This window comes from Drosophila willistoni, unplaced genomic scaffold (genome assembly GCF_018902025.1).
Source record: "Drosophila willistoni isolate 14030-0811.24 unplaced genomic scaffold, UCI_dwil_1.1 Seg757, whole genome shotgun sequence".
In the NCBI taxonomy this organism is placed as follows: domain Eukaryota; kingdom Metazoa; phylum Arthropoda; class Insecta; order Diptera; family Drosophilidae; genus Drosophila; species Drosophila willistoni.
The window spans coordinates 8,281-80,369 of NW_025814660.1; positions in this window are offsets into that span (position 1 = coordinate 8,281).

Consider the following 72,089-nt stretch of genomic DNA (forward strand, 5'->3'; position numbering starts at 1 on the left):
GTTTTAAAACAATAATCTATATTAACTCATATATAATTATATATATAACTTGACTTTTCTCACAAATTTCTTAAAATTAAAATTCCCCGCCAAATCGATACTTATCGATTCTCCCCCTCGCCCATCTCAATTGAAAACTTTCCAAACCATCATCTCAATTGCAGCCAGTGCTTAACAAGCCCAAAATTTGAGTGTTTAGCAAATACTGGCTGTTAAGTTAAGTGGCTATTAAGTTAGCCCCTTATGACACTAATTTTTTCTATGACATGATATATATTGAGTAACTTTAAATTAAATTTCTTATTGAAAATAATTTATATTTGCCCAAATCTAATGCTAAAATATCCTTAAACTACTCATTCTTACTCTAAAAAAAATCCCTAAAAGCTAACTTAATCTAAATATGTTAAAATCTAATATTAAATGTAAAATTCTGTTTGTATTTATATATATTTATTGTTAGAAATTAAGCTAGTATATAATTTATTTTTAGTGACCCCCCCTGCTGCTGTAACGGCTCCAATTGAATTTCTGCTATATACCCTTTGTTGGTGAAAGGGTAGAAAATAAAGCGGCCTCAATCAAAAGACTGAGGCCAGGCGGTTCCCAACGCCTTGTCTGTAGTCCCTCCTCTTTAGGTCTCTGTAGCTCTACTACACCGTAGGAATTAAAGAATTTGCTCAAAATTCTTTACGAAAGAGTAAATTTAGTTTCCAGTAGAAATTAAAAAGAATTTCGATAGAAATTAAAAAGAATTGTTGCTCGTTCGACTAGTTAATCTAGCTCCGACAGTGCCTTTGAAATAAATTTAGTCCATTAATTCCTCTGGTTAGGTAAGCGGTAAGCGGTAAGCTTTTTAATTCTGCAAGTAATTTCAGGTTATTTTACAAATTTTCTTATAACTAATAATTGTACAATCTCATGTCACTTACTCTAGTCTTGGCCTCTTGGCTACGAAAAAACAACTGAACACGCGGTTCTTATGTATGTACTTAGATCAATGCAGCTGTATTTTTCGCGCTTATGTGTCTACTTATGTATAATAAAGTACCGCAAGAGTAAGATGAGAGAGAGATTTTTAGAGTTTCTAAAGAGCGTCATTCTGTTTGTTCGGACAAAGTGCCGTTTTGTAGTACAGTGGTACAAAGTTTATTCGCAGGCCCGAATTTCGGCAACACTTACCTTAAAGTCAAATCCTCCTTAGAAGCCAATAAATACGCATATTTTACTCTCCAGCCTAGATGGGAGCGTGGTGCCAGGTATGCCATTCTAAACCTGCACCATTTTACCCCTGCCGAAGCTATTAAGAAAAATCTAAATGAGCTGGGATTCAATACAAAATACATTAGATGTCTCAAAAACTTTAAAACAAACAGATAACAAACAAAAATTAAAGTCCTGGGCAGCCAAGAGGTCCGCATCGGAGGTGGCCACCGAACCACATACAGGGGATGTGCATACTTCAAGGCCGAGCTGGCCAAATTATTTACCGATCAGCATCCATCTCAGCAAAACAAGTCGCATCAGCATGAAAAAAGAAGAGAAACAATGCTTGAGAAGCAGTTACAATCATCTAAAGCCCATAAAAACTCACCTGAAATCCAATTGCAGTCATCAGCAACATTTTGTCCAGCATCTCGTCCCGCATCATGTCTAGCGTCTCGCCAAGTTTCCTGTTCGTCCAATCCATCTGAAAATAAAACAAATCTAATTATAAAATCAATAACAAATTACAAAAACTTACCTGACAGTCAGCAGCCGTTTGCAGCATCTTGTCCATCCTCAAATCGTCCAGCAAGTCCATCTGCAACAGCATTACCTGAAAATAAACAAAAACTAAATTCCAAATCACCTAAAAAAGTCAAAAATTCACCTGTTAATCCACGTCAGTCAGTCAATCATCTGGTCCATCTCGTCCATCTCGTCCACTGCAAGCGGCTGTACCTGGAAAAAAACACAAATCGTTAGAAAAATCACACAAACTTACCTGCAAATCGTCTCCAGTCATCAGCAGCAGCAGCATCTGGTCCTCCTGGTCCTCAAGCAGCGGCCACACCTGAAAATAAAAAAAATTCAACAAAGAATCGATCTTAAAAATCAATAAACTTATCTAAAAGCCAGCTGCAGTCTATCATCTACTACAGCCCCTCATGCACTTCCTGGTGCTAAATTTCGCCTGGCAGCTGCCCCATTGGGTCCATTAATGCGCCTGCCTGTGTTATCGATTTGTAGTTTGCGATAGGCTCTTGCGCGAGTAATCGATATATATCGTTGTACTTTGTTAGTGTTGGGAAGTTCACTCGGGTGTTTGTGTATTTTGAACAATTTAAAATAATATGTGAGATATCTTCTGTTATGTTACAGGTGTCGCATAAGTTGTTGTCAACGACTTTCGTTTTAAATAGAGTGTTTTGTCAAATGCGTGACCGCTTAGTATTCTGTTTAGTTGATTTATCTCCAGTCTATGGAATTGGTCTTTTCTCTGGAACCATGGTTGTGATGACACATAAGGATATAGAAGGCAGTATCCTTTGTTTCGATCTATACAAAATACATTGTACGCTCTTTCCCATTCCAGTTTTATTTTGTTGTACATATGAATGATAGCATCGTTGATTGTCCAGCTTATGTGCGTGACATTTTTGGCTGCGGTATCAGCTAAATCGTTTTCTCTTATGTTGGAGTGACTAGGTATGTGGTGTACTTCGACTGAGATGATATTATAACTATTTTCTATATTTTTAAGGATTCTTTGAGCAATGCAATTATTGTTCTTGAGGTTTCTAATTGTTTGGATTGCTCCAAGACTGTCTGTTAGGAACGCTACTTTGCAGATGTGATTCGAATCAGCAAACTCCACTGCTTTTTCCAAAGCTGTGAGTTCCGCAGTCAATGATGACAGTTTTTTATTGCTGTAATAGCTTTTTGTGACGTTGGAGCCCAAGTGAAAGCACTTCCAGTAAAATCGTCAGAAACTGAACCATCTGTGTAAATCAGGTCAAAACTCTTTGAATTTAAGTTCTAAATTTTTTCTTTATACAGGGAGAGTATCATTGTTTCATTTGCATCTCTTTTGTTTTTAAAGGCACCTTTGGAAAAATTGGCATCTATGAAGATTTTTTGTGTGCGTATAGGAGTTGGCTCTATGGGTGTATTGTTGTCCAGGACATCTTTAAATTCAGCATACACTTTGGCATAACTTGTTTTATTAGCATGAAAGACACTGGACATAAGCGACGCCGGTGGCAGGCCATAAGCGAAGACCCTGACCAGTTCTTTTGCTGTGGTAAATTTAATTCTATATGGTGGAAGTTCGGCCGCTAGGTGGTATATTATATAAGTTGGAGTTGATCTAATAAGCCCCAAGCCTTTCTTAAGTGTAAGTTAGCATGAGTATTTATGATGCCCATTACTGTTTTAGTTGCATTTGCAAATGAAGAGCTTGTATATTCATACCTGTTCTTTGTAAAGGCCTTATAGAAAAGAATTGCATTTTTGGGATGGGTGCCAAAACGACAGCCATTAATCATATGAAGAAACATATTTGTTTTGTTTGACTTAGCAATTGTTTCCTTTATGTGTTGGGTCGTAGAAATTTTGGTGCTAATCAGTCTTTCTAAGTAGTTAATTTTATCTACGTCCCTTATAGCTACGTTTTGGCATATTATTTGTAGTGGTTTACGTCTTAAATTAAAATGTAAAGCAGCAGATTTGCTCGGGTTGAATGACAGGTTGATTTTATTACACATTTTACTAAATTCTGTAACTTGTCTAATATGTTTTTAGCGTCTGAAAAGTTTTATGGTAACATACCAGGAAAAAGTCATCAGCATATTGAAATAGTATGCTGTTAATTTGGACTAAGGCAGATACCCTGACTTACTCCTTTTCTTATTTTTATTTCCGTTCTTCGCATAGTCAAAACTCTTTCTTTAAGGTAGTTGTAAATGAATTGTATGTGTCTGTGATCGAAACCTAAATCTATTAGCTTGTTGCATAGAATGGGAATATTAACAGAGTCGAGGGCTTTGCTTAGATCTAATGCAGATGCACAAACGTGCATGCCCCTAGCTTTCAGATTTGATATATTGATTAAAATATTGATATTGATATTGGAGTGGTGTTTACGGAATATTTTGTTGTTTATATGGTTTTTCATCCTTGTTTTTACCAAACCTTCTAAGCATTTGAAAACTACGCTTAGTAGGCAAATAGGTCTATTGTTTGTTATTATAGCTGAGTCTAGATTCTTTTTAGGGACAGGTACTACTTTTATTTTTCTCCAACATATATGTCACCGATGTCTAGAGTCTCATTTAGCAGGGATACCAAAATTTGAATTTCTGAGGGTGGTAAGGCTAGAAGCATTCTATATGAGATATTGTCTGGACCTTTTGCTTAGGCCGGGTTGCGGGAATTTAAAAAGTCAAGTAAATCGTTGTTAGTAAAGTTTGAGTTGCTAGCGGGTAGTAGCCAGGTGTCAGGTGAGTTCATTCTAATGCAATCTGAAGTGTCAGGTACCGTCGCCATTTGTTTAAGAAATTTTTCATGATCCTCATCAGTTTTTTAATTTTTTGTCGGTTTAAGTTTTTTATATTGTTTAAGGGCTGCAATTTTTTGCCACATTTCTTTTGCTGAATTAGTTTTTGAAATTTCGTCCATTAGCTCGTCCATATTGTTTTCTAACTTTATGTAGGTAGTTGTTCAATGTTCTATTGCTTTTTAAATAAATTAATGCGTCCGTGTGAAGTTTCGTTTTATAATATTTCTGTCTGCACGCGTTTCTAAGTCTAAAAAGTCTGTCACAATGTTCGTCCCAATATTTTTTTGGTATGTATCTATTTTTTGGGTCTATTGAAATTGTATTCTGTCTAGTTATATTTTGTGAAGTTGAGGTCAGGTTGTCCAGTGAAAAAATGTGAATTTTTGAGAAGTCTTGAAGTATTTTCTTGTGATTTGTTCTTTTTTGATTCTGTACTTCGTATGTTTCGTCTAGTTCTAGTATAATTGGTAAATGGTTGCTGTTTGATATTTTTGCGTTTGTCACTGTCCACTTTGGGTTGAGGTTGTAGTTGTTAATTAATGTGATGTCTAAGGTACAAAAGTACGATGTGTTGTGTGAATATGTGGGGCTGCCATTGTTAAGACAATAAAAGTTGTTGCTTATTAGTAATTGTTCTAGGATGTTTCCTCTGTTGTTTTGAATAGTGCTTCCCCATATTTGTGATTTGGCGTTAAGATCTCCTCCTATGATTGTTAAACCATTAGTCTGGTTTGCCCTCATTAGAATATCTTTGCATCCTTTCTCAAAAAGATCATCACTTAAACTTTGCGCTGCATAGACGCTAAATATATTTATGTTATGTTTCAGGTTCATAGTGGACACTGAAATCACTTCTACTTCACTAATGCAATTTAATTAATTGTGTGAATTTTATGTATTTTTTTAGGTATATGCCTACTCCGCCATATCCATCTGCTCTGGGGTTGCAAATAAAGTTGTAATTCGCTAAACTACAATTAGCATTATTTGTGACCCAGATTTCAGATATAATTGCTATATCAATGTCGTTGTTTATTAAAAATATTTCTAGTAGATGTTTATTATTGTTATGCGTTAGGCTCTGTATATTGTACTGTAGAATCTTCATATGTCTATTATAATAAGATGTTGAGTGTAAGGTACTAAGTAAGGATTAAGATTTGAATTTAATTAAGTTGGTTTATTTTTATAATATCTATTTTTGTGTTAGTTTGTCTCTAAAAATTTATAGTGGATTGAATTTAGTTGAATGTTTGGATTAGTTATACATGAGGAGATGTCTATAGCCAGCTGTGATAAGCCTTCTTCTGCCATTTCAAGAGCAGACGGGCTGTCAGTAAGCTGATTAGATTGGGATGTAATGGGTGGGGGTGTTGGTTTAAATGTGTTGTTTGCATGTGTGTTAACGTATTTCTCATTTAAAGTAATTTTGTGTTCATTTAGAGTCGCTTTCCAGGTACTCATTGTTTCAGAAGAGTTTCTCTCTTCATTTCGTCTGTTTTGCATGTTTCTTAATGTTTATTATATGGGATGTGAGCGTGTAGTTGTTCTGTAGATAATTTTGTGTTGTTCTGCAGAGTTGGGGTTGTAGATGTCTTTTGCCATGTTGGAATGGGAAATTGTGTTGTATCATTAGTGTCTATCGTATTTTGTCTTTGGAAAAGAGCTGGATATCTAATTTTTACCTCATTTCTGGATAGATTCTCCATTGTCATACATTTCTGTATGGCAAAGGCTCTCTTGCGAGCAGGGCAGTCGATTGAGGTAGCTGGGTGATTTTCTTTGCAATTGATACAAATAGTTTGTGTGCAGGTTTCTTCTTTATCATGTGACAGGGAGCTTTTCCTGCACTTTTGGTCTAACTGTTTGCAGTGCTGCGCAAAGTGATTAAATCTGAAACATCTGTAGCATTGACTAAAAGGTACAAAAGGACTTACTGGAACTTTTGAGTATAGGAAAGTTATTTCTGTTGGTATTTGAGATCCTTTGAAAACTATTTTAACTCTAGATGTTTCAACTAGATTGTCCTTCTCCTTTCTACGCACACGAATAATCTCGTGTATGTCCACTGGTGCTGAGATATACTCCTTAAGTTCTTCGTCTGAGAATCTTGTGGGGATCTGGAATATGATTCCAGTTTTGTATAGGAAATGCTTTAGTAACTTGGGTTCATAGTCATATTTTTTAAGGTCCGATGCAATAAATATGTTGGCTGCAGCTGCCGCTTTAAATTCTACCTTGCAACGTCCATATCCTATTTTATTGACAGCTATTATGTCTTTGACTTTTAGTTTAAACAAAACTGCATTTAGCTCTAATGGACTAATTGGTAATCTGCTTTTATTGCTCTCTTTGTTATTTCCATCTACTCTGTCTACATACACCACAAATGGTCCCTTGTGTGTATTGTTATAATATAGAACGTTATTTTGCGATTTGCCATTTGACATTTCTGTTGGATCTTTATTCTCCTTTGGGGTCGAGTCATTGGATTTTGGCATTTCTGTCATTTCTACTTCGTCATATTTAGATTCTGATTGGCTTTCATTAGTGGTAATTTTTCTTTCCTTTGATGCCCGTGATATTCTTGGCTTTTTGAATCCGTTTAGCTCTGAGAAGGGGCTACCACCCCTGGCCCTAGAGCCCACGATTTTACGGGTAATTTTACCCGTTTTTTTTTTTTAACTTTCCACAAAATTAAATTTTATTTTTTTTCGTTTTGTGTAAATAAATTATTATTAAATTATTTTTATTTTATTTTTTTTTTTTTTAAGGCACTTGTCAGTTTTTTTGAATTTTTTCCCCAATAAGGGCTGTGTCACAACCGCCACAGTGGTTGCGCCCATAGGCCAAAAGTCAAAAAATAAATCACAAAATATGTTGACAAAATGTAATCATATTGTCTAATAAATGTCCAAACTACTGAATGGCAACCCGATTTTATTTGGATTTGCAACGGGACATTCTAAAAATAGCATTGAAATCATGAACACGTGTTCGTTTTCGCGCAGCTGTAGCGCTGCGTAACTGACGTAACTCGAACAGTTTTAGATATCGAGGAACGAAAAGACACCTTTTGGGTTCTGCCAATAAGATACGACTTTAACCAAGCCAACAGTTTTGGGGAAAAACCCATTATGTTAAGTTTCACGAGAAGCATAGAATGATCAACCGTATCGAAAGCCTTACTAAAGTCAGTATAAATAACATCAGTTTGACACTTTTTACGGAAGCCATGGTGTACAAGGGTAGTCAATTCTAAAAGGTTAGTACGCGACGAACGACCTTTCATGAATCCATGCTGACAAGGAGAAATAGTGGATCTGGATAGGTGTTGAAGGGAAGACGTAATAATTTTCTCAAACAGCTTTGGTATTGCCGAAAGTTTAGCAATGCCACGGTAGTTAGAAACAACCGATTTGCTACCCTTTTTAAAAAGCGGAATAATAAAAGACTCCTTCCAAATATCGGGAAAGGTACAAGTCTCACTCGATATAAAGAATAACCGAGATAAAGGCTTAGATAGGGAATTCGAACACATTTTAAGGATGCAACTAGGTATATTATCAGGACCGGGAACGAAGGATGACGTCATAGATGACAAGCTAGAGATAATACAGTCTTCAGTAATACTAGGAAAAAACATACAATTTAAATGTGGGATTGAAAAGGGATAGGGTGTGGGTTCCGAAACATTAGTAGAATAAGTCGACTGAAAGAATTTAGCAAACAGATCTGCAATATCTGAATCATTATTAGCAGTCTGGTCATTAAGTCTGAAGGTGGAGGGTAGTACATTAGAGCATCTTTTGGAATTAACAAAGTTATAAAATCTTTTGGGTTCTTATAAAATTAAACCTTACAGCGAACGATATAATTATTGTAGCATTGAGTGTTTAAAACACAAAATTGAGATTTGGCTATACAGTAATTTGCATAGTCAAGACGCGAACCAGTTTTTTTAAATCTTTTAAAATATCTCGATTTAATGTTACGGAGATTAGAGAGCCTACGTGTGAACCAGACTGGCGCGCTGGAGACGGTAGAGACATTTACATAAGGAACGCATTTATCAATTAGTGAATTAAGAGCAGAGTAGAAAAACTTCGCAGCACTCAAATATAAATGACCAATCAAAAGAGAAAATAAGGCTGTTAAGAAGATTGAAATTTGTTTTACGAAAACATCTACGACGAGAATTTGCGATATTATTAAATGAATTAGTAACGGAATTGTAAGAAATAATAAGTTCAATGGTAGGGTGATAGGGATCTTCAGGTTTCACTAGGGGCTGTGTTCGGGATACAGCACTAACAGTGGGATCAGAAACAAAAACAAGATCAAGGATTCTTTTAATAATAAGTACTCCACCGCCACGACGACTAACACAATCAAGCCTATAAGAAATAAAGTTATTAGAAAGAATTTCATTATCCAAAACAGAGGAGTTAAGCCAAGTTTCAGAGAAAGCTAATATGTCAGCCGAAAAGGTTTGGCTATCACAGAACAGGTTCGAGAGCTTGGTAAGAAGTCCTCTTACATTTTGATAATGAATGCAAAGACTAGACGTTATTAGTTTTTTGAAGCAGAAGATAAAGTAGGAAGGTGGACAGGCAACGGACGAGAGCGCTTATTGGGCGCAAACTCGTGTACAACTAGGCCCTCTGGCCAGAAATTAGTGTCAACCATAGCTGAGAAATACTCATTATCAGGAGATTGAGAGCTAGTATCAGGAGATTGAGAGCTAGCATGATCCTGTGATTGATCAGAGTTCCCGTGAGGGATAGAATGAGGTACACCAGGGCTTGTAATGGGTACTTTAATCTGAAAAGAAGAGCATAAAGAGGGACAAGAAGATGGTGTAGGCGAAAGTAAAATGGGAGACGATGTAATAGAGAGTGCTGGCGACTGCTTGCGAGGCAACTCAAGGGTACATTTCTTGGGCGACTTCTCAGAAGGTGGAACAAACTTGAATTGCGACAATAAATGTACGCTAGAGTCACACTCGTTAGACAGCTGTTTGGCCAGTTTGTTTAAAGAAAGAAACTTTAAACGAATATCCCTATACATACGGCTAAAATCAAGCTGCTGGCTGGCACAAGATGGGCAAGTCCAGCGCATTAAGCCAAGCTCAGGCTTTGACACAGACAAACCAGAAAATTTGTTGTAGTCGCGGCCATTGAGGCCAGCACATTTTAAGTGAATAAGATTATCGCAAAGCCAACAAGATATTGCTCTATACTGATCATCAAAACGATCAGAATGCTTGCAAGTAGGTAGACAACAAGCCATTATAAAGCCAAAAGAAACACAAGGCAAAAAAAAAATAAATAAATTTATATATATAAGAATAAATAGAAAATTTAAATACACAGCACAAAGATAATTATCGATAAGAAATCAATAATTACAAATAAAACAAAGAGAACAGCTAGAGTGCACAGCACAAGAGAGTGCAAGAACAGTTATAAGCCGAGCTTTGAGAGGCGGCCTTACAAAAGTGATTACGCGGGAGAGAAGCTGAGCACAAGCACAAAGCAGATAGAACAACAAAGCCACTAGCACTGATGGTATGATGGGGGCGATGAGGGGAGCAACTGCAGAAGCAATGACGATAGAGAAAAAAAATAAAAAGAAAAAAATTAAATGCACCAAACACTAATCACGAAACAGAAAAACTGTTTAAACTATTTAATTTGGCGAATTATGGAAATAAAACACAAGGGTGTCAAGCGAACAACACCAGTGAAAGCATAAAAAAACTAAGCACAATTAAAAACTGAGAGAAAACAATAAATATTAATAAAAATTCAGGAGCTATGCAAAACACGACCGTCACGTCAGAGAGCAGAAGCTTTTTTTCCCTCCAAATCAATATCCATATCCTCAAAATCAAAAGGAAACCCGAACAAAAGTCTTCCAAATCAAAATCCGATCACATCTCAAGACATGTCACACGAGAGACCGAGAGGCGTTCACCTAGACAAAGATCTCGGAGAGACAGGAAAGTATCCAGGTCAAGGTCAAGAGAACGTAAGCCGAAACGAAAACTCCACTTCAAGGCATTATAGAAAGTCAGTTTCACCCAGAACAAGAAAAGAAACTGTCTCAAGAATTGCCAGAAGAGTCTCCAGATCAAAATCAAGGGAACTAATATCCCATAGACGTAGAACTTATTCGAGAGAAACCTCCATGAATCTCAGCAAAAAACGTCATCGTCGACGTTCAAGAAGTCGTTCAAGAAGTCGTTCGAATCGTGCCAAACGACGATCAAGATCTCGATCTTTATCTAGATATAGATATTGACCAAAGAAACGTAGACCACCGCTAAGCGAACGTTTGGATTCCCCAAAACCGAATCCAAACCCGAATCTGAATCTAACGCCTTCTCATTCACATCCTTCTGCATTCACCAATGCGCCTTCTACTATCAATTATCAATTACCCATCCATGCAACTACGAATCCAATTCCAACAGTTCCTCCGACACATTATCCAATGACACATGGGTCAAAGCAATACTCTCACACTACTACCTATAGTACACAATATTATCAAGCCAATCAAATGGCTCATTTACCTGTATGTGGTCTCTACAAACAGCCATTGTTACCTGCACCTGCACCTGCTCTACCTGAGGTACATCGTCCCTATGATCTGCGATATCGTTGGGTCCTCCGCCATCGCTGCCGTCTCGTTATTTGACCGACCATGATCTGCGACATTGTATACGTGGACTCATTAGATATGAGTTAATATAGATTAGGGCCTAGCGATACGAACATTGTTTTAAAACATAAAGGATTGTTGATTGAAGGGATTAGTCAATTATTTGTGGGACGGCGAAATAATGCCGCCACTGAGCCAGTATTGGCGAATTAGGAAGCCAGTGTTGGCAGGCATATCGATGATGCTCGAAAATGATGATGGCCTATCGATTGGTAATCAATATGTTGCTGATGGCGGGGTATCCGCATGGGAGCTAGAAAGGGAAAGCGACATCCGCTGTTTATTTGTAAACAATAGGAATTTGAGGTAAGTATATAAGAAAATTGACAATAATTATAATTAACATAGATCATATTAAAATTAATTTTAAATATTTTTCGGGAACATTGCGAGATTGTCATCGGTAGAGTCTTCTGGCGATGACAGTGTAAAACTGTTGATACGAGGACTGCTGGCGGCGTTGGCCAGATTTTGTTGCTGGCGAATTATGCAGAACGGATGGTTTTTTCATTTTAAATGATGTTGCTGCCAGACTGGGAATACTAGCAGGTAAGTATTCGTTAACTGATTTGTGTTTATTTTTGTTGGTTTTTGGTAAGTATAATTGATTTTTAGTTTTGTAAATAATTGTGGTTGTATTAATTTTAGTTTAATCTCCGTTTTCAGGTAAGTCCGGTGTATATATAGGGGTTGCTGCTGTCGGCAAATAATTTACAGGTAAGTGTTGTGTAGATTTGCTGACTTTTTGTGACAACTTTTGTTTTCTTTCAGGTGCAGGCGCATTAATTGGACCCAATGGGGCAGCTGCCAGGCGAAATTTAGCACCAGGAAGTGCATGAGGGGCTGTAGTAGATGCTGCTAGAGACTGTAACTGGCTTTTAGATAAGTTTATGGTTTTTTTAGATCGATTCTTTGTTGATATTTTTTTATTTTCAGGTGTAGCCGCTGCTTGAGGACCAGGAGGAGCAGATGCTGCTGCTGCTGATGACTGGAGACGATTTGACGGTAAGATTGTGTGATTTTTGGGTGATTTTTCTAACGATTTGTGTTTTTTCCAGGTGCAGGCGCTTGCAGAGGACGAGATGGACCAGATGATTGCCGAGACGCTGCACTAGGACTCGCAGGCGGTGCTGCTGCTTAGTGACGTAGATTAACAGGTGAGTTTTTGACTTTTTTAGGTGATTTGGAATTTAGTTTTTGTTTATTTTCAGGTAATGCTGTTGCAGATGGACTTGATGGACGAGACGGTGGATTTGACGATAGACAAGATGCTGCATATGGCTGCTGACTGGGCCCATCTTTTAGCGCAAGGAGAGTCTGACTAAGGGTTATAATTAAATTAATATGTAAAATTAGGAGTTTTCATTTCATTTTTGAATAATTTTGTAAATTTATAATGTCGAACAAATTTAAATGATGTCGCGTTTATTAATTTAAAATTCACCATGAATTGTGAATAAACATTGAAATTCTGTCACCCACATGAAATCCGTACAGTTATGAAATATGTATGCCAACTGCCAAGGTAGGGACTGTAGAGAAGGGATGTGCATAGCATCGCCATATTTGCTTGATAGGTCAAGAGATTTAGGTCTTAGATTACAGACAGCGGCGATAATCCTCTTATTTTAATCGTTTCCATTTTTGTTTCCTCAATCGGAACGGCCAACCTACTTACTTAGAGTCTATTCTATTTATATTTAAATTGGTTTCTGACAGAAACTTTACACTCCTGGTTGGCCTGCTTGCTTTTACTTCTAATCCTTGTTTTTGTAAAGTATCTAGAACTAGTCCAATGGTGTTAACAGAGGATAGTTTCCATCCAATTTTGGAGTTATCTATTGAGTTTCCGGCCGCGAGCCCGGCTCCCAGTGTGTTTCTACGATACATCTTTTCGGAATTCGGACTTTGTCGCACTAAACAATGCCTTTCTTAACACCGATTGGACTAATTTATACACTTGATTGCATTCGTATTCCGCCATTTCTTTATTTTATACCACTGCTGACTCAATCTTTAATAACTGTGCAACCCTAGTGTCTCCTGTGGTGATGCAAAAATCAGCATGCTTTACAAAGGGGCTGACAAAACTGAAGAATCTTAGGTCTAGATATTAAAAAAAGTATAATGTCACGGGGTATCATCGGATTTTTCTCGTTACTTGGTTGGTAAATCATATTTTAATAGTTTCTAATTCTGAACGCAGATGGGTTTTGAGGATGAGAATACGACTCTAAGAACCACATTAAACTTATGAAGTAGGCGAAGGCAAGGTTTGACTTGAAGTGAAAGCTAGACATTATGCTTAAGTTCTAATTACTTATAATCTATCCCTAAAAGTATGTGGCCTAATCCTATCCCTAAAAGTATACTACACCTCCTTTTTTTAAAAGAAAAATTTTTATTTTTCTCATATTCTTTTTATATTATTTTTATTCTATCGAAATGTACTGTTTGCTTTTTGTTTTTATCATCAGTTATTACTATATTATTGTAAAGACCTATGCTCTGTATTTTATATTTGCCTGTGTATTTGTTTTCTAATTTATGTCCTGTATCATTTTTTAAAAGTATTTCTTGTATTTCAGTTAGTTTAAATTTTATTTCTTTATTGAAGTCATCAATGTTGTAAATGTAAATTCTACAGTTTCAGATGAGAATGGGACAGTTTTAGGATGTTTTGCAATGACTAGTTCTACAGTTTCAGATGAGAATGGGACAGTTTTAGGATGTTTTGCAAAGACTAGTTCTTAAGGTGCATAACCATGTACGGTGGATGGAGTGGTGTTAAAGCAATATGTGAATTATGCTAGATATTTAATGGATATATATGACTACTGTTCCAAGAGTTTGATGATGTTGCGCCGTGGAGTTAATTTTAGTTATGTTAAAATTTTTGCAAAGTTCTATTAGTATTGAATTCATATATTCTGTTCCCATGTCTGTTAGAATTGTTTTCACTGAGCCGTAAATTAAAATGAATTTTTCAAATATTGCCTTTGCAACCGCTTTTGCACTTTTGTTTGGTATTGGTATTGATATGAGATATTTGGACAGATCGCAGATAATAGTAACTGCGTATTCATTACCGTTCATTGTTTTTGGCAATGGTCCAATTGTAACTATTATTATTGTGTCAAAAGTGGTTGTAGGGGTTGGTGTTATGACCAATGGGGAGTCGTTGTGTCTGGTTACTTTGGCTAGTTTGCACTTTTCGCAATTTTTGATGTATGTTGCAACATCCCGAGACATATTTTTCCAAAAGAAATCTCTATTCATTTTTCCTAGTGTTCTGTTTACCCCGCAGTGACCTCCCTCTATTGGGTCATTATGATATTTATTTAATGTATTTCTTATTTCTTCTTTATTTGTTATTACTTTTACTTGAGGTAGAACTGCTATTTCTAAATGTTTTTATGTGTCTTTTCCTTTTTGTTTTAGTTCATTAGGTGTAAGTGACCTAAATAGTTTTTCTGACATGTCTATCTTCAGTTTATAGATTCTTTGAGCACCGGCTTCTTTATCAAGCCTTGGAAGGAATCGATCTAGATCTATTCTTCCACTAATGATCAAATCGCCTATGTTGAAGGAGAGTAATTTTTCTTTATTTTTGGTAATAAAACATTTGCATTTTTTGAATTTAATTTGCGCGTATTTTTGGCTTCGTTAGGATTTATTATTTCATATATTCTTGGTGTTTCTATTTTGTTATTGTTATTTTGTTTTCCTTATGTGTTAATTTTTTTGTTTCTGATCTTGTTGCTACTTTAATCATTTTATTTGTTTCTATGTTTTTTATATTTTCAAATTCGATTCTGGAGAGAGCGTCCTCTGCGAAATTTTCTTGTCCCCTGATGTATTCTATAGTAAAATCGAACTCTTCTAAATCTAGCCTTATTCTAGTAAGCTTTGACGATGGGTTTTTTAGAGAAAATAGGTACGTAATGGCTGATGGTCAGTTCTAATTAGGAATTTTTTTCCGTATATGTATGGTTTGAAATATTGAATTGCCCAATGTATTGCAGTTAATTCTTGCTCGATTGTTGACTTATTGTTTTCGCCTTTTGTAAATGCCTTAGATGCGTATGATATGGGTAATTGGAGTCCACAAAATTCTTGGCTGAGGACGACTCCACATGCGATCTTGCTTGCATCAGTTGTGATACAGCATTTTTTATTAATATATTGGGCTTAATAATTTGTTTTTTAAGTATTCAAAAGCTGCTTGACAGTTTGCATCCCAGTTAAATTCTACATTTTTCCTAGATAATCTATTGATAAATTGTGCATGGTATCTACGGTAGTAATTACAGAATGCTTTGGCTTCGTCGCCATTCTTGGGAGTCGGGTAATCTTGAATCTTTTTTAACTTGCTTTCGTCTGGTAAAATTCCTTTTTTTTTTGCATTTTTGTTCTAGAAAAGTAACTTCATGTCTGAAGAAAGAGCATTTGTCAGGGTGCAATTTTAAGTTATATTTTCGGCAGGTTTCAAAAACATTCCTTAAGTTTCTAATCATGTGAATTTCAGAGCACCCAATTACAATTAGATCATCCATATAAAGGAATGTTTGGGATGGTGATAGACCCGTGAATGCAAGGGACATCATTCTTTGAAACGAGTTTGGTGCAATTTTTAATCGCTATGGTAATCGCTTGAATCTGAATGAGCCCTTATCTGTGGAAAATGATGTTATGTCCCGAGATTTTTCTTCTAATTCTACTTGATGAAATCCTGACATTAAGTCTAAACAAGAGAAGTACTAGCTGGTCAAGGATATCGTCCATTCTGGGTAGTGGAAATGTATTCGCTACTAGTAGTTTGTTAATTTTTCTATAATCAACTACCAATCTCCACCGTTTTTCCTTGCTGCCAGGTAGCGACTTTTTAGGAACCAATAAAATCGGACTATTGAACTCAGAAATTGATGGTTCAATAATATCATCATTGATCAATTTGTCCACTTGTTTATTGATTTCGTTTTTTTGACTGTGTGCTATCCTGTAGTTTTTGGTGTAGACTGGTGTTGTGTCTTTGAGTCTTAATTTTTGTTTATAGAAATTGTTAGAGGATATTTGTTCAGATTCTATTGCGAATACATCATCAAATTCTGAGCATAATTTATGTAGAGGTTTTTTCACAAAGTCGGGAAAATGGGGTGCTAGTTTGTTCATTATTGTGGATTTATGTTTTGAATCATGTTGTTTGTCTATTTTTAAGATTTCAAAAATCGGACAGTTTTTCATTTAATAGGTTTATATTTGTAATTTGCACGTCTGTGTTGTTAGTATTTAATATGCGGACATATGGGTTAGTCTTAGAAGCAATAGTGTTTGCCACGAATACCCCCGGGTGTAATTCTTGATTAGGGATAAAGATGTTATTATTGTTTGAGGATATTGCAATGCGTACAATTTTTTCTGTTCTAGGTGGGATATGGAATACATGTGTGTTTTGACTGATCCCTATATTGATTATAATTTTATATCTTGATTTATGTGGATCTATTATCAATTTGTTGGTGGAATAATTGAGTGTGCAATTGAATTTTTTTATAAAGTCAAGCCCCAGGATTCCGTCACATGGGATGGGAAAATCATTTTCTATTACTTGGAAGGTGTGTACCGTTGAGAGGTTGCTGATCTTTAATTTGGTTTCACCTATTGTAAATAGGACGTCTTTGCCTATTCCACTAAGTTTTGTCCGTCTTTGTATGTCAACTGTATTTTCTTTTCTTAATATTTTTTGTTTTATTAGTGATAATCAGCTCCTGTGTCTAATAGTAATTTCATTGTCCCTACATTGTCAAAGTTTAAAGTTATGTAGCTGTTAAGGTTGCGATTTAAACTATATATTTTATTTGTACGATTTTTTACACCAGAAGACTTTCGGAGTTTTCCGAATTTTTTTCTACGTTTGTAATCTGACATTATTATTTTGTTGTGTTTTAGGAGGATAATTAGTTTTTGTATTTCTATTGTTATAATTTCTTCGATTATAATTATTACTATAGTTATTGTAATTCCTAGTATTGTTATAGTTAGTATTATCATTTTGGTTTCTATTTTGGTAATTATTATTATAATTTCTATTATTATTGTACGATTAATTGTTTCTTTTAGCATAAAACACTTTGTGATCCTGTTCCATATTTGTAGATGTATTTACAAATTTAGCTACAACATCATTTATTTCAGTCAAATTGCCTGCTTCTATTATTGTTCTGACCTTTTCGTTATCGCAGTTCTTTATGATTGATTTCACTGCTGTTTGAGTTGCATATTTCTTTGCTGTTTCAGGGTTTACGTTGTCTGTTATGATGTTATGTTGCCTCTGCTACCTGAACTGTTTCACCCTTAATTTCTTTCTTTAATGTTTGGATTATACCATTTATAGTGTTTTCATTTGTAACTAGTAGTCTAACGTCCCCTTTTAGTTTTGTTTTTATGACTCTAATAGCTGTTTCTTCGTGTTCTGCTTTTATTTCATTGATTAATTCCAGTGAATCTATGAAATTTTGAATTGTTTCTACTCCACCATCATACTCCTCAATCAGCTTAGAAGCTGTATTAAGAAATTCAATCTTTGTTTGCACCATCTTTGGTTTTGTATTATCTTGAATGTCTTCTGGGTTATCTTTTACACCTGATATATCTTGAATGTCTTCTGGGTTATCTTTTACAGCTGGTTGTTCCGTGTATTTTGTTACTAGAGGTTCAAAAGTTGCTTCTAGATTCTAATCTACCGGTATTGTGTTTTAGTTGTTTATTTAAACTGTATATTAGCTCAGTGAAGATTTTACTACTTGATTCATTGCATATGTTTGTACTGCTACTCTTTATTCTATTGTAACTCTCGAAGATAGTTTCAAGGTGCTTATTAATGGTTTGAGGGTGTAAATAAATTGTTTTAATTAGGCACTTGTATGCTTTCTGAAATTTTTCTTTCAATATTTCTATTTTCTGGTCCATTGAAATTTTGTTACTTTTGGTTTTATCTTTATTTAATTCCCTTAAAATAATTTTGTTCTCTTAATATTTAATTTTTTTTTCTTTGTTATTTTTTTCAATTGGTTAAAATTCTATTTTCTAATATTTAATTTTTTCCTAAAAAAATTTTGTAATTTTTCTTATAGTGGAGCTTGCTGCGATCAGAAAGCTTTAGGTGTGCTTGCAAGTTTTGTTACATTTACTTGAGCTTTTTTGAACTTTTTTTAGAAGCTCGCTTTGATCGCGACAAGCTTTAGATTTTAATATTTAATATTTAATTGTATAAATATATGTATGTTTTTTCTTTTTGTGTATTTTTCATTTTAGTGTATAAATTAAACACTTCCTTCACTCACGGGTTAAAAAAAAAAAGTTTTATTTAACAAGTCACTTTTATTACAATACAGTATGTTTAATTATAACTGAAAGATGCTGACTTTGGTGAGCGTATTCCGCGGAGCTAAAGCGAAATTACCGTATGATTTGAACTTAGGCTCAAGACTGATTTGCTATGATTCGATTATGTTAGATAAAGACTTGGGTAATCGGCGTTGTCGCAGGCGGCGGCGTTGGCTGAGTCCAATAGTCCACTTTAAGTGCGTGGGACCATTCTTTGTTTACACAAGTGTTCAGGACCATTCTTTGTTTATTGCCGAAATTTGTGAAGTGATTTCGGGTATGCACCGAACCCGACACCATTCTTCTAGGGCCTGGGAAAGTGGGGTGCACGCTTGTTGTTTATCCTAGCCATCGGACTGTTACTTAGGATTGGCGATCATGCGACAAATGGGCATGTGACGATTGAGTGGGGTTGACCAATGGGTATTGCATGTGATGATGAAATAGGGTCGGCCAATGGGCATGCGGTTAATGGGCATGTGTTGACGGACTTGGGTTTATGGCTTCTCTGTTATGGTATAAGTTTTGATAGAAGTGCTTAACTCCTCCCCCTTTAAGTGCGGACGTCCTCGGTCGCAACAACATATTGGACAGGCCCTGATTGAGACTTCCATTGATGGACCATGGTTGCCTGTTCCGTGGCTGCAGTATTTTTTGATGATGCAATATGTTATCATCGCAGCTGCTAGAAGGGTTAGAGTAATCCAGTTTGATGAAGACATAATCAAGTTGTTTCCTTGGATACGCTCTAGATTATTAGTATTATTAATGTGTAGCTCCTTGATCATTTCCAGCGATAGCTTTTCACCTCTCTGCTGCTTGTTTGATAGTAATTCTAACAGCGGCGGTTGAACCTCGACTTCAAAGCGTGTCTTCACAATATACCAGGAGTCTTCTATTATGACTGTCGTGTTTTCGGCTTGGATTATGAAGGTGCCTTCTAGGGTGATGTTTTCTCCATTGATGCTGATGACCCCTTGGAATTGGTTCAGCAGAAAGGTACCGGGCATTATTTCCGAATGGGATTTTACGTGCTGCTTGTTGATGACCTTACATTGGGGATTCCTTCTTTGCAAGTAGGCTCCTAAACATTTACTGTTTTCCAAATTAGTCAGATCTTCCAGTTTACAAATCGTCTTACGATTATGAATTTTACAATTACTCTTATTGGTTAACCCGAAGTATTTCTTGTTACATTTCATGATGTTTTCATAGTCTATTTCTTCTATAAATTTTTGATATTTAATTGGTATTGCTAGGATTTGTTTACAAGTTTCATTAATTACTCTGGGTAGGCTAACAATATAAAGGAGTGATTTACCATCTGAGGCTACACTGACCTCAGCAAACTCTATTAATTCTTCAATGTTTATAAATGTTAAACTCTCTTCTTTAATTGTTTCGATGAAATCTATTTCGGTAGAGGATAATATTAGTGAATTTACTGTATTGGCCTTAGCCCAATCGATTGCATAGATAATATTTGTTATTTCTTCTCTTAGGAGACTCAATTTAAATTTGGTTACTTCAATTTCTTTTGACTTATTATTAGATTCGGGTTTACCTCTAATTAATATGTTATTGGTTATCTTAATTAAATCGTGTATCTTATTCTCTATTAGATTATTAATTATGACCTGCCGATTATTGTTTTCCAATTGTTCATTGATCTTATCTACCACAATCATATGATCATCATGATCAGGTGTGCCCGCTAACCATTTCCACGCCGTGCCAAGTATATCAAGCGATCTTTTGTTTCTAAACTTCATCGGTTGAAGCCTCTTCAATTCATTCTGTATCCGCGTTATCCCATAGGCCAAAAAAGGCTGATACGGACTTAGGTTTGTCGAATTTTTGACGACTTCTTTTAAAACGGATATGGCCATTTGATATTTTTCTAGTTCGATGACATGGACGATTTTAAAGGTTCCATTCTGGCGCGCGGCTAACCCGGTTTCCAACATGACCACTCTTGACTTAGTGTAGTCTAATATGGTTGTGTGACCCCAGCAAAGTAGTAACATAAGCAATCTGTCGGAAGAGGATGTTTATCAATATTTCAAGTGGTTTTTATGAACTATCCTGCCTGACCTGGTTTTAACTTTGGTATTAAGATCTTCGGCTACTATTTCTTTTTTATATCTAGACGTTAGTTTCGAACCTAATCGTTTATTAATCCTAACGTAGATGATTTCACCTGGATCGTAAATTTTTACGGGTTTTATTGTTTTGTTATGATACCCTAGGTCTTTGTTTTGTTTCTTTAAGATGTTTTCTGAAATCTTTTCCCTTTCGAGTGCTAATTTTTCTGGTGTATGGATTAAATTTGTTGCGAAAAATGCTTCTATTGGCTTTTTATTGGTTGTACTGTGGATTGTTTTATTGTATTCATCTACAGCCTTGAATATTAAATCCTCAAATTCCATTTCGAGGTGCTCTAACTTCAAGCATCTCATTATTTCCGTATATGTGGAATGAAATCTTTCTATTTGGCCGTTGCTAGATGAAGTATATGGTGGGGTAGTGTGGACTTGTATCCCTAACTGATTATTTAAAAGAAATTTTATTGATGCAGAATTAAAAGCCTTTTCGTTATCCATTACCACGGTTTTTGTCATACCGAAGGCTATCAATAACTCACGTAAGGGCACTTTAAGGTGTTCTGCTGCTTTTGAGTTTACGAGTTTAACTTGCGCATACTTAGAAAATTTGTCTATGGCTGTTAAAATTATCTTATTTTGGGTGGAATATAAATCTATATGGATTATTTCGCCTGGATATGTCGAAATAGGGGTTGGTTGTATTTCTTGATTCGGAAGGTGTCTTTGATATTTCGAGACTTTACATGTTTGGCAAGAGTTTACTATTGCTTCTACCTTTTTCTTCATACCGGGGAAAATACTCAGATAAAATTTGTTTTTTATTTTCGATGGAATTTCTATGTGCTCTAAGGTGTTCTTTAATTATGATTTCTTGTTCTTGGGTCTGATCATGGACATCTACAGTTTGGATTTGTGTGAATCTTGCCTTGTAATTCCTAAAATGTTCCGGAAAAATTTGTTGAATTTTCCCCATGATACTTTCAGAAGTGAAAATACCATTTACTGTTCTCGGATCCATTTTTTCCTTTAAAATAGTTACAAGGTTGTCTTCGGAATAATTACTTCTCAGTATTGTATGTCTGTGGTATGTGGGAAATGGTATTTCGAAGGTGGTGGATTCGTTATCACCAGTGAGGATAAACAATTGGTTTTTAAAGACATTAATGGGGACTTCCATTGCTGGAATGAGTTCATGCGCTGAGCTTTCATCGCTGTGGACTGTAGCTGACGTACTGCTAGCATTTATGCTAGTGGGGTTTCTAGAGAGTGCGTCTGCTACGACATTTGAGCTACCCGGTTTATATTTTAACTCGTAGTTATATTCCTCCAGTTAACTTTTCCATTTCTTCAGCTTTATGTTGTTATTTTTCTGCGAGCATAAGTGAGAGTCTGGTGGTCGGTGTAAATGATCGCCTTGGACTTGCCGTATACATATGTACATCCTTAGCTTATCCAATGCCCATACTATTGCTAGCATTTCTCTATCATTTGTGGCATAGTATTCTTCAGCTTTAGATAACGCACGAAAAAGAAATGTAATCGGTCTACCATTCTGTCCTAGAGAAGCTCCTAATGCGATGTTTGAGGCATCGGTGGTTAGATGGAACTCTTGTTTAAAATCAGGGTATGCTAGCATAACGTCTTGTGACACTAATGCATTTTTACTTTCTCGAAGGCATCGATTTCGGATTCACCGAATCGGATTTCGATCTTGCTTGAGACATTTTTCTTGGCTCTGCCATGTTTTCCTCTCAATAACGCAGTCAAGGGTCTAGCTATTTTAGCAAAATCTTTGATAAATCTTCTGTAATAACTAGCTAATCCCAGGAAGGACCTTAGTTGTTTTAGGTTCTTTGGTATGGGGAACTTTTTAATGGCTTGGATTTTCTCTGGATTGGTTTTAACTCCTTCCCTTGAAATTACTACGCCTAGGAACTCAACGCTATGTCTTAGGAATTTGCATTTATCTACTTTGACCTTCATATTTGCCTTGGACAAGGTAGAAAATACCAGAGCTAGATGTCGGAAATGCTCTTCCTCCGATTTACTGAATATTATTATGTCGTCGATGTAGACGTAACAGATCTTTCCAATGAGATCTCTCAAAATATCATCGAGAGCTCTTTGGAATATTGATGGGGAATTCTTTAAGCCGAAGGGGAGTCTCGTGAACTCGTATTTCCCTCCATTCACAGCGAATGCCGTTTTTTCGATATCAGATTCCTTAAGGGAAATCTGATGAAATGCACTCTTTAAATCAAGAACAGAGAAATACTTATTGTTGCCCAATGCGCAACCATTTCTCCGATTTCGGGGATAGGATACCTATCCGAAACTGTAACTGCATTGAGCTTTCTATAATCGATGACCATCCTATATTGCTTATTCTCAAGGCTGTCACTCTTTTTAGGGACTATCCACACAGGTGAATTATAGGGCGACCGTGAGGGTCGTATTATACCATCTCGTAATAATTCTTGTAGCTGGTCTTCTACTACTTCTCTTAGAGAGGCTGGGTAATGCTTGGTGTAGACTGGAGTGTCTGTTGTCGTTCGGATTTCTCCTTGGACATTAGTAGCATAAGTCAATTTTTTGTTTGTGTCCGCGAATAGCGTTTCGTACTCCTCTTGGAGCGCCTTTAATCCTAGTTTCTGCTGATTAGTGAGCTCATCTGATTTGATGGTATGGACCTGATGGGCTCGCATCTTAGAATGCGACCACTTACGGTGTTCGCGTAAAACTTGTGTCATTCATTTTGATATTTTTTGCTATTTCTGGTTGGACATAGTTTTTGTTCGAGCCGGTATCTATTAAGAAATTGTATGCGGTTCCGTCTTTGTCCCGGACAACAAAGTACGGCAAAGAGGAACACTTTAACCTAAAAAATTAACGGTGTCCTCGATTTGTGGTTGTTGAGGCTCCTGTGATTGTGGTCTGGTTTCCTCTTTGTTCTGTGGGACTAACTCTGAGTTGTCTCCTTGTGAGGTAAAATATTACTCCTGCTGTTGATATTGTTGAACCTCAGAATATGGGACTAATTCAAAAAGGTCTTCTTGGCCCTGATAAGCAGCCTGATAATCGGACATATCAGAGTAATGCTGTTCTTGAGGCGGTATGGTGATATATTGTTCACCTGACATACCGGTTTCGATATGGAATTGCCTCTGCACTTTATTGGGAAAATTTGCGGTGGACTGGTTTACTCTTTTGAGGGCAAATTGTTGTGGTGAATTAACATTCGGCTTGTTCATGTAGTTAACTTTTTTGGTTAAAATAGAGCCGTCGACATCCATTGGAGTTGGTGCCGGCTGAGGTTTCGGGGCAAATGGCCTCGGTGGTGCGTTGAAAAATACGGGGTTATTAGATTGAGGGAATTTGTTTTGGGGAATGAACACGTTTTGCATGGGTTTCTGATTATAATAGTTGTTGTTGTTATAAGGTTTGGGTGGAATTGCTGGTATGTATAATCGTTGAGGTTGCACGTTAATTTTAGCATACTGCGGGGGTTTTGGTCCTACAGGTGGACGAGTGTCACAATGGCCGATAATGTTTCTAGCCCTCTTATTATCCAACATATTGCACAATTGCAATGCATGCCTCAGATCTTTGGGTTAAGCTAAGCTCATTCTGTCTGAGAGATCTCCGATCAGACCTCTGATGAAGGTATCTAGAGCCCTATCTCTGACCTGTTTAGCCATGGCTTCCATAGTCTCGGGAGTATAACCCATCGTTTCGATTTGGTCTAGTATTAACGACATCTGTTGGTAAACGGCGAAGTAGAAGTCATGAATGGAGGTGCCCTTCTGGGTCATGGTAAATAGCTGATATTCTAAAGTGCTTAAATCTCGTTTGTCCGAGTACTCAGATAACAAACACTGCGAGATTGCACCCCAATGTAATGCGGTGCGATAGACTTTCAACAATGTATTGGCATGGCCTGTAATTTTGCCTCGAATGGTCACAAGAATTGCATAGTACTTGGGTGTTCCCTGAATGAGGGCATACAATTCCATCAAACGTGTGGCGGAAGCAAACCATATTAAGAACTCTTCACGGCTACCTGAGAATTTCTCAAGATTCTTTACGATGTCTGGCACTTTATCTAGTTCATGCCAATTATCCTGAACGCTAGCTGTCTGGTCACTAAAGAGAAAATGTCCTGGTTGAGAATAATTTTGTTGCTTCACTATTTCCTGTAACTGAGATGACAAAATTGTCTGGATAGCTACATATAGTCCCTGTATTGACAGTGCCTCGATTCTATTTGCGGTTGATGCACTTGAGGTGGATGCTGTCGGAGCATCAGAACCTGCTGCATGAATACCACCCTGCTGGAGGACTGCGGCTTTAACCCAGTTGTCTTTAGTCATTTTGGAAGTGGATTTTTTTAATTAGGATTAATTCAAGGAAATAGGTGTTACGGTATCGCGAATACGAAAAATATAGTCCGCGAAAATTAAATTTTTTGGCTTATATTGATAAAAATATAGCGGTATGTCCGCTAATCTTGTATTGATAAAAATATAGCGGTATGTCCGCTAATCTTGTATTGATAATAATATAGCGGTATGTCCGCTAATCTTGGATAGAAATGGCTTGTGGTATTATAAAAAAATTTCAATATTATGTGGTTCTTTTTTATAAAATATTTTTTCAAAATTTCGGAATTATTTTCTCTCTTTTTTTTCTATATTGCTTATTACTATTTTCTTTCTTAATTTTTCATTATTTTCTTTTCTTTTTTGAGTGGGGAAAAAATTTAATAAAGGATTTTATATAAGAAAATTTTTAGCTTCTACTTTTCTTTGTTTCTTTTCTTTTTAACAAGAGTTTATTCTTGATCTTGATTCACAATTTTTTCACCCACTGTTTTTACACAAAAAATTTTTATTTTGATTTACTTTTGCTTAAATTTATTTCACTTAACTTACGTTAATGCTAACATACTCGGTGCTTTTTACTGATCGGTTTGTAGGAGGTCTCGCTTTTCCAACGTTGAAGGTACTAACGCTCCTGGGCAAACACTTTTGGGTTTTCAGTTTTCCTCCGAACTGATCTTAGAGAAATTCGCAGCGATTAAAATGACCCTGTCTGATTCGTGGTGTAGTTCGATATAGTGTTTTTATTTCACTGACTCTAAAGGCCTTTAACGCGTTTTTTGGTCACGAATCACTGGTACCATTCACTAACACACGATCACGTTGTATTTAGCAGGGTCCCTGTTCGGGCGCCAATTAAACACTTCCTTCACTCACGGGTTAAACAAATAATGTTTTATTTAACAAGTCACTTTTATTACAATACAGTATTTTTAATTATAACTGAAAGATGCTGACTTTGGTGAGCGAATTCCGCGGAGCTAAAGCGAAGTTACCGTATGATTTGAACTTAGGCTCAAGACTGATTTGCTATGATTCGATTATGTTGGATGAAGGCATGGGTAATCGGCGTCGTCGCAGGCAGGCGGTGTTGGCTGAGTCCAATAGTCCACTTTAAGTGCGTGGGACCATTCTTTGTTTACACAAGTGTTCAGGACCATTCTTTGTTTATTGCCGAAATTTGTGAAGTGATTCTGGGTATGCACTGAACCCGACACCATTCTTCAAGGGCCTGGGAAAGTGGGGTGCAGGCTTGTTGTTTATCCTAGCGATCGGACTGTTACTTAGGATTGGCGATCATGCGACAAATGGGCATGTGACGATTGGGTGGGGTTGACCAATGGGTATTGCATGTGATGATGAAATAGGGTCGGCCAATGGGTATGTGTTGACAGACTTGGGGTTATGGCTTCTCTGTTATGGTATAAATTATGATAGAAGTGCTCAACTTATATATGCATATGTATATGTATATATGTGTGTCGGAGATTGAATTAGGCATTTCTAATAATTTGAATTGTGCGCCTACTGTTAAGGCGAATTGATCAGTGTTAAGTAATGAATATCTTGACTGATGTAGAACTGTTTAACACTAGACATGTGCGATGACAGCATAGGCTGTCATCGAGTGCGGCTCGGTGTGCGGTTGAGAGAATTCAGTCTCTTTTCCTTCTGAATGTCAACCGTAAAGCACGTCGAGACTCGCTGCACAAAATTAGTGAAAAAATGGAGTCCAACAACGGAATCAACGATTCAGGAAACCCTGAATTCTTCTCTTCGCCGATATCAGAAGTGGGATCTTACTCATGACCAACAATAAATGGGGAGCAGTTTCGCATTTTATTAGAACAACAAAATCGAAACTTCTGGGAGCTAGCAAAAACTTTTCGTGCATCGCCTAGTGAATCTCCACAAGATGGTGAAATTGTTCTACCGAAATTTAACTCCGACGCTGCTGGAGCCAACGCCACGCAATGGTGTGCTACGGTGGACATCATTATAAAAGAAAAACCATTGCAAGGTAGCGCGTTAATTTTGGCCTTGACGAAGTCATTGGAAGGAAGCTCTTCGCAGTGGTTTTCGCAGATTTGCTACCCAGGCATCACATGGGAACAATTTAGACAGCTTTTCGAGCAAAGATACGAAAACTCAGAGACACCGGCCGCAACTATTTTGAATTTGCTGAACAGTCGCCCAAATTCTGCGGTCCAGCTCTTCAGACGATTATTCGATTGCAAAGCGTGCTAAAACATTGCCAATCAAATGTTACTCATGTGGGAAGCTTGGACACAGGAAGTCGGAATGCAGAGTGCAGAAACCTTCTACGTCTGGAGAAGATCAGCGAGCTTCCTCTGACGTGCTAAAGTCGTGACATGCTATCGATGTCACGAGCCGGGACACATCTCTACTCAATGCCCCAAGAGTTCGGATGGTGACGCAGGATCACGTGTACATAAGAGGGCTAACCTATGTGTCGTTGATGAACCAAAAGCAATTATGTTGCACCGAGGTGAGAATTTTCCGATTACATTTGATTCAGGCGCAGAATGCTCGTTAGTCAAAGAGAGCATAGCACACATACTGTCTGGGAAAAGAACAAATAACCTAATATCATTAAGTGGAATTGGTAATGTTAGTGTAGTATCGTCAATTCAAATCACAAGTAATGAATGATAAATGGAAATTGTATCGAAGTAATATTTCATGTAGTCCAAGATAATAATATGAAAAATAATATTGTAATTGGCCGCGAAATTTTAGCACAAGGATACTCTGCTATAGTATAAACAGAAGGTGTAGAAATAATTAAAGACAAAACAGTTAACGTTTGTTCTGTAAAAAGTTACGAAAATGATTTTAATAACTTAGCAACTGAAGCACAGGGAGAAGATAAAAATCAATTGTTAAGATTGTTAAGAAAGCATTCAAAATCATTCATTCGCGGAACTCCTTTAACTCGCGTAACTACTGGTGTAATGTCAATTCGATTAGTAGAACCCACCAAGACTGTGCAAAGACGCCCTTACAGGTTCAGTCCCAGTGAAAGAGAATTACTCCGGTCAAAAGTTCAAGAGCTAATAGATTATAATGTAATAAGGCCGAGCAGTTTACCTTATGCCAGTCCAGCACTTTTAGTAAAAAAGAAAAACGGATCTGCAAGACTCTGTGTCGATTATAGGGAATTAAATAGAAATACCATTGCAGATAAGTTCCCTCTACCATTAATTTCAGATCAGATAGCTAGATTGCGTGGAGCAAGATACTTTACTTGCTTGGACATGGCTTGCGGGTATTATCAGGTCCCATTACACGAGAACTCCATTGAGTACATTGCATTCGTCACTCCCGACGGACAATTTGAGTTTTTAGCGATGCCGTTTGGTCTAAAGAACGCATTGTCGGGTTTTCAAAGAGCAGTGATGAAAGCAGTGGGTGATTTGGCATTTTCGTACGTTGTCGTCTATATGGATGATATAATGATCGTGGCGTCAACTAAGGAAGAAGCTATTGAAAGATTAGAGATCGTCTTGAATATTTTGACTAAGGCAGGCTTTTCGTTTAATGTAAAAAAATGCTAATTTTTGAGGGATTCTGTTCAGTATCTAGGATACGAAGTACAGGCGGGTGAGATTCGTCCAAATTTGCGTAAAATTGAAGCACTAAGCGCATTGCCACCACCCAGGTCAATTACAACATTGAGGCAATTTATAGGATTGGCTTCGTATTTTCGCCAATTTGTACCAGGATTCTCCCAGCTATTGAAACCTCTTTACTCTCTTACATCTATTAAAATTAATTTTGATTGGACGAATGAACATGAGAAGGTTCGCAAACAGATTATTGATATCCTTACAAGCAAACCAGTCTTGATACTATTCGATCCTAAATACCCCATAGAACTGCATACAGATGCAAGTGGCATTGGCTATGGAGCCATACTTTTACATCGAATTGAAAATAAACCGTATGTGGTTGAAAACTTCAGTAAAACTACTAGTGTGTGTGAATCGAAATACACGTCTTATGAGTTAGAAACACTCGCGGTAGTTAATGCAGTAAAACACTTTAGACATTATCTACATGGTAATAGGTTTGTCATTTTTACTGATTGTAATTCGTTAAAGGCTTCTAGAACAAAAATTGAGCTATCACCTAGAGTGTATCGCTGGTGGGCATTCCTTCAAGCATTCGATTTTGATATTCAATATCGCGAAGGCAAACGTATGGCCCATGTAGATTTTCTGTCAAGGAATCCTTTGCCTTTCTAAAGATTTAGCTGCAACTTAAGTGGGAAGAACGATCGTAAAGAGTATGTCATTGTTCAAATCGATGGTTTTACAAAATATGTTTATGTGTACCACACTTATGTATAAGCTTGACGCAGTTAGTTGTATTGACGCATTAAAGTCATCGATTGCGCTTTTTGGAGTACCTGCTCGATTAGTGGCTGATCAAGGCACAAGTTTTACGGGATTGAAATTTGCCGAATTCTGTGCTTCTCAGAAAATTCAGCTTCACCTGATAGCGACAGGTGCTAGCCGGGCAAATGGACAGGTCGAAAGAGTGATGAGCACTTTAAAAAATCTATTAACTATCGTTGAATCCAGTGAACGTTCATGGCAAGATGCTATAGGGGACGTTCAATTAGCATTAAACTGTACGGTTAATCGAGTTACAAATCGAGTCCGTTAGAATTATTAATCGGTAAGAGTGCTCGACCATTAGGATTAGTTCCCATTGATGATGATGAAAGAGCGATAGACTTAAATGAACAAAGATCTCAGGCAAAGATCTCTACAAGAAATATGGACAATGCAGCAAGCTATGACAAACTTAGATTTGATAAAGACAAGGCAAAAGTAGTCAGATTCAGTAAGGGAGATTATGTTCTGATCAAATATAGTGAGAGACAACAGACTAAGTTGGACCCTAAGTTTCGTGGACCTTTTATGGTCATAGTATAGAAGTATTAGAAGGCGATAGATATACGTTGAAGTCCATGTCAAGTAAAAGACAGTACTTATACTGGGTACTTATACCCACATGATAGTTTACGGAGAATGCGGTATATACGGAGGTGCAGGTACCAAGCGAGCTGGATATCGACGGAGATGAGTATGATTCATCTGGTGAAACGGGTGAAACATACCGTAATGGCACAGTTGGAAGAGACTGTGGTGAAACGGGTGAAACAGACCGTAATGGAACAGTTGGAAGAGACTGTGGTGAAACGGGTGAAACAGACCGTATGGAAACAGTTGGAAAGGACTGTTATGAAGAGACGGGTGGAACAGACCGTATGGAAACAGTTGGAAAAGACTGTGATAAAGAGACGGGGGAAACAGACCGTATGGACTAGTGAATGAGGCACTAGAGGAATAATGTTTTTAGAAAGAGTGTTGTTGTCGATGCTACGTGGTGGTACCTTGCCGTGGATTCTTGAAACGTAAATGAGAACATAAAGAAAAGAGAATGTTTGTAAAACTCAAAGCGAAAATGTTGTTTGATAAGAATGAAAATGTGGAGGTTATAAAATAAGAAAATATTGAAAACATTGTAATGTTTAATGAATTGTAAAAGAAATATGAATAAACAAATGTTAAAATAGGCAAGTAAAAAATATGAAATAAGAATTTTTAGTTACGAAATATGTTATAGCAAATAAGAGATTTTGAATTAACATTAAACTGGATTTGTCAAACTGCATAAAACAGAATGTTTTTGGTTCAGTTAGTTAAAACAAAGATGTGAAAATGATGTTTTGTAAAAGTGGTTTATATTCCTTCTACACGAGGACGTGTAATTTGTCAGGATGACCGTGTCGGAGATTGTAAAGGTGGTTTATACTCCTGCTACACGAGGACGTGTAATTTGTCAGGATGACCGTGTCGGAGATTGAATTAGGCATTTCTAATAATTTGAATTGTGCGCCTACTGTTAAGGCGAATTGATTAGTGTTAAGTAATGAATATCTTGACTGATGTAGAACTGTTTAACACTAGACATGTGCGATAACAGCATAGGCTGTTATCGAGTGTGGCTCGGTGTGCGGTTGTGAGAATTCAGTCTTTTTTCCTTTTGGATGTCAACCGTAAACCGTTGCCTACATATATTAGCACACTTTTTATTTTCTTATTATTTTGTTAATTAATTTTTTTTGTTTCTGCATCTGCTGCTGTTGCTGGTCGGTTCTGCTGCTGTTGGTTGTGCTGCTTTGCCTCTTTTTGTTGTTGCTATTGTTCCTCAAGTCGGCATATCCTAATCCAAATTTGGCATGCCTCCTCCCATGGTGGTGGTGGGTCGCTGTTTACTTGGGCCAGCAAGGCCACCTCGCCGCTTTATTTGGGTAATGGTCCTGGTCATCGGTATTTGAGCCTGCTTCCTTTTTTTCACTTTGCCTTTTTTTTGTATGGCAAGTTTTTTTTTTTTTTGCCTTTTTATTTGTTGCCAATGGTAGGCAGGATCGCCATGAAGTAGGCGAAGGCAAGGTTTGACTTGAAGTGATTTATTGAAGCCGCAAGGCCGGTATTTATAGGGGAACATTTACATTGGTCTTATGGCTAGTGTCCTTAACGTTACTTAAAGCTAGACATTATGCTTAAGTTCTAATTACTTATAATCTATCCTAAAACGCTTAAAAATATAGCAGAACAATATTTTTTTTGTTCTCCGAAAGCATTTAGGATATGATGAACAACCCTGTGTACTTGTTCAGGCGTACCATGCTGACTCCTGAAGCAAAATTGGTGATTCGGGATGGGTTCATTGCTACCAAGGTTTGCGATAATTAGGAATCATTACAATCACAGCACGCTTTCAGACCACTGGAAAGTGCCAAATGTGAAATATAGGACCACAGGACCACAAGAAAGTCCATAGCTTCGTCAGGTAGTGCCTTAAGTCTCACACGTCTAATTTGCTCTTAAACCTCTGCCTTTGTAAGTACGTAGTTTACGGGTAAACCGCCAGAATTTCAATGTTTATAAAGAGAGCTGCATGAATGATAGAAAAATCAATTCGAGTTAACAACATTCAAAACCAAATAAATGAATTGAATGACTTTGAAAATCGACTTCAACTAAATGAGTGTGCGACGTAAAAATCAGTCGCACAACATTCAAACGAAACAAAACGAATTGAATGAGTTAGAAAGTGAGTCAATGAGTTGCTATGATTCGAATGCATTCGAATTCCAATTCTGATTTTAGTATTTAGTATTTATTTGTACAGAGATAGAGATGGATTAAAGAATATAATTTTTTTTTTATAATATATTAGAAAGCCTTATTTATGTTTTCACGGTTCGTGGCAACTAGGAATCTAATTTAGAAAAAATAGATTTTACAAAATTTGTCCCAAATTGTCAAATCCAAAACTGTGTCCTTAAGTTTTTGGTGTATAGCATATTTTAATTTTAATAGCCCCCATTTCGCCATTATTTTACATACATTTTTGATAAAATAATTAGTTTTTGTTGCTTTTAAACATCCCAATAAAAATGATTCAGTTCGAATAATTCTAATGATTCGAGTGCCTTAGTACAATTCGATGTTTTGACACTCAATTCATTGCCTTTCATTAAACAGAGTTACGTATTTTGCGAGATATGACAAGTACAAACTCACACTCATTCATTTCATTGTGTAGTTGTCAGTGACAACTTGTCACTCATTTATTTGAATTCAATTCGAATGGATTCATTTGACTTTGACTTTGCTTCCATTCATGCAGCTCTCTAATGTTTATTTACGATTCATGGTAATTTTAAAATTAATATACGCGACAAATCTAATTTAAATTCGTTCGACCTTATACTTTAGAAAATATTTCAAAAAGAAATGAAATAAAATTATTTGAGTAGAGCTTGAGCGCAGGCAGCAAGAAAATAAATGTAAATCAGAAATGAAAGAATGTCCGTTACAATTCACAAATCGGATCATTCGAGAATAATAAGAAAGAGATAGACATACTGCGGTGGTTATATACATATTTTAAGACTCCTTCTCAACGCGAATACAAAAATTATTTTAATCTCATCATTTCTGTAAACTTTACTTGTTTGACCTTACAAAAGTTCTTTGTTAAAATAGCTGAGGTCATACTATCTTTTTTTTTTTTTTTTTAAATAGGGGGAAAAGCATTGAAAGCCGAAGTGTGGGACTTGGTATCGACCTTGGTTGACTATAAATAGCCTCCCAATGCCTAAGCTTAGCTCTTCCCGTTCAGCAGAATATCTAGGACAGACAAACAGGACGTGTTCTGCGTATTCTATATTCCCCGCACACTGTGTGCAAAAGGGATCTGTCTCATGTTTAAACCTATGCAAGTAGGATTTAAAGCATCCGTGTCCCGTCAGTAACTGTGTCAGATAGAAGTCAGTCTGGCCATGTTTGCGATTGAGCCATGGCCGAATGTCGGGGAGAAGGCGCCTTGTCCAGCTCCCATGGTTTGAGTCACGCCATCTGCGTTGCCAGTTAGTCAGAGTCGTCTCTCTTCTAACTGGCGGCGGATCTCTATTTCTAGCCTCGTTAGCCAAGAGGTCTAGTGGGGCCATATCAGACAGCACCAAGGCGGCATCTTCGGAGACTGTTCTAAACGCGCATATGGTCCTGAGTGCGCATGATCGGTACGACGATCTGCAGTCCCGGCTGTAGGTGGGGTATGACACATAGGATGATGACCTTACCACCGTCGAGATCTGCTCCGTTGCTTGGGTCCGCCGACGTTAGCCATAAGCCGAGTTATACGTCATACTATCTGTTGGAATGTATTTGATATCTATTACATTATCTTTATACATTTCCCTTTCAAAATGATATTTTATTTCAATATGCTTGCTACGTGAATGAAATTCAGCATCTTTAGCAAGACATTGTGCGCTCTGGTTGTCGCTATAAATTAGCAGCTTCGACATCGGCCCGAATCCCATCTCGTTGATCAGCTTTCTGATGTATATCGCTTCTTTGGCTGCTGTAGAAGGTGCTACGTACTCGTCCTCCGTGCTACTGGGGGCAACCAGATTTTGCTTCTTTGATTCTCATGACACCGTCGCTAAAACAATAGGGTATGACCAACCGCCAGCCCAGTCCGCATCAACAAAAGCAGCGGATAGGAACACCAGTTTTGCTATAATGAAGTCTCACATCTGAGGTACCTCTTAGATATCTCAATACCCTCTTGGCAGCAACCTCATGTTCCTTGTGCGGATCTGCATTTCTCTGCGCTTGGTATGATCAGCATCGACAATACCTTACGGTTGTCGCATATAAACGTCATCTTGTAGCTCACTATTGAGGTATGCTGTAGAGACATCCATCTGATGCAAGTGCATCTCGTGCTCCACCAACGCAATGACCAGTCTGATTAACAGGAGGAATAACGTGCAACCGGGCAAAAGTTTCCTTGTAGTTAAATCCATATTGTTGACCACACCCTTTTTGCGACCAATTTTGTCTTGAAACGCTGAACTTTGCCACCCTCATCTCGTTTGGTGGTAAAAACCCATTTACAGCCGATAACCTCTTTGTTTGCAGGAAGATCAACCAAACTCCATGTCTTAATATTTTCTAGGTTGTCATACTCTGGTTATATACATATTTTAAGACTCCTTCTCAACGCGAATACAAAAATTATTTTAATCTCATCATTTCTGTAAACTTTACTTGTTTGACCTTACAAAAGTTCTTTGTTAAAATAGCTGAGGTCATACTATCTTTTTTTTTTTTTTTTAAATAGGGGGAAAAGCATTGAAAGCCGAAGTGTGGGACTTGGTATCGACCTTGGTTGACTATAAATAGCCTCCCAATGCCTAGGCTTAGCTCTTCCCGTTCAGCAGAATATCTAGGACAGACAAACAGGACGTGTTCTGCGTATTCTATATTCCCCGCACACTGTGTGCAAAAGGGATCTGTCTCATGTTTAAACCTATGCAAGTAGGATTTAAAGCATCCGTGTCCCGTCAGTAACTGTGTCAGATAGAAGTCAGTCTGGCCATGTTTGCGATTGAGCCATGGCCGAATGTCGGGGAGAAGGCGCCTTGTCCAGCTCCCATGGTTTGAGTCACGCCATCTGCGTTGCCAGTTAGTCAGAGTCGTCTCTCTTCTAACTGGCGGCGGATCTCTATTTCTAGCCTCGTTAGCCAAGAGGTCTAGTGGGGCCATATCAGACAGCACCAAGGCGGCATCTTCGGAGACTGTTCTAAACGCGCATATGGTCCTGAGTGCGCATGATCGGTACGACGATCTGCAGTCCCGGCTGTAGGTGGGGTATGACACATAGGATGATGACCTTACCACCGTCGAGATCTGCTCCGTTGCTTGGGTCCGCCGACGTTAGCCATAAGCCGAGTTATACGTCATACTATCTGTTGGAATGTATTTGATATCTATTACATTATCTTTATACATTTCCCTTTCAAAATGATATTTTATTTCAATATGCTTGCTACGTGAATGAAATTTAGCATCTTTAGCAAGACATTGTGCGCTCTGGTTGTCGCTATAAATTAGCAGCTTCGACATCGGCCCGAATCCCATCTCGTTGATCAGCTTTCTGATGTATATCGCTTCTTTGGCTGCTGTAGAAGGTGCTACGTACTCGTCCTCCGTGCTACTGGGGGCAACCAGATTTTGCTTCTTTGATTCTCATGACACCGTCGCTAAAACAATAGGGTATGACCAACCGCCAGCCCAGTCCGCATCAACAAAAGCAGCGGATAGGAACACCAGTTTTGCTATAATGAAGTCTCACATCTGAGGTACCTCTTAGATATCTCAATACCCTCTTGGCAGCAACCTCATGTTCCTTGTGCGGATCTGCATTTCTCTGCGCTTGGTATGATCAGCATCGACAATACCTTACGGTTGTCGCATATAAACGTCATCTTGTAGCTCACTATTGAGGTATGCTGTAGAGACATCCATCTGATGCAAGTGCATCTCGTGCTCCACCAACGCAATGACCAGTCTGATTAACAGGAGGAATAACGTGCAACCGGGCAAAAGTTTCCTTGTAGTTAAATCCATATTGTTGACCACACCCTTTTTGCGACCAATTTTGTCTTGAAACGCTGAACTTTGCCACTCTCATCTCGTTTGGTGGTAAAAACCCATTTACAGCCGATAACCTCTTTGTTTGCAGGAAGATCAACCAAACTCCATGTCTTAATATTTTCTAGGTTGTCATACTCCTTCTGCACTGCGGATTTTCAGTTTTTCGACCTCATTTATACGGGTAGGAACAATAACGTCTTTAGCATCTAGTACATTCAGCATTTTGTACTCTCTTCGTGGACGACCAGCCCGCCCAGTCCGAACAATCTTTGGTCTCCCTGGTCCTCTTCTGTTATATGATTGCTCCTCCTCAGCATTTTCTTCATCACCACTTTGATCATCAACAATTGGAATTTGCTGCTTTACAGAATTTTGTTGGATTTCATCAAATGATGATTCTCGACGGTGCTCCAACTCTTTCATGAACTTGTGCTTCAAAAACACGACATCTCGGGATACTACTACGGTCCTTTTGACAGGGTTGTAAAGAGGATAAGCCTTGGCAGTCTCTGAGTAACCTACCAAAATATGCTGCTTCCCTTTCGTCGAAAACTTGTTCTTATGAGTTTTATGTAATACATACACAATACTTTAAGATGAGATACGCTCGGCTTTTTCCCATACCAAACCTCGTATGGTGTATTGTCAGGCAAAGTTGCAGTTTCTGCTCTATTCCGTAAATATGCAGCCGTTATTATTGCCTCGCCCCAAAAAGATTCGCCAACTCCAGTCATGTTTCTCCACCAAGGTTCTATTGGCGCGTTCTGCTACACCATTTTGTTGTGGAGTGTGGGGAACAATGAGTTGTCTTTTTATTCCATGACTCGACAAGAACTGTTCAAATACATCGCTCAGGTACTCACGACCGTTGTCGCTTCGTATGGTTTTTATACGCTTACCCGTCTGATTTTCTGCTAGCATTTTGAAATCTTTGAATTTCTGGAAAATATCGCTCTTATTCTTTAACATGTACGCATAATACATAACGTGATTTATCGTCTATGAAAGTTGCGAAATAGCGCGCACCACCTTGTGACGCTGTACGCATAGTTCCACAAATGTCTGTATGAATCAAGCCCAACAATTCCTTTGAGCGACTTTCCGAAAACTTCGGAAACTTCTTAACGCAAATTTTACTTTTTGCACACGTTTCACATACAAGGTCATTTATGCTACACACTCCAGCATTGAGACCATGGACCATTTCCTGCTTAATCATTTTATTTAAACTATCGAAATTTAAATGTCCGAACCGATCATGCCATTTGACCAGCTGATTTACATTTGTTTCTGCAGCAAACACTGTTTTATGGTTTTTTACTTTTAAACAAAAACAAATCGTTGTGTTTCTCTGAGATGATTAAATCACGATTGTTGCTGTCTTTATCGAACACTTTGTTTTTGACAAAATTTACTCTTAAGACATTTTCGGTTGTCTTTGATACCGAAATAAAATTACATTGTAAGTCCTTTACATATAGCACGTCAACCAATTCGATCGTGATATTTTTCCATTTTAGTTCCACTGTACCGCAACCTTCGGCTTCTAAATAACTGTCGCCTGCTAACTTCCCTTCAGTACCAAATGTCGCCGGGGACAAAATCGCCGCAAATTACGAGCCACTGACGTCGGCAGAAAAAAATTCTGCTAGCGTATTTCATGCTGAGGTTAGCCGAAGGCACCCGAACGAGCTAATGTCGTCATTGTACATACATATATATTTATTTCTCATTTTGGGAAAAAAAAATTGAAAGAAGTAAAGCATTATGATTTTTGTCTACGCCACTTCACTTCGTTCGTCAGTGCATTGTTCTTATTGTTTTTCCAACTTCTGCGCGCGTCGCTTTGTACTTTTCGTTTCTTTGTTCATTCGCGATTGAATTTCGTAGTGGCAGGAACTGTTGAATTTTTTCAAATTCAGTGAATTCAGTAATAAAGGTAAGTGTTATTAAAATATTATGAAGTTTTCATTCCCTAATCAATTTTGTTCTTTCAGAATCCATCCAAAATTCGATTCCGGATGAGCCGACGTGCTAAGAAATTGTTTGGTACAAGCCAAAGACACGTAAATTAAGCAAAACTATCAAAAACGTAAGAAAATGTAAATATAATTAATTTAATGTGTTAAAAAATAGAAATAAAGAAATTAAAATAAATATGATATTAAATAAAAACTAATGCATGTTAAAAAACCACATCAAATCAAGTTTTTATTTATTTTTGGGAAAATTCGGGGATATTCCATCGACAATGTCACCGATTGTAAATCCGAGCTATAAATTCGGTGGGACATTGCCTCTACATGTCGCCGCTAATTCTATTGAAAAAACAACCACTATTTTACTGGGACATTCCGGCGAAATGTCGCCGAAAATTCGAGAGAATGTCCGAGACGCTAGGACACATAATGCTAAATGTCGCCGCAAATTTGTATGGCATGTCCCCTGAATGTCCGAGGCGACATCTGAGAAATCGCCTCGGATTTTCAGAGGAATTTGCGCCGACCGGTACTGAAGGGTTGATTTTCTCTTTGTGCTCACGCATACTCGTAAACATTGATTTATCCGTACCAGTGCTGCCAGATGAAAAATTTTTTAAATACATGGCCAACCGCCAAAATTCATGTATTTTTACATGTATTTTTTTTAATTAAGATAATTTTTTTAAATCAATAACTATGCTTTTCCTATATGTCTTATATGGGACATACATGTCCCAAGCACAACAAATAATGCACGCAATACATACTTTTGATATTGTTCTTATGTTTAGAACAAAGTAAGTGGTTGTCCAAAACCCTCTTACCGGTACCGCACTTTAAATCAACATTGCAAACCTTACAATGGAAGAAGAAGCACCCTTTCCCGCTTTTTTGTATCCAAGCAGCATATTTGTCAATTTCCCACGCATTTTCCCACGAATGCGAATATTTTGCTTCGTATAACTTTCTTTTTTGTTAAAATGTGCGTTTCGCTTTTCCTCTTCGCTGTCACTGCTTGAAGAGACTTCCATGATAATTTTATTAAAAATTTACGCGAAAATCATCACCAATATAAATTCAAATACTGATAAGTATCAGTGTTAATTTATCGAAAATCTCAAGCACAGCTGGTAAAGGCGTTAACATATTTTATGCTTATGAGAGCCGTTCAAATTAATCTTAATCAATAAATAAATTTTTTCGAAATTCCAAATTAAAATATAAAATTTGTAATATTTTGCAATTTCTATACAAAAATACATGAATTTTGAGGACGTTTACAAGTTTTACAAGATACATGTATTCATGTAAAAATACATGCATCTGGCAGCACTGATCCGCACACAAATGAGCTGTTGCTGTTGAGCAGTCGCAAAACATTCAAACGAAACAAAACGAATTGAATGAGTTAGAAAGTGAGTCAATGAGTTGCTATGATTCGAATGCATTCGAATTCCAATTCTGATTTTAGTATTTAGTATTTATTTGTACAGAGATAGAGATGGATTAAAGAATATAATTTTTTTTTTTATAATATATTAGAAAGCCTTATTTATGTTTTCACGGTTCGTGGCAACTAGGAATCTAATTTAGAAAAAATAGATTTTACAAAATTTGTCCCAAATTGTCAAATCCAAAACTGTGTCCTTAAGTTTTTGGTGTATAGCATATTTTAATTTTAATAGCCCCCATTTCGCCATTATTTTACATACATTTTTGATAAAATAATTAGTTTTTGTTGCTTTTAAACATCCCAATAAAAATGATTCAGTTCGAATAATTCTAATGATTCGAGTGCCTTAGTACAATTCGATGTTTTGACACTCAATTCATTGCCTTTCATTAAACAGAGTTACGTATTTTGCGAGATATGACAAGTACAAACTCACACTCATTCATTTCATTGTGTAGTTGTCAGTGACAACTTGTCACTCATTTATTTGAATTCAATTCGAATGGATTCATTTGACTTTGACTTTGCTTCCATTCATGCAGCTCTCTAATGTTTATTTACGATTCATGGTAATTTTAAAATTAATATACGCGACAAATCTAATTTAAATTCGTTCGACCTTATACTTTAGAAAATATTTCAAAAGAAATGAAATAAAATTATTTGAGTAGAGCTTGAGCGCAGGCAGCAAGAAAATAAATGTAAATCAGAAATGAAAGAATGTCCGTTACAATTCACAAATCGGATCATTCGAGAATAATAAGAAAGAGATAGACATACTGCGGTGGTTATATACATATTTTAAGACTCCTTCTCAACGCGAATACAAAAATTATTTTAATCTCATCATTTCTGTAAACTTTACTTGTTTGACCTTACAAAAGTTCTTTGTTAAAATAGCTGAGGTCATACTATCTTTTTTTTTTTTTTTTTAAATAGGGGGAAAAGCATTGAAAGCCGAAGTGTGGGACTTGGTATCGACCTTGGTTGACTATAAATAGCCTCCCAATGCCTAAGCTTAGCTCTTCCCGTTCAGCAGAATATCTAGGACAGACAAACAGGACGTGTTCTGCGTATTCTATATTCCCCGCACACTGTGTGCAAAAGGGATCTGTCTCATGTTTAAACCTATGCAAGTAGGATTTAAAGCATCCGTGTCCCGTCAGTAACTGTGTCAGATAGAAGTCAGTCTGGCCATGTTTGCGATTGAGCCATGGCCGAATGTCGGGGAGAAGGCGCCTTGTCCAGCTCCCATGGTTTGAGTCACGCCATCTGCGTTGCCAGTTAGTCAGAGTCGTCTCTCTTCTAACTGGCGGCGGATCTCTATTTCTAGCCTCGTTAGCCAAGAGGTCTAGTGGGGCCATATCAGACAGCACCAAGGCGGCATCTTCGGAGACTGTTCTAAACGCGCATATGGTCCTGAGTGCGCATGATCGGTACGACGATCTGCAGTCCCGGCTGTAGGTGGGGTATGACACATAGGATGATGACCTTACCACCGTCGAGATCTGCTCCGTTGCTTGGGTCCGCCGACGTTAGCCATAAGCCGAGTTATACGTCATACTATCTGTTGGAATGTATTTGATATCTATTACATTATCTTTATACATTTCCCTTTCAAAATGATATTTTATTTCAATATGCTTGCTACGTGAATGAAATTTAGCATCTTTAGCAAGACATTGTGCGCTCTGGTTGTCGCTATAAATTAGCAGCTTCGACATCGGCCCGAATCCCAACTCGTTGATCAGCTTTCTGATGTATATCGCTTCTTTGGCTGCTGTAGAAGGTGCTACGTACTCGTCCTCCGTGCTACTGGGGGCAACCAGATTTTGCTTCTTTGATTCTCATGACACCGTCGCTAAAACAATAGGGTATGACCAACCGCCAGCCCAGTCCGCATCAACAAAAGCAGCGGATAGGAACACCAGTTTTGCTATAATGAAGTCTCACATCTGAGGTACCTCTTAGATATCTCAATACCCTCTTGGCAGCAACCTCATGTTCCTTGTGCGGATCTGCATTTCTCTGCGCTTGGTATGATCAGCATCGACAATACCTTACGGTTGTCGCATATAAACGTCATCTTGTAGCTCACTATTGAGGTATGCTGTAGAGACATCCATCTGATGCAAGTGCATCTCGTGCTCCACCAACGCAATGACCAGTCTGATTAACAGGAGGAATAACGTGCAACCGGGCAAAAGTTTCCTTGTAGTTAAATCCATATTGTTGACCACACCCTTTTTGCGACCAATTTTGTCTTGAAACGCTGAACTTTGCCACTCTCATCTCGTTTGGTGGTAAAAACCCATTTACAGCCGATAACCTCTTTGTTTGCAGGAAGATCAACCAAACTCCATGTCTTAATATTTTCTAGGTTGTCATACTCTGGTTATATACATATTTTAAGACTCCTTCTCAACGCGAATACAAAAATTATTTTAATCTCATCATTTCTGTAAACTTTACTTGTTTGACCTTACAAAAGTTCTTTGTTAAAATAGCTGAGGTCATACTATCTTTTTTTTTTTTTTTTTAAATAGGGGGAAAAGCATTGAAAGCCGAAGTGTGGGACTTGGTATCGACCTTGGTTGACTATAAATAGCCTCCCAATGCCTAGGCTTAGCTCTTCCCGTTCAGCAGAATATCTAGGACAGACAAACAGGACGTGTTCTGCGTATTCTATATTCCCCGCACACTGTGTGCAAAAGGGATCTGTCTCATGTTTAAACCTATGCAAGTAGGATTTAAAGCATCCGTGTCCCGTCAGTAACTGTGTCAGATAGAAGTCAGTCTGGCCATGTTTGCGATTGAGCCATGGCCGAATGTCGGGGAGAAGGCGCCTTGTCCAGCTCCCATGGTTTGAGTCACGCCATCTGCGTTGCCAGTTAGTCAGAGTCGTCTCTCTTCTAACTGGCGGCGGATCTCTATTTCTAGCCTCGTTAGCCAAGAGGTCTAGTGGGGCCATATCAGACAGCACCAAGGCGGCATCTTCGGAGACTGTTCTAAACGCGCATATGGTCCTGAGTGCGCATGATCGGTACGACGATCTGCAGTCCCGGCTGTAGGTGGGGTATGACACATAGGATGATGACCTTACCACCGTCGAGATCTGCTCCGTTGCTTGGGTCCGCCGACGTTAGCCATAAGCCGAGTTATTCGTCATACTATCTGTTGGAATGTATTTGATATCTATTACATTATCTTTATACATTTCCCTTTCAAAATGATATTTTATTTCAATATGCTTGCTACGTGAATGAAATTTAGCATCTTTAGCAAGACATTGTGCGCTCTGGTTGTCGCTATAAATTAGCAGCTTCGACATCGGCCCGAATCCCATCTCGTTGATCAGCTTTCTGATGTATATCGCTTCTTTGGCTGCTGTAGAAGGTGCTACGTACTCGTCCTCCGTGCTACTGGGGGCAACCAGATTTTGCTTCTTTGATTCTCATGACACCGTCGCTAAAACAATAGGGTATGACCAACCGCCAGCCCAGTCCGCATCAACAAAAGCAGCGGATAGGAACACCAGTTTTGCTATAATGAAGTCTCACATCTGAGGTACCTCTTAGATATCTCAATACCCTCTTGGCAGCAACCTCATGTTCCTTGTGCGGATCTGCATTTCTCTGCGCTTGGTATGATCAGCATCGACAATACCTTACGGTTGTCGCATATAAACGTCATCTTGTAGCTCACTATTGAGGTATGCTGTAGAGACATCCATCTGATGCAAGTGCATCTCGTGCTCCACCAACGCAATGACCAGTCTGATTAACAGGAGGAATAACGTGCAACCGGGCAAAAGTTTCCTTGTAGTTAAATCCATATTGTTGACCACACCCTTTTTGCGACCAATTTTGTCTTGAAACGCTGAACTTTGCCACTCTCATCTCGTTTGGTGGTAAAAACCCATTTACAGCCGATAACCTCTTTGTTTGCAGGAAGATCAACCAAACTCCATGTCTTAATATTTTCTAGGTTGTCATACTCCTTCTGCACTGCGGATTTTCAGTTTTTCGACCTCATTTATACGGGTAGGAACAATAACGTCTTTAGCATCTAGTACATTCAGCATTTTGTACTCTCTTCGTGGACGACCAGCCCGCCCAGTCCGAACAATCTTTGGTCTCCCTGGTCCTCTTCTGTTATATGATTGCTCCTCCTCAGCATTTTCTTCATCACCACTTTGATCATCAACAATTGGAATTTGCTGCTTTACAGAATTTTGTTGGATTTCATCAAATGATGATTCTCGACGGTGCTCCAACTCTTTCATGAACTTGTGCTTCAAAAACACGACATCTCGGGATACTACTACGGTCCTTTTGACAGGGTTGTAAAGAGGATAAGCCTTGGCAGTCTCTGAGTAACCTACCAAAATATGCTGCTTCCCTTTCGTCGAAAACTTGTTCTTATGAGTTTTATGTAATACATACACAATACTTTAAGATGAGATACGCTCGGCTTTTTCCCATACCAAACCTCGTATGGTGTATTGTCAGGCAAAGTTGCAGTTTCTGCTCTATTCCGTAAATATGCAGCCGTTATTATTGCCTCGCCCCAAAAAGATTCGCCAACTCCAGTCATGTTTCTCCACCAAGGTTCTATTGGCGCGTTCTGCTACACCATTTTGTTGTGGAGTGTGGGGAACAATGAGTTGTCTTTTTATTCCATGACTCGACAAGAACTGTTCAAATACATCGCTCAGGTACTCACGACCGTTGTCGCTTCGTATGGTTTTTATACGCTTACCCGTCTGATTTTCTGCTAGCATTTTGAAATCTTTGAATTTCTGGAAAATATCGCTCTTATTCTTTAACATGTACGCATAATACATAACGTGATTTATCGTCTATGAAAGTTGCGAAATAGCGCGCACCACCTTGTGACGCTGTACGCATAGTTCCACAAATGTCTGTATGAATCAAGCCCAACAATTCCTTTGAGCGACTTTCCGAAAACTTCGGAAACTTCTTAACGCAAATTTTACTTTTTGCACACGTTTCACATACAAGGTCATTTATGCTACACACTCCAGCATTGAGACCATGGACCATTTCCTGCTTAATCATTTTATTTAAACTATCGAAATTTAAATGTCCGAACCGATCATGCCATTTGACCAGCTGATTTACATTTGTTTCTGCAGCAAACACTGTTTTATGGTTTTTTACTTTTAAACAAAAACAAATCGTTGTGTTTCTCTGAGATGATTAAATCACGATTGTTGCTGTCTTTATCGAACACTTTGTTTTTGACAAAATTTACTCTTAAGACATTTTCGGTTGTCTTTGATACCGAAATAAAATTACATTGTAAGTCCTTTACATATAGCACGTCAACCAATTCGATCGTGATATTTTTCCATTTTAGTTCCACTGTACCGCAACCTTCGGCTTCTAAATAACTGTCGCCTGCTAACTTCCCTTCAGTACCAAATGTCGCCGGGGACAAAATCGCCGCAATTACGAGCCACTGACGTCGGCAGAAAAAAATTCTGCTAGCGTATTTCATGCTGAGGTTAGCCGAAGGCACCCGAACGAGCTAATGTCGTCATTGTACATACATATATATTTATTTCTCATTTTGGGAAAAAAAATTGAAAGAAGTAAAGCATTATGATTTTTGTCTACGCCACTTCACTTCGTTCGTCAGTGCATTGTTCTTATTGTTTTTCCAACTTCTGCGCGCGTCGCTTTGTACTTTTCGTTTCTTTGTTCATTCGCGATTGAATTTCGTAGTGGCAGGAACTGTTGAATTTTTTCAAATTCAGTGAATTCAGTAATAAAGGTAAGTGTTATTAAAATATTATGAAGTTTTCATTCCCTAATCAATTTTGTTCTTTTCAGAATCCATCCAAAATTCGATTCCGGATGAGCCGACGTGCTAAGAAATTGTTTGGTACAAGCCAAAGACACGTAAATTAAGCAAAACTATCAAAACGTAAGAAAATGTAAATATAATTAATTTAATGTGTTAAAAAATAGAAATAAAGAAATTAAAATAAATATGATATTAAATAAAAACTAATGCATGTTAAAAAACCACATCAAATCAAGTTTTTATTTATTTTTGGGAAAATTCGGGGATATTCCATCGACAATGTCACCGATTGTAAATCCGAGCTATAAATTCGGTGGGACATTGCCTCTACATGTCGCCGCTAATTCTATTGAAAAAACAACCACTATTTTACTGGGACATTCCGGCGAAATGTCGCCGAAAATTCGAGAGAATGTCCGAGACGCTAGGACACATAATGCTAAATGTCGCCGCAAATTTGTATGGCATGTCCCCTGAATGTCCGAGGCGACATCTGAGAAATCGCCTCGGATTTTCAGAGGAATTTGCGCCGACCGGTACTGAAGGGTTGATTTTCTCTTTGTGCTCACGCATACTCGTAAACATTGATTTATCCGTACCAGTGCTGCCAGATGAAAAATTTTTTAAATACATGGCCAACCGCCAAATTCATGTATTTTTACATGTATTTTTTTTTAATTAAGATAATTTTTTTAAATCAATAACTATGCTTTTCTTATATGTCTTATATGGGACATACATGTCCCAAGCACAACAAATAATGCACGCAATACATACTTTTGATATTGTTCTTATGTTTAGAACAAAGTAAGTGGTTGTCCAAAACCCTCTTACCGGTACCGCACTTTAAATCAACATTGCAAACCTTACAATGGAAGAAGAAGCACCCTTTCCCGCTTTTTTGTATCCAAGCAGCATATTTGTCAATTCCCCACGCATTTTCCCACGAATGCGAATATTTTGCTTCGTATAACTTTCTTTTTTTGTTAAAATGTGCGTTTCGCTTTTCCTCTTCGCTGTCACTGCTTGAAGAGACTTCCATGATAATTTTATTAAAAATTTACGCGAAAATCATCACCAATATAAATTCAAATACTGATAAGTATCAGTGTTAATTTATCGAAAATCTCAAGCACAGCTGGTAAAGGCGTTAACATATTTTATGCTTATGAGAGCCGTTCAAATTAATCTTAATCAATAAATAAATTTTTTCGAAATTCCAAATTAAAAATATAAAATTTGTAATATTTTGCAATTTCTATACAAAAATACATGAATTTTGAGGACGTTTACAAGTTTTACAAGATACATGTATTCATGTAAAAATACATGCATCTGGCAGCACTGATCCGCACACAAATGAGCTGTTGCTCCTTTTACTGTTCTTTTCGCTTGCATTGTGTTTTCTCTCTTTCGAATCACACACAAGCGAAATGCCCGCGACGACCGCATAACCAACATTCAATGTTTTTTGGTTCTCTCATTGCCTGGTTTTTTTGTTACCGTTTCCTGGACACGACGAATATATTTTATTCTCACTTTTCTCGGCTACTTCGCCAAGCGATGGCAACGTGTCTCGCGTTTCAATGGCAACTAGAAAATTTTCGAAGTCATCACTTAAACTTGCCAACAAAATTATAACGAGCATTTCATCAGGCACTTGTTCCAGATTTTCATTTAACTTTTCTACGACATTAGAAAAATTATTCAAATGCTCTCGAATACTGTCTGTAGCCAACATTTTAGTATATAGCATTTGCTTAAACAACTGTATTTTTCTAGACGGACCGGAGGGCATGTGAATCGCGGATAACTTTGCCCATGCTTCGCTCGCGGTTTTACAATGTTTTATACCGTTGATCTGCGACGGACTTAGGCACAACAATATACAAAACTTTTTGATGAAAATTTGTGCCTATATTTACATTTTTGTATTTTGCAAATGAACCAAAGCTGAAATATAATTTTTTTTTGTTCAAGATTAAATATAATATATGAGTTTAATAAATGTAATTTTTCATTTACATATAGCTGTGTTAACAAAAAAGTTACAGCTCTTAGAAGTTGGATTTTTCAAGTGTGCCAATACTTTTTTGACTCACTGTACTTGCGAGGGCTTTCTCGTCTTTACTGTCAAACAACTCCTTTTGTTCAGCCGTATCAGACGCCTCTCTTTTTAACCGACCACATGTCACCGAGCACAAATCAGAATGAATCAACAGACTTTTCATCTGTACTGATACACTATAATTTTCACCATCTAGTTTTTTGATTGAAAATTGTGTACTCATCTTGAACAAATTAGTTAATCACAAACTTTAACTAACAAAACGAAACTCTTACAAGTCTTTCCGACCAACCCGCACAGTTTTACTTTTTGCTGCCTGGGCCAACAACCTATTCGAGTAGAGGTTTATTAGAGACTAAACTTATGCATAAGAATATTCGCTGCAGCGCAGGCAGCAAGAAAATGAATGTAAAGCAGAAATAAAAGAATGTCCGTTACAATTCACAGATCGGATCATTCGAGAATACCAATATTATTATTCAATAAGAAAGAGATAGACATACTGCGGTGGTTATATAAATATGTACATATTTTAACAAAAATAAAAGAAAATCCTTATGGCAAGATATGTTTATAAATATCTAAAGACCAATATTATAATTAATTCTACACATTAATTCATGTATAACTCTTACTCAGATGTCAGTTTGGACTGTGTTCCCGGAGGGGGGTTGCATATATATAAGCGGCCTCAGCACACTGATTTCGGCACCAATTTAAAAGTTTCTTTTGGCTTATATATACATAAGTAATGTAGCCGCCTCTTGCACGCGGTACTTACTATGATGAGAAAGCTTTAACGGCGTAATCGTATGACGTTTGCACATGCGTTTTTTGCTGCAGTGGGTGAAAGATGATGGGAGACGCTTGCGGCGATAGCTGAGATAATCGGTCGCTGCCTGTGACGTCACGGGATAATCTTATGCGCTAATCGCCTATGTGACAATTCAAGCATCCTTGCCAGTTCTGTTCTCGCTTAGTAAAGTTTCGTAACTCTTTCCTTACCTATAGCCATCATAATAACGAACATATTGAACAAAGTCACTGTTTTCCACCGATCGTTAACAGATATATTATACTAACAAATATTTAATTTCAAAGCAATCGGGTCGAAAGTAACGAAGTTATTGATGAAAGTCACGGGTTTCGACCGATCGTTCCGATGGGTGCTATATAGTATTGTCACTCGATCTTGATAAAATTTGGCACAGGCGTTTATATGTGTAATAAACTCACCAATATTAAATTTCAAGACAATAACAAAGTTATTGACAATGGTCACTGTTTGTGACTTTGCTGTTTGTATGGGATATAGTGGCTCGATCTGGCTAATTCCGAGATATACAACCCTGCAGTATATACAAGCCTACTTGCCAAATTTCAGCTCTGTAGCTCCAACGGTCTAGGAGGAGTTTGCGTCTCGTCTCGTCTCGTCATGCAGATCAAGAATATATATACTTTATATGGTTCCAAGGCCTTCAAAAACGTTCTTTTGAGAAATACGCAATCAACTTTTGCCGCTTCAGCTCAGCGCATTTAGCACCGCTCAATCCAAGCTCCATAAATTTTTAATATTTTGACATGGAACTTTGCAGGTACATTCGTGAAACATTTATCGATCAAAAAATCGAATTTGGACTCAACAAGGTCAAAAAACCCCCATTAAGTTATAACTTTTAGCTAATTTCGTTTAGATTGACAAAGATAAGGTAAAGGATTTTTTACCCAAGTCCAGATCAGGTAAACGAATTTCGGAAAGTAAGTCCATAAATACTTTATTTTTTTTTTTCTTTATGTTAATATTTTATTTGTGTCGTCTCAGCGTGAGACAGCTTTTCAAGGAATTTAAGCTTTATAAATTGACTCAATGTAATCGAGCAATCGCCTGGAGGTGTTGACGGCCAAGTCATTGGCTAAGGGATTCGGGTGAGCTTCAAGGCGGCAAATTGAGGAAAAATCTTGAGTTTTCTGGAACATTTGCTTATTGTTTTTTTAACATGTTTTTTCCAATTCAATCTTCTGTCTATCGTGTGGCAAAATATGTGGCATTGCTGTCTGTCGGAATTGTTTCATTGTTGAATGTTACTGCAGGGCAGGATAATCTTCTGATGGTAATTGTGGTTCGAATTGACTTGGTGGTATTTATAGAGATGCATCGTTTGGTCCATGCGTGGAATTCGTGTAGATATGTTTGTAGCGCTTCAATAGCAACTTGTGGGTCGTATGTACTAGATATAATAGCCGTGTCATCAGCACCTTGTAAAACTCTTAAGCAGATGGGATTTAAGGATGAGAATGCGTCTCTAATAACCACATTAAATTTTCTTTCTCAAAAATATGATGCAAAAAGATCGTAAAACGGTCGTGGTAAAACTTCTCGTATTTTTTGAAGTAGTCCAAAATGTCATACTCGGTCAAAGGCTTGTTTAACGTTTAAAAAGATAGCAGAACAATATTCTTTTTGTTCTCCGAAAGCATTTAGGATATGATGCACAACCCTGTGTACTTGTTCAGGCGTACGATGCTGACTCCTGAAGCCAAACTTCATTGCTACCAAAGTTTGCCAGGATTAGAAATCATTACAATCATAGCACGCTTGCAGACCACTGGAAAGTGTCAAATGTGAAATATAGACATGACTATTTGTACTCGTGTCGTCGTGCTGATCAAGAATATATATACTTTATATGGTCGGAGATGCTTCCTTCTATGCCTTCTATTCTTCCTGAAGCCAAACTGGTGATTAGGGATGGCTTCATTGCTACCAAAGTTTGCCAGGACAAGAAATCATTACAATCACAGCACGCTTCCAGACCACTGGAAGGTGTCAAATGTAAAATACAGACATGACTATTTAAAGTCATGTCGTCGTGCTGATCAAGAATATATATACTTTAAATGGTCGGAGATTATCAAATAGTTTGTGAAAGATAATGTTAACATTAAGAAAAGACACCAGCGGGTTTCAATATCTTTTAATACTGTGTTAATATAATTTCATTTGTATTCAAGCTATGTTACCGAAAAGTACCATTTCTGTTCTTGAATCTAGTATATAAATCAATTTTTCTTTTTATTATAAGAAAGAGAACGTCACACTCTTAATAAAAACTATGCCGAAGAAAAACGTGCCTACAATAATAAAACAATAAAGCTCTCTACAAAATATAAAACAATGGCGATAAAACTGGAGATTTTCACGAGTTCAACTGCTCTGTTCAAAATATCAATTCAGCCTTGCAGTTTGTATAATGCAAATTCATTGATACACAAAAGTTACTTGAGAACGGAGTTCATATTTAACCGCTCGAAAATTAATAGCTGCTGAATGTAATTTTGTATTATGAGTGATTGTATTATGATATATACAAGAAGATAATTACAAACAATATTAGTAAAGCACCAAAGAAAATCGGATCACAAATTCTATCACAAAAAGGTTACGCCAATTTGCTCAACCAGCAAGTGTTTTATTTGTGATGAAGACAAGCATTCCCTAGATAAATGTAGTAAATTTAGAAAGGCAGTGGTGAAGAAACGATGGGCAAGCTCAAGTAACGACTGCTTCGATCTTGATAAAATTTGGCACAGGCGTTTATATGTGTAATAAACTCACCAATATTAAATTTCAAGACAATAACAAAGTTATTGACAATGGTCACTGTTTGTGACTTTGCTGTTTGTATGGGATATAGTGGCTCGATCTGGCTAAATCCGAGATATACAACCCCTGCAGTATATACAAGCCTACTTGCCAAATTTCAGCTCTGTAGCTCCAACGGTCTAAGAGGAGTTTGCGTTGATCCAGACGGACGGACGAACGGACATGACTACTTGAACTCGTCTCGTCGTGCAGATCAAGAATATATATACTTTATATGGTTCCAAGGCCTCCAAAAACGTTCTTTTGAGAAATACGCAATCAAACTTTTGCCGCTTCAGCTCAGCGCATTCAGCACCGCTGAATCCAAGCCCCATAAATTTTTAATATTTTGACATGAAACTTTGCAGGTACATTCGTGAAACATTTATCGATCAAAAAATCGAATTTGGACTCAACAAGGTCAAAAAACCACCATTAAGTTATAACTTTTAGCTAATTTCGTTTAGATTGACAAAGATAAGGTAAAGGATTTTTTACCCAAGTCCAGATCAGGTAAACGAATTTCGGAAAGTAAAGTCCATAAATACTTTATTTTTTTTTTTCTTTATGTTAATATTTTATTTGTGTCGTCTCAGCGTGAGACAGCTTTTACAAGGAATTTAAGCTTTATAAATTGACTCAATGTAATCGAGCAATCGCCTGGAGGTGTTGACGGCCAAGTCATTGGCTAAGGGATTCGGGTGAGCTTCAAGGCGGCAAATTGAGGAAAAATTTTGAGTTTTCTGGAACATTTGCTTATTGTTTTTTTAACATGTTTTTTCCAATTCAATCTTCTTTCTATCGTGTGGCAAAATATGTGGCATTGCTGTCTGCCGGAATTGTTTCATTGTTGAATGTTACTGCAGGGCACGATAATCTTCTGATGGTAATTGTGGTTCGAATTGACTTGGTGGTATTTATAGAGATGCATCGTTTGGTCCATGCGTGGAATTCGTGTAGATATGTTTGTAGCGCTTCAATCGCAACTTGTGGGTCGTATGCACTAGATATAATAGCCGTGTCATCAGCACCTTGTAAAACTCTTAAGCAGATGGGATTTAAGGATGAGAATGCGTCTCTAATAACCACATTAAATTTTCTTTCTCAAAAATATGATGCAAAAAGATCGTAAAACGATGGTGGTAAAACTTTTCGTATTTTTTGAAGTAGTCCAAAGTGCCATACTCGGTCAAAGGCTTGTTTAACGTTTAAAAAGATAGCAGAACAATATTCTTTTTGTTCTCCGAAAGCATTTAGGATATGATGCACAACCCTGTGTACTTGTTCAGGCGTACGATGCTGACTCCTGAAGCCAAACTTCATTGCTACCAAAGTTTGCCAGGATTAGAAATCATTACAATCACAGCACGCTTGCAGACCACTGGAAAGTGTCAAATGTGAAATATAGACATGACTATTTGTACTCGTGTCGTCGTGCTGATCAAGAATATATATACTTTATATGGTCGTAGATGCTTCCTTCTATGCCTTCTATTCTTCCTGAAGCCAAACTGGTGATTCGGGATGGCTTCATTGCTACCAAAGTTTGCCAGGGCTAGAAATCATTACAATCAAAGCACGCTTCCAGACCACTGGAAGGTGTCAAATGTAAAATACAGACATGACTATTTGAAGTCATGTCGTCGTGCTGATCAAGAATATATATACTTTATATGGTCGGAGATGCTTCCTTCTATGCCTTGCACACTTCTGACCAAAAGTACAGACCATAAATACTTTATCAAATAGTTTGTGAAAGATAATGTTAACATTAAGAAAAGACACCAGCGGGTTTCAATATCTTTTAATACTGTGTTAATATAATTTCATTTGTATTCAAGCTAAGTTACCGAAAAATACCATTTCTGTTCTTGAATCTAGTATATAAATCAATTTATCTTTTTGTTATAAGAAAGAGAACGTCACACTCTTAATAAAAACTATGCCGAAGAAAAACGTGCCTACAAGAATAAAACAATAAAGCTCTCTACAAAATATAAAACAATGGCGATAAAACTGGAGATTTTCACGAGTTCAACTGCTCTGTTCAAAATATCAATTCAGCCTTGCAGTTTGTATAATGCAAATTCATTGATACACAAAAGTTACTTGAGAACGGAGTTCATATTTAACCGCTCGAAAATTAGGAGCTGCAGAATGTAATTTTGTATTATGAGTGATTGTATTAAGATATATACAAGAAGATAATTACAATCAATAACTTAGTAAAGCACCAAAGAAAATCGGAACACAAATTCTATCACAAAAAGGTTACGCCAATTTGCTCAACCAGCAAGTGTTTTATTTGTGATGAAGACAAGCATTCCCTAGATAAATGTAGTAAATTTAGAAAGGCAGTGGTGAAGAAACGATGGGCAAGCTCAAGTAAAGACCGCTTCACATGTCAAAAAATTTCATAAGGGGCAATATAATTATCGTGAGTAATGCAATATCGACAACTGTGAACGATACCAATATCGCTTACTACATAAGGCACAACAGTGTCATCTATAATCCATGCCGCAGCTATTAGCGGATGCATTCAAGAAGTCCAAGAAGCATCAATGATTAAAATGTTACCAGTTACATTACATGATCCAACTGGTGAAAAATATATTGTGGCTTTACTCTACGATGGGAGCAGAACCACAATGTTGGATATGAATGTAGCATGTGATATTCGTATAATTTGGAAACCTGAACCGTATTGCTGTGGATGGACAGGAGGACTAGTTTCTAAACTATCCTTATTCATGGGGCAAAAGGGGTCCCTACCGCACTCAAAGGTAAAAGGAAACCTGGGTAATGAGCTCACCTGACTTAATCCGTGATAAAAAAAAAACTTACTCTTTTGCTGCTACGCCAAGACGGTAGCCAGAAAGAGAAAGACGTGGATCGTGAGCATTCTCTGTCAGAAACAAAAAAGAACTACAGTTAATTTAGATATTAGAATATTTTAATGAGCGTAACGATTCGTCATACGGTGTCCTTACTTTGTCCGGACGAAAAATCGACCGTGACTCGCCCGCGTGGTTTAATTTGGATACAGAACAGCTGGTCATCTGCCCACATTAAGAAACGATGTTTTTTCGAGGTTCGTCTTGTGCAAGTTTAACAACCCGATCTCGGCCGGGACCGCCTATCCGGGATGTCGACGATCGATTTCGGGGACGTGGGGACCCAATTGGGCGCTGCTATTCCTGCGTGGTACCTGTCAGGCGAACACCAGGGGTCGTTGAAAGGCTTATGGGCTCATACTCGGGCCGCAGAGGGGAGTCCGGTCTGGCCACACGGGTGCAGGGGTCGCATTGAAATATGCGGCTGCGTCCGAGACGGTCGTCTTGTAGCGCTTCCATCGCATCTTGTGGGTCGTATGCACTAGATATAATAGCCGTGTCATCAGCACCTTGTAAAACTCTTAAGCAGATGGGATTAAAGGATGAGAATGCGTCTATAATAACCACATTAAACTTTCTTTCTCAAAATATGATGCAAAAAGATCGTAAAACGGTGGTGGTAAAATTTCTCGTATTTTTGGAAGTAGTCCAAAGTGCCATACTCGGTCAAAGGCTTGTTTAACGTTTAAAAAGATAGCAGAACAATATTTTTTTTGTTCTCCGAAAGCATTTAGGATATGATGCACAACCCTGTGTACTTGTTTAGGCGTACGATGCTGACTCCTGAAGCCAAACTGGTGATTCGGGATGGCTTCATTGCTACTAGAGATGGGATCGGGAAAGAAAATGCTTCCCGTCCTATCCCGTCCCGAAATCAAATTTGCTTTTCCCATCCCGGTTATCCCGAAAAATTTTCAGTCCCGACCGCGGGTCCCGACATTTTCCGGAACATTTTTTTTCATACATGTATATTATTTTATTTATATATTTATTTTTCCAATAAACTCTTACTTAATATATGTGGGATTGGGTCTGGCAACTCTGCTGAGCGGGGCGAATTGAGCTAAAGACGAGCGAAAGACGGGCAGTCGAACCGAAGACACGAGCGAGAGCGGTTGCAAAAAAGACGAAACGACGCGAAGCAGTAAAGACGACCAATTTCCAACTAAATCTAATTAAAATAATCCAATAAATAGTTTTACGTTAAAATAAACTAAAATACTACAAATAAATATATTAAATAGGACAAATTCCTACAAATATGGGGGCTCAACCTACAAAATAGGCATGACTTAACCTACAAAGAAGGCATGACTCAACTTATAAAGAAGTAAAAAAGTAAGATCAGTGAGTGAGAAAGAGACAAACATACACAAAACGACGCAACAGTGGAATCAAACGACCAGAAAAAAAAACAGCGCGAAAACGAATAAGAATTAGCATCAAACGACGAAAAATTGGCGGCTAACGACGAAAAAGCGGCAAAGAAACGGTGAAAAAGTTTTCAACGAACGACGCGAAAGTGTTTGAATACTACAGTTATCTGGTGACGTGGCAAACGACGTATATATACATATACATATTTGTATGTACAATATTAGTGTGTGTGCGTAAGAGAAAGAACTATGAGCAAACTTGAAGACTTTGTGAATGTGCAAGAGGCACTGAAAACTGAAAAGAAATCTAATATTACATTGTTTCACAAGTTTATATACGAAGAAGAAGGCGATCGTGCAAATCGCCAAAGACTAAGAAAGTTTGAAGGGTTTGATTTTGATTGCAACAGCGATTTATATAAAAGTAAAGTGTCTTATGTGGAAAACAATTAACAAATAACGATTTAGTGATTATTTGTAACGTTTTGGGTTTATCGCATGATAAATCGAATCTAACTTCCCATTTATTTCGCAATTTGCAAGCTGTTGTAAACACCTATTTATTAAGTAAAAATGATAAAGATTAGTTTGCATTGGTCGGATTCAATCTTTGGGTTTTGCGCAGATGCAACTTGCTCGTTGCATCGCCGGAAGAGAAGAGAGACGCCGTCTCTCAACCTATCGAGGACTTATCGCTAACAATCGATACTTATTACTAACAATCGATACTTATTTCTAACAATCGATACTTATTACTTACAATCGATACTTATTACTAACAATCGATATATGCATGAGTATTTAACAGACTTTAAATAATTGGAATCTTACAACTCGGCCGTCCTGACGAGGAATCGACCTCGATTCCAATTGGTAACAACGGAGGGTGGTAAATAAGAATCTTAAGTGGCTGGTGTCGCCTTTGTTTGGCTATCAGAAGTGCAATCTTGATCAGGGGCAACCCATAGCTAAAATTTGGAGGCTTCTAGGACACCATCATATGGTAGTTGGGTGATTTGGGAGCCCTCTACATCCCGGATAACATATCGGTCATTCGGAAGTTTTTTATGAACCACATACGGACCACGATACCGCCTGATAAGCTTTTTGTTCGTGCCTGCCGAAGTATCCACATTCTTAATAACTACGAAATCCCCCTCCTCAAAACTAACGGCAGGGAGGTGATGCTTCGAATAATATTCCGAATTATATTCTTGGGACTTAACAATGTTACGGAAGGCTAATCTCCGGACGTCTACCTCTGAGGCATCGACCTCCTCCGTTCTCTCACCCAACCGTTCGGTTAGTTCATCTACTACCACACCTCGTTGTTCAACACCGAATAGAAGTACGGAAGCGGCAAATTTGGTTGTGGAGTGGACGGAGTTATTCAATGCAAACTCTATGTTCGGCAGTTGTTGGACCCAATCTGCGTGGTCCACAGGTTCCGTCAGTTTACCCAACATGGGGCCCAACACACGGTTAACCCGCTCGACTTGGCCGTTGGCCCGGGGTGAGGCAGTGGCATTCAGCACATGAATTATATTATTGGCCTTCAGAAATTCTTCAAACTCGGAGGAAGTAAAGCAGGTACCTCGATCACTGATGATTCGGCGGGGTCTACTGTAATTTGCGAAATACTGAGATTCTAATGTCTGGCATACTTCACGTGAATTAGTCGTGGCGGCAGGGTACAGCTTCACAAATTTGGTGAAAGCGTCAATGACAACCAGAAGATACTTTTTCTTAGAACGTATGGACGGAAGGGGGCCCAAATGGTCAATATGGACGGTATCAAACGGAAGGGGCACTTTCGGAATACTATGTAGCGTGACACGGTGGTCCGAAGCGGACGCGGAGTAGTAGATACACTTGAGGCAATTTTTAATGTAATTGTTAACATAAGACTTCATACACGGGAACCAGTAATGCTTCTTGATCTGTGCACAACATTTCTCCGTGGCCATATGGCCAAGCTTCTCGTGCACTACTCGTATGACATGATTTATCATTTCGGAAGGGACATAAAGTTGGGGTACACTCGTCGAGGACAGGCGGTACACTACTCCATCTCGCAGTTCGAAATCCGCTATCTCATATTTCTCTAACTCATCTCGGAGTTTGACAATCTCAGGGTCCCGGTTCTGGGTTAACTGCAGTTGGAAGTCAAGGTTTATATCGTCAACGTATGCGGCAGTTTCTATTCTACTTAGAGCATCAGCATGGGGCATGCCAACCCCCGAGCGGTGTACAATCGTGTAGTTATAGTTTTCTAACAGCAGGGCCCAGCGAGCAATCTTGGCGGAATGTCCACCATTTCTCAGTGTCAGCGCAAGGGAATTACAATCGGTCACGATTTTGAACGGGATGAACTTAAGGTACGTCCCAAAACGTTTTAAGGAATACACTATAGCTAACGTCTCTAGCTCATAACTGTGTAGTTTCGATTCAGCGGCGGAGGCCATCTTAGAGAAGTAGGACACTGGGTGTAATTTACCGTCTGTTTGTTTCTGGAGGAGCACTGCTCCGAAACCAATTGAACTAGCATCGCAGTGTAACTCTGTTTCAGACTTCGGGTTGTAAATAGATAACACGGGGGATTCGATCAATTTCAACTTCAGTGTTCGGAAGGCTTCAAGGCATTCATCGGAGAAGACATAAGGGGTATCTTTTCTTAACAATCGGGACAGCGGACACGCAATCTTAGCGAAACCTGATACAAATCGGCGGAAGTATGAGAATAGGCCTAGGCAACGCTCTAATTCCTTGCTATCCCTTGGAATGGGCAAATCCCGTATCGCCTGAATATGGGCTGGTTTAGGCGTGATACCGGCGGAATTGGCTAAGTAGCCCAAGTACTCTAGTTCCCTATACGCAAAACGGCATTTCGTCAGCTTCAGGCATAGCCCGTTCACTCTTAACACATACAATATTTCCTTCAGAATCTCAAGGTGGGTTTCAAAGTCATGCGACGCGACTAGAATGTCGTCCATATATATCACCAGTTGACCTCGGTTAATAAATTCCTTAAGGACAAAATAAACAAATCTAGCAAACACGGAAGGGCCATTACAAAGTCCGAAGGGCATGCGTACATATTCAAACTGGCCATCAGGGGTTACAAAGGCAGTATATTTGATTGAGTCTGGGTGCATTTTCACATGGTGGAAACCGTTCTTCAAGTCCAAGATAGTGAAGAATGATTTGCCACCCAGATGTTCAATGCAATCATCTAACAGAGGAATCGGAAAATGATCTCGAACTGTAATTTTGTTCAACGGGCGGTAATCTAAACACTTTCTTAGGGTGTTGTCCTTTTTGCGTACAGGGACAATCGCGGCAGCGTAAGGGGAACTACTGTGGCGAATAATGCCAGCTTTCAAGAGATCGTCACAAATCTCACGCACCTCGATGCGTTCGTGGTGCGACAGACGGCGGGGGCGGCAGAAAATCGGAGTTTGGCTAGTCAATTCTATTTTCATCTCATAGTTCATGGGCTTGATTAAATGTGGATCAACTTGTACATACGAAGTGGAAATAATAGACTTAAGGGCTGCGGTTTGCTCTTCCCGTAACGCGGGCTCTATATCAAAGTCTAATTCACTGACAGCAGGGAGCTCAATGGAATTTATCGCCATAAGTGCATCGTTCAATGTTTCCGAAGGTACAGCAGAAGTTTTCGGAAGGGGAGAATCAGACAACAATTCGGCAGGCACAATCTCATTCCTATCACACTCTATATCAAAGTCTAATTCACTGACAGCAGGGAGCTCAATGGAATTTATCGCCATAAGTGCATCGTTCAATGTTTCCGAAGGTACAGCAGAAGTTTTCGGAAGGGGAGAATCAGACAACAATTCGGCAGGCACAATCTCATTCCTATCACGCGGCAGTATCACTCTCTTTTCCATAAATATGTCAAAGGACTTCAGAACAGCAGTAAGTTTTGGATTTATACATTCAGTCGGTTTATTCATGAGTATCAACGATTCTTTTTCATATTCTCGTTCCTTCAGTTTACAGAGTCTAATATTAATTTTATACAGAAGATCTCTACCTATAATCATCGGCAGTTCGGTTGCTTGGTTCGTCAGGACTTCAAACGTATGTATTGTCTGTGTGTTGCGGAGGCGAACACTACACTGGACTTGGCCTAAGGACAGAAGTTGGCTATTTCCTAAACCACGGCAGTTCAATGTACGGGGGCTAAGACGGCAGTTGGAGGGGACTTCAGATTGACGGATAAAACTCTTTGGACTGCCCGAATCCAGGAGGGAAAACATATCTATAAATTTCCTATCTTGCACTTCATCACAAACAAAAGCAACACTCACCAGTTGTAAATGGTCTAGTCGATCTCCCGCTTCATCAGCGGCGGCGGCAGTGATATTGGTGGCATTCCCAATTCGAGACGGGCAGTTTTTGTAGCTGTGGCCCACTATGCCACACTTGAAACATGAATTCGGAGGTCTCATTGGTTTCGGGCATTGACTCTTGTAATGCCCCCATCCTGAGCAGTTGAAGCATCTGGTCTCACTCGTGACGGTGCCTGACGATTTGTTTCCAGGCGCCACGGCAGTTGTTGTTGGCTGCGCCTTCACACTATTGCTTTGTCTGGAGGCAGCGGCCAGCATACGGAGGCGCTCGTAGCGTTCCAGTAGGGGCTTCAGTTCAGCCATTGTCCGAGCTGAGTACAGCATGCCGACTCGAGTAGAGTTGTCCCGCAGTCCATCAATGATCAGGTCGACCAGCTCGTTCTCCGGAATCGGAGCATTCATGGCAATCTCCTGCATCTCGATTGCGAATCTTAAACATCCCTCGCCTGCCTTGATGTGCCGGCCACGCAAAGCGTGGTACACTTCCTCGATGCTACACGAGCGTCCAAATTCTCGCAAGAGGATTGCCTTCAATTCTTCGTAGCTGTGCACCGATACCGTGCGCAGCAGCACCGCCGCCGTACCTTCCAGCATACGACGGCATGCGACCAACCGTAGGCGGTCGTTCAACTGCAGAATTTCAAATGCGTCTTCCAGATCGTTCAGCCATTTCTTCATATCGTATGCGGTATCCGCTGAAAATCGAGCCACCATGCTCTCAATAACACTCACGTCACAGACTTGCTGCCTCGGTGCTTGGGATTCGTCAATCCCCTGCTGCAGTTTGCGGATTTGATGCTGTAGCTGTAGCAACTCATGTTGTTTCTGTAGCGTCACCAGTTGCTCATCCAGGCTGGGGGAGGCGGAAGTGGCCGGTGTGATGGCGGCCGCGGCAGTCGATACGGAGGGCACTAAAGCGGGCATCTCTTCCCATGGGTCCGCGTCGGGACCAGTGGCGGGGGCGGCGAGAGAGGCCGCAGCCCGCATGGCAGACATATAGTCGGCGGGTACAGCAGTGGCAGCGGGTGCAACGGCGGCAGCGGTGGTGGCAGCGGGTACAGAAGTGGCAGCGGGTACAGCAGTGGCAGCGGCGGTGGGTACAGCAGTGGCAGCGGGTGCAGCGGCGGTGGTTACAGCAGTGGCAGCGGGTGCAGCGGCGGTGGGTACAGCAGTGGCAGCGGGTGCAGCAGTGGCAGCGGCGGCAGGTACCGTAATGGATGCGACAGCAGCGGCGGCGGGTGCAGCGGTGGCAGCGGCGGTGGGTACAGCAGTGGAAGCGGGTGCAGCGGCGGCGGGTGCAGCGGTGGTGGGTACAGCAGTGGCAGCGGGTGCAGCAGTGGCAGCGGCGGCAGGTACCGTAATGGATGCGACAGCAGCGGCGGCGGGTACAGCGGTGGCAGCGGCGGTGGGTACAGCAGTGGATGCGACAGCAGCGGCGGCGGGTACAGCGGTGGCAGCGGCGGTGGGTACAGCAGTGGATGCGACAGCGGCGGCGGCGGGTACAGCAGTGGCAGCGGGTACAGCAGTGGCAGCGGCGGCAGGTACAGTAATGGATGCGACGGCAGCGGCGGCGGGTACAGCAGTGGCAGTGGCGGCGGGTCCAGCAGTGGGTGCACTAACAGCGGTGGGCGTGGAGGCGGCCGTCCTAGATGTGGAACGTGTGGCGTGCCGTGTCCCGAAATATGTATCCTTTCGGGTGGTCATCCCACTTCTGAGTTGTAAACACCTATTTATTAAGTAAAAATGATAAAGATTAGTTTGTATTGGTCGGATTCAATCTTTGGGTTTTGCGCAGATGCAACTTGCTCGTTGCATCGCCGGAAGAGAAGAGAGACGCCGTCTCTCAACCTATCGAGGACTTATCGCTAACAATCGATACTTATTACTAACAATCGATACTTATTTCTAACAATCGATACTTATTACTAACAATCGATACTTATTACTAACAATCGATATATGCATGAGTATTTAACAGACTTTAAATAATTGGAATCTTACACTGTAAATTTTCTAGCTGACCTTGACACAGAGAATGATCTAAACGAAGATGACGACGATGAGTGCGAAAGAGATGGAGATGTAGGCAATATGCAAGACGAAGACGAAATGTTGTCACTAGTGAGCGACGAAACGAATTTTAGAACAGCTGCAACAAACGAAAATATGCGAAACAAAACGAATAGGGCAAACTCTACAGTCGTGGCCAACAATATTGATACGCAAGGTGCAGTGAATGTCAACATGCCACCACCGAGGTTCGCTTTGAGTTTTCGGGACGTTGAAGACTCTTTACGACCTTTCCATGGCGATGAAAGTTTATCAGTTGAAGTATGGATTGAGGATTTCGAAGACATGGCTGACTTGATGCAATGGGATAGTTTACAAAAATTTGTTTTTGCTAAAAGAGCTATTAAAGGAATTGCTAAAATGTTTATTCTAAGTGAACGCGGAATTAAAAATTGGTCGACATTGAAAGAATCACTTTTAAATGAATTTAAAACAGTAATAAATAGCGCGGAGTTACATAAACAATTGTCAGAACGGAAAATAAAGAAAGGTGAAAGTGTTCAAGAATATTTGTTGAAAATGAAAGAGATGGCATCATGGGGTAATATAGAGAACAGTGCTCTTATGCAGTATGTAATTGACGGAATTAATGACTTGAGTATGAACAAAGCAATATTGTACAATGCTAATAACCTAAAAGAGTTTAAAGAGAAAATAAAATGTTATGAAAAAATGCGGGAAAAGTCAAGTAATCAAAAAAGTGAGTCTAAGAACGTTCAAATCAAAAAAGAAAGTGTAATGAAATACGAAAATAAAGAAAGTGGTATAAAATGCTATAACTGTGGGCAAAAAGGACATATATCTGAGAATTGTGACAATAAGAGTAAAGGAAGAAAGTGTTTTGGTTGCAATAATTTTGGTCACATAGCAAAAGACTGTCCAAATAAAAAGCCTGAAAATAGCACAGATGTTCGTAATACTAATAAAATATCAGCTGATCATATGTTTATGTGTAAAGAAGTATCAATCAACAATGAAAAGTGTATAGCCTTGCTTGATACTGGTAGCAAATATAATATCGTAACGGAAACAATTTATAATCGTTTGAAAAAACCTAAGCTCGCTAAAGTTGATAAAGTTCTATACGGTTTCGGAGATAAAAAGAGAGTGGTACCTATCGGTTCGTTTACGGGAAGGCTTTTCGTAAGCCAAGAACAGTTTGATTTGGTTTTTTTAGTGGTATCATCTGAATTCCTAGATCATGAAGTGATTTTGGGAGAAGACTTTTGTAAGCAAGCCGAAATAAAAATCAATCGCGATGGCGTACAAATCGGGAAATATAATGATGAAACGGAATTAAGTTCGGTAATGAGAATAAAGGTCGAAAACGACGAAATTGACATTGACTCAAATGCATCGAAAAGTACAAAGTGCGAAGTGAACGAACTTATCAAAAACTATAAGCCGGAAAAGTTAAAATCGACAAATGTTGAAATGCGTATTGTTTTAAAAGACGATAGTCCAATTTATTCGAGACCACGCAGATTCGCTTTTGCTGAACGGTGCATAATCGATGACCAAGTCGATCAGTGGTTGAAAGACGAAATAATAGAACAATCCGAGTCTGAATTCAGCAGTCCGGTCGTATTAGTATAAAAACGCGATGGCACTTCACGTCTGTGCATTGACTACAGAAGAATAAACAAGGTAATAGTAAAAGACCATTTTCCATTACCCCTGATTGAAGATCAATTGGATCGGCTACAAGGAGCAACGGTTTTCAGCACAATCGATTTAAAGAATTGATTTTTCCATGTAGATGTTGAAAAAGAGAGTCGAAGATTCACCTCGTTCGTTACACACAACGGACAGTACCAGTTTTTAAAAGTTCCTTTTGGATTGACGAACTCCCCTTGGGTATTTCAGAGACACGTTAATGCCGTTTTTCGTGATTTAACCCGTGCTGGTAGGGCTATCCCATACGTCGACGACATTATAATCCCTGGTAAAACTGAAGAGGAAGCCGTCTCCAATCTGAGAAATGTTTTGAAGCGATGTGAAGAATATGGTTTAGTCATTAACTTAAAGAAATGTTGCTTTTTGAAGAGAGAAATAGAATTTTTGGGGCATACTATAAAGAATCAGAAGATATGTATCTCAGACGCAAAGACCAAAGCTGTAAACAAATTTCCTATGCCGATGAATCAAAAGCAGCTCCAAAGTTTTCTTGGCCTGGTTGGTTATTTTCGCAAGTTCATTGCAGATTTTTCGATTATAGCCAAGCCTCTTACTGATTTATTAAAAAACGATGCAAATTTTAGATTCAATGAGAGTCAGATAAAATCTTTTAATTTGCTAAAAAAATTGATAACACAGAAACCTGTTCTGCAAATATTTAACCCCAAGTTTGAAACAGAAGTACATACAGACGCATCGATTGATGGCTTCGGAGCAATTTTATTACAAAAGTTACCCGATGATAAAGAACTGCACCCTGTATACTACATGAGCAAAAAGACGACTGAAGCGGAAAGAAAATTCACTAGCTACGAATTAGAGATTTTGGCGGTAGTTGAAGCATTTCGTAAGTTCCGAGTTTACCTTCTAGGTATGCATTTTATAGTTATAAGCGATTGTAATGCGTTTGCAAAGACGATGGATAAAAAAGATGTGTGCACTAGAGTCACACGATGGATTCTTGAGATCCAAGAATTTGATTTTGATGTTGAGCACCGTGCAGGAAATCGTATACGTCATGCGGATGCGCTTAGTCGCTACCCCGTTATGATTATAACAGAAGATTACATACACAGTAAATTAAAGAATGCCCAAGCACAAGACGACCAATTGAAGGCCATAATCGATATCCTTGCTCAGAAAACTTCTCATAACAACTATTTTATGAAAGCTGGCATACTTTATAAGTTGGTTGATGATGAAGAACTAATTGTAGTTCCCTCTACTCTGCAACGGGAAATTATTAAGCATGCTCACGAAAGAGGTCACTTTTCTGTGAAAAAGACGAAGGAAATAATTGCAAAGGAGTACTATATCCCAAAATTAGATGAGAAAATACAACACCAAATAAGATGCTGCATTCCATGCCTAACACTTAATCGAAAGCTTGGTAAAAAAGAAGGAGAACTGCATCCACTGCCGAATGAAGAACTGCCTCTTCAGACGTTCCACATCGATTTTCTTGGACCCTTAGAGTCAACTCACAAGCAGTATAAGCACATTCTTGCAGTTATCGATGGCTTTACAAAATTTTGCTGGTTGTACCCGACGAAAACGACATCTACGAAGGAAGTAATCACAAGACTACAACAACAAAGTTTAATTTTTGGAAATCCAGTTCAAATTATTTCTGACAGAGGTTCTGCGTTTATTTCTGACGAGTTTAAAGAGTATTGCAAGGCAGAAAATATCGAACTTCACGCAGTTACGACTGGTCTTCCACAAGCGAATGGACAAGTCGAACGCTTTAACGCTGTCATTATATCCGTGTTGTCAAAGATTTCGATAGAAGACCCTAGCAAATGGTATAAGTTTGTCGGCAAAGTACAACAAACGATTAACTCAACGTACAGCAGAAGCACACATTCAACGCCGTTCGAACTACTGATTGGTACAAAGATGCACACAAAAGACGACCTTAAGCTGAAAGAAATAATACACGATGAGATGATTCAGATTTTTAACGTCAACAGAGATGATCTACGGAATATAGCGAAGCAGCAGATCCTTCGTATGCAAGAAGAAAATAAGAAGACCTACAACTTACGTCGCAGACCTGCTTCCATATACAAAGTCGGTGATCTGGTAGCTATTAAAAGAACCCAACTTGGAGGAGGTTTGAAGCTGAAGCCCAAATATTTAGGTCCGTACCGCATTACCATGGTAAAGGCCAGAGATACATACGACGTGGTCAAAGATACATTGTTCAACGATGGTCCTAGGCGAACTACGACTTGCGCTGCCTATATGAAGCCGTGGGTTCCCTGTGACATAGACGACCAGGATGCATTCGAGGCGAATGCATACTAGGATGGCCGAGTTGTGGGATTGGGTCTGGCAACTCTGCTGAGCGGGGCGAATTGAGCTAAAGACGAGCGAAAGACGGGCAGTCGAACCGAAGACACGAGCGAGAGCGGTTGCAAAAAAGACGAAACGACGCGAAGCAGTAAAGACGACCAATTTCCAACTAAATCTAATTAAAATAATCCAATAAATAGTTTTACGTTAAATAAACTAAAATACTACAAATAAATATATTAAATAGGACAAATTCCTACAAATATGGGGGCTCAACCTACAAAATAGGCATGACTCAACCTACAAAGAAGGCATGACTCAACTTATAAAGAAGTAAAAAAGTAAGATCAGTGAGTGAGAAAGAACAAAACGACGCAACAGTGGAATCAAACGACCAGAAAAAAAAACAGCGCGAAAACGAATAAGAATTAGCATCAAACGACGAAAAATTGGCGGCTAACGACGAAAAAGCGGCAAAGAAACGGTGAAAAAGTTTTTAACGAACGACGCGAAAGTGTTTGAATACTACAGTTATCTGGTGACGTGGCAAACGACGTATATATACATATACATATTTGTATGTACAATATTAGTGTGTGTGCGTAAGAGAAAGAACTATGAGCAAACTTGAAGACTTTGTGAATGTGCAAGAGGCACTGAAAACTGAAAAGAAATCTAATATTACATTGTTTCACAAGTTTATATACGAAGAAGAAGGCGATCGTGCAAATCGCCAAAGACTAAGAAAGTTTGAAGGGTTTGATTTTGATTGCAACAGCGATTTATATAAAAGTAAAGTGTCTTATGTGGAAAAGAATTTAACAAATAACGATTTAGTGATTATTTGTAACGTTTTGGGTTTATCGCATGATAAATCGAATCTAACTTCCCATTTATTTCGCAATTTGCAAGCTGTAAATTTTCTAGCTGACCTTGACATAGAGAATGATCAAAACGAAGATGACGACGATGAGTGCGAAAGAGATGGAGATGTAGGCAATATGCAAGACGAAGACGAAATGTTGTCAGTAGTGAGCGACGAAACGAATTTTAGAACAGCTGCAACAAACGAAAATATGCGAAACAAAACGAATAGGGCAAACTCTACAGTCATGGCCAACAATATTGATACGCAAGGTGCAGTGAATGTCAACATGCCACCACCGAGGTTCGCTTTGAGTTTTCGGGACGTTGAAGACTCTTTACGACCTTTCCATGGCGATGAAAATTTATCAGTTGAAGTATGGATTGAGGATTTCGAAGACATGGCTGACTTGATGCAATGGGATAGTTTACAAAAATTTGTTTTTGCTAAAAGAGCTATTAAAGGACTTGCTAAAATGTTTATTCTAAGTGAACGCGGAATTAAAAATTGATTGACATTGAAAGAATCACTTTTAAATGAATTTAAAACAGTAATAAATAGCGCGGAGTTACATAAACAATTGTCAGAACGGAAAATAAAGAAAGGTGAAAGTGTTCAAGAATATTTGTTGAAAATGAAAGAGATGGCATCACGGGGTAATATAGAGAACAGTGCTCTTATGCAGTATGTAATTGACGGAATTAATGACTTGAGTATGAACAATGAAAATGAAAGAGATGGCATCACGGGGTAATATAGAGAACAGTGCTCTTATGCAGTATGTAATTGACGGAATTAATGACTTGAGTATGAACAAAGCAATATTGTACAATGCTAATAACCTAAAAGAGTTTAAAGAGAAAATAAAATGTTATGAAAAAATGCGGGAAAAGTCAAGTAATCAAAAAAGTGAGTCTAAGAACGTTCAAATCAAAAAAGAAAGTGTAATGAAATACGAAAATAAAGAAAGTGGTATAAAATGCTATAACTGTGGGCAAAAAGGACATATATCTGAGAATTGTGACAATAAGAGTAAAGGAAGAAAGTGTTTTGGTTGCAATAATTTTGGTCACATAGCAAAAGACTGTCCAAATAAAAAGCCTGAAAATAGCACAGATGTTCGTAATACTAATAAAATATCAGCTGATCATATGTTTATGTGTAAAGAAGTATCAATCAACAATGAAAAGTGTATAGCCTTGCTTGATACTGGTAGCAAATATAATATCGTAACGGAAACAATTTATAATCGTTTGAAAAAACCTAAGCTCGCTAAAGTTGATAAAGTTCTATACGGTTTCGGAGATAAAAAGAGAGTGGTACCTATCGGTTCGTTTACGGGAAGGCTTTTCGTAAGCCAAGAACAGTTTGATTTGGTTTTTTTAGTGGTATCATCTGAATTCCTAGATCATGAAGTGATTTTGGGAGAAGACTTTTGTAAGCAAGCCGAAATAAAAATCAATCGCGATGGCGTACAAATCGGGAAATATAATGATGAAACGGAATTAAGTTCGGTAATGAGAATAAAGGTCGAAAACGACGAAATTGACATTGACTCAAATGCATCGAAAAGTACAAAGTGCGAAGTGAACGAACTTATCAAAAACTATAAGCCGGAAAAGTTAAAATCGACAAATGTTGAAATGCGTATTGTTTTAAAAGAGGATAGTCCAATTTATTCGAGACCACGCAGATTCGCTTTTGCTGAACGGTGCATAATCGATGACCAAGTCTATCAGTGGCTGAAAGACGAAATAATAGAACAATCCGAGTCTGAATTCAGCAGTCCGGTCGTATTAGTAAAAAAAGGCGATGGCACTCCACGTCTGTGCATTGACTACAGAAGAATAAACAAGGTAATAGTAAAAGACCATTTTCCATTACCCCTGATTGAAGATCAATTGGATCGGCTACAAGGAGCAACGGTTTTCAGCACAATCGATTTAAAGAATGGATTTTTCCATGTAGATGTTGAAAAAGAGAGTCGAAGATTCACCTCGTTCGTTACACACAACGGACAGTACCAGTTTTTAAAAGTTCCTTTTGGATTGACGAACTCCTCTGGGGTATTTCAGAGACACGTTAATGCCATTTTTCGTGATTTAACCCGTGCTGGTACGGATATCCCATACGTCGACGACATTATAATCCCTGGTAAAACTGAAGAGGAAGCCGTCTTCAATCTGAGAAATGTTTTGAAGCGATGTGAAGAATATGGTTTAGTCATTAACTTAAAGAAATGTTGCTTTTTGAAGAGAGAAATAGAATTTTTGGGGCATACTATAAAGAATCAGAAGATATGTATCTCAGACGCAAAGACCAAAACTGTAAACAAATTTCCTATGCCGATGAATCAAAAGCAGCTCCAGAGTTTTCTTGGCCTGGTTGGTTATTTTCGCAAGTTCATTGCAGATTTTTCGATTATAGCCAAGCCTCTTACTGATTTATTAAAAAACGATGCAAATTTTAGATTCAATGAGAGTCAGATAAAATCTTTTAATTTGCTAAAAAAATTGATAACACAGAAACCTGTTCTGCAAATATTTAACCCCAAGTTTGAAACAGAAGTACATACAGACGCATCGATTGATGGCTTCGGAGCAATTTTATTACAAAAGTTACCCGATGATAAAGAACTGCACCCTGTATACTACATGAGCAAAAAGACGACTGAAGCGGAAAGAAAATTCACTAGCTACGAATTAGAGATTTTGGCGGTAGTTGAAGCATTTCGTAAGTTCCGAGTTTACCTTCTAGGTATGCATTTTATAGTTATAAGCGATTGTAATGCGTTTGCAAAGACGATGGATAAAAAAGATGTGTGCACTAGAGTCACACGATGGATTCTTGAGATCCAAGAATTTGATTTTGATGTTGAGCACCGTGCAGGAAATCGTATACGTCATGCGGATGCGCTTAGTCGCTACCCCGTTATGATTATAACAGAAGATTACATACACAGTAAATTAAAGAATGCCCAAGCACAAGACGACCAATTGAAGGCCATAATCGATATCCTTGCTCAGAAAACTTCTCATAACAACTATTTTATGAAAGCTGGCATACTTTATAAGTTGGTTGATGATGAAGAACTAATTGTAGTTCCCTCTACTCTGCGACGGGAAATTATTAAGCATGCTCACGAAAGAGGTCACTTTTCTGTGAAAAAGACGAAGGAAATAATTGCAAAGGAGTACTATTTCCCAAAATTAGATGAGAAAATACAAAAAAGAAGGAGAACTGCATCCACTGCCGAAAGAAGAACTGCCTTTTCAGACGTTCCACATAGGGACTTTGAAGCATCTAATAAAGCATCCAATTCAATAACATTACCTTTATCGAAAAGGTCAGTCATAACTAAATTTGGTAAATATTTACTATAGCTACTCGAACCCAAAAAGCGCTTAAACTACATAAATTTGGTATCAAACAAAAGAGAAAAATTCCACGAGTACGGCCTCAGGTGTGCCTTGGCGATTTATTATGTAGTTTTTGTGCAATTAACAAAAGAAAAAGCTTGTTTTTAGCGGGATTATAGCTAAAAGTAGCTTTTTCCGGCTAAAAGAAGCTGTCAAATTTTGAGATAGCGTTGCCAGATGCCAAATTTTGGATGCTCGAATACGCGCGCTTTTTGAAACTGCGGGAGAGCTTTCACTGTATATCATAAATCTATTTACCTTCTGTTGTGGAAAACGGTCTTAGATCATTTGTAAAAAATAACAGCTGATGCCGAGCCAGTTTTTTTATAACGCTGGACGGAACCTTTCTTTGTAGAAATGTTTCCAGACTTGGTTGCACAGCGTCGCTGTTATTTTGGACGCATTTATGTCTGTGAAGTCCAGAAGTGCCATTTTTCGGTTTGTATGGCACGATAGCTTTACAGTGCAAAGTGCACTGCACAAAATCGACAATTTCTTTGTCGTGCTTAATAATTTGGAAATTCTTCCATATATCAGCTTTGGAAGTATTGTTAAATATTGTTATTTTGTCCGATTTTTAGGCAATTAACTTTCTTTTTATTGTATTATTTTTTGTATTTTTTGGGTCCCGATAGATTTTCCGGGACCTGCGAGAATTTCGCGATCGACCTCTTATCCCGTTCCGTCCCGGTTTTTTGAAAATCTTTCCCATCCTGCCCAATTCCCATAAAGTTTTCGGGTCCCGCGGGATTCCCGAAAATCCCGCTCCCGATGCCCATCCCTAATTGCTACCAAAGTTTGCCAGGACTAGAAATCATTACAATCACAGCACGCTTCCAGACCACTGGAAGGTGTCAAATGTGAAATATAGACATGACTATTTGAAGTCATGTCGTCGTGCTGATCAAGAATATATATACTTTATATGGTCGGAGATGCTTCCTTCTATGCCTTACACACTTCTGACCAAAAGTACAGACCATAAATACTTTATCAAATAGTTTGTGAAAGATAATGTTATTATTAAGAAAAGACACCAGCGGGTTTCAATATCTTTTAATACTGTGTTAATATAATTTCATTTGTATTCAAGCTATGTTACCGAAAAATACCATTTCTGTTCTTGAATCTAGTACATAAATCAATTTATATTTTTGTTTTAAGAAAGAGATCTTCACACTCTTAATAAAAACTATGCCGAAGAAAAACGTGCCTACAAGAATAAAATAATAAAGATCTCTACAAAATATAAAACAATGGCCAAAACCACAGCATACAATTGGTCCTTTGAGCCGGATCATTAAATACAGTCCACAAAAGTTTACAAAAATGTACAGTTGGTAGAAAAAAAATTGAAGGCGTTGAAATCGCAAGAATTGGCCCACGTTCATTGGCAATTTTCTGGAGAAGAGGATGTATTTCATGTGGACAAGTCAAGTAAGAAGGTGAAATTTTGTTGATGTCGGCCAAGGAGCCATCGAAAATTATAGCCATTGTTTAAGATTAAACATCGTGTTCATCTGAAATGGCTTCACCAAATCAGATGCACCAAGAAATGTACAAAACGAAACAAAAACATAACACAAAAATAAGTCATAAAGATTCATATGACAATTATTGCTTAAAACCAAAACATGCATCCACACTGTGTGGAAAACACTTAAGATTATAAACAATTGTCAACCCCCGAAAACGTGGGTCATTAGAATAAGTATTTTTAAGAACAATTGTCGCCTAGAGTCTAAGAGTTCATTTATATACACAACACTTTTGTAAATAAAATCCTGCGTGGTACCTGTCAGGCGAACACCAGGGGTCGTTGAAAGGCTTATGGGCTCATACTCGGGCCGCAGAGGGGAGTCCGGTCTGGCCACACGGGTGCAGGGGTCGCATTGAAATATGCGGCTGCGGCCGAGACGGTCGTCTTGTAGCGCTTCCAT